Source organism: Hippocampus guttulatus, chromosome 2 (assembly GCF_054856545.1).
Source record: "Hippocampus guttulatus isolate MCC_2025c chromosome 2, RoL_Hgut_1.0, whole genome shotgun sequence".
Taxonomy (NCBI): domain Eukaryota; kingdom Metazoa; phylum Chordata; class Actinopteri; order Syngnathiformes; family Syngnathidae; genus Hippocampus; species Hippocampus guttulatus.
In genome coordinates this window covers 16,782,602-16,854,026 of record NC_141262.1, presented here as the reverse complement: position 1 = coordinate 16,854,026, position 71,425 = coordinate 16,782,602, and the positions used below count along the sequence as shown (strand labels likewise).

General features: G+C 42.0%; 5 protein-coding genes across 8 annotated transcripts; 4 read left to right on the top strand and 1 right to left on the bottom strand.

Moving 5' to 3' along the window:
- The first annotated feature begins 13,286 nt into the window (after positions 1–13,286).
- tent5d (terminal nucleotidyltransferase 5D) lies at positions 13,287–17,505 on the top strand. The gene is made up of 2 exons (XM_086099467.1): positions 13,287–13,592; positions 13,880–17,505. The coding sequence occupies exons 1-2, from the start codon at positions 13,287–13,289 to the stop codon at positions 17,027–17,029; spliced, it is 3,456 nt and encodes a 1,151-aa protein (XP_085955593.1). The 3' UTR covers positions 17,030–17,505.
- Positions 17,506–30,028: 12,523 nt separating this feature from the next.
- Positions 30,029–33,479, bottom strand: hmgn6 (high mobility group nucleosome binding domain 6). 4 transcript variants are annotated; one of them, XM_086099437.1, is made up of 7 exons: positions 33,328–33,453; positions 32,783–32,833; positions 32,346–32,372; positions 32,174–32,203; positions 31,189–31,233; positions 30,986–31,105; positions 30,029–30,907 (listed from the first exon to the last, which is right to left on the bottom strand). In XM_086099437.1, the coding sequence occupies exons 1-7, from the start codon at positions 33,340–33,342 to the stop codon at positions 30,860–30,862; spliced, it is 336 nt and encodes a 111-aa protein (XP_085955563.1). In that variant the 5' UTR covers positions 33,343–33,453; the 3' UTR covers positions 30,029–30,859. The 4 variants fall into 4 exon arrangements, with proteins under 4 accessions (XP_085955563.1, XP_085955554.1, XP_085955579.1 ...); XM_086099428.1 differs by having other exon boundaries at positions 31,189–31,236; positions 33,328–33,450; XM_086099453.1 differs by lacking the exon at positions 32,783–32,833 and having other exon boundaries at positions 33,328–33,479.
- Positions 33,480–33,610: 131 nt separating this feature from the next.
- sh3bgrl (SH3 domain binding glutamate-rich protein like) lies at positions 33,611–44,372 on the top strand. The gene is made up of 4 exons (XM_086099416.1): positions 33,611–34,532; positions 42,921–43,106; positions 43,251–43,331; positions 43,625–44,372. Exons 1-4 carry the CDS (start codon positions 34,488–34,490, stop codon positions 43,658–43,660), a joined length of 348 nt encoding a protein of 115 aa, XP_085955542.1. The 5' UTR covers positions 33,611–34,487; the 3' UTR covers positions 43,661–44,372.
- Positions 44,373–44,391: 19 nt separating this feature from the next.
- On the top strand, positions 44,392–46,486 carry LOC147208690 (uncharacterized). Its single transcript, XM_086099393.1, has 3 exons — positions 44,392–44,528; positions 44,789–45,327; positions 45,459–46,486. The coding sequence occupies exons 2-3, from the start codon at positions 45,201–45,203 to the stop codon at positions 46,151–46,153; spliced, it is 822 nt and encodes a 273-aa protein (XP_085955519.1). The 5' UTR covers positions 44,392–44,528; positions 44,789–45,200; the 3' UTR covers positions 46,154–46,486.
- A 3,353-nt stretch (positions 46,487–49,839) lies between these two features.
- On the top strand, positions 49,840–57,422 carry LOC147208689 (transmembrane protein 182-like). Its single transcript, XM_086099404.1, has 5 exons — positions 49,840–50,700; positions 53,845–53,968; positions 54,884–54,982; positions 55,146–55,283; positions 55,892–57,422. Exons 1-5 carry the CDS (start codon positions 50,530–50,532, stop codon positions 56,110–56,112), a joined length of 753 nt encoding a protein of 250 aa, XP_085955530.1. The 5' UTR covers positions 49,840–50,529; the 3' UTR covers positions 56,113–57,422.
- Positions 57,423–71,425: the final 14,003 nt, after the last annotated feature.

The following is a 71,425-nucleotide window of genomic DNA, read 5'->3' as shown; positions in this document are numbered from 1 at the left end:
TTGCCTCTGCTCCGCTTGCCATTGGTGGGTGCTATCTTTTGAGCTGTTACCTCGTGTAAACTGGTTAGCGCTCATCATGGACTCGGACATCTTCATCAGCGGGTGTTCTTAGTGGACGCTCAACAGGGCAATGGCAGAGGTAGAACTCGTCATGGTGCATGAGAAGGGAGTATGAGTGCTCCTAGTAAAATGTCAGCAAGAATGGTATGTGTGTGTGTGTGGGGGGGGGGGGCTGGGAAGGGGGGGGGGGTCTGTGGAGAGAGGTGCATTGGCATGTGGTCCCTGACAGGCCCCTGTCTTACAGGAGCAGAGGTTAAATGATTGTAGGACAAACAGTTTAAACACGTGGCCCTGCACCTGGCTTGCATATGTGTGTGTGTGTGTGTGTGTGTGTGTGTGTGTGTGTGTGTGTGTGTGTGTGTGTGTGTGTGTGCGTGCGCGCGAGTCTGTCTGAGAGACGTTGAAAAGTGAATTTGATGTGTAACCAACATGTAAGCCACGTCTATGAGTGAAAAACAAGAGATTGTGAAGCTGAGAGATGCAAAATCAATCAGAGGCTTTTTAAACATTGGCTAAACCATGCATTCATTTGGAATGTGCTGAAGAATGAAAACCACTAGCGTAGTAAGTAACAGATGTCAAATGGGCGACCCACAGAAAACAGCAGCAGAAACATTTGGAGCGCTATAAAGAAAACCCATAATGGTTGGGTGTCATCAGCAGCAACCTCCAGATGGCTGGAGTAAAGACATCATCATCTGCTGTTCACAGAAGACTTCTTGAACAAATGAGAATGAAGATGCAAAGCACTCATAGAAGAGGAAAGTTAGGCTCGAATATGCCCAATAATCTAAGGAACAGATGAGACGAAGATTATTACCAAAGGGATGGAAAGACTTCGTTTGTGGAAAGGAAGGATCTGTTCATGATCCCCAAAAACAAACAAAGTAAAACTAAGGTCATATTTGTGGCTTTCCATGGCTTCTTCTGGAATGGGATCATTAATCTTCACTGACGTAACACACGACGTCAGCAGTAAAATGAATTTAGACATCATTTTGTTTGCCAATGTTGTAAAAGACGCACTCAAACCGATTGGGAGATGTTTAAAAAATGCAGCAAGATAACCCAAAACAGCAAACATTAGGGGCAAGACGTGGACGAGCATGCATTAACCTGCTAGCGGCGAATGAAGAGAGATTGAACAAGCGAAACTAAAAGACACAATAAAGAGAGCCAAAAAAGCATACAAATATTTGGTGAGGAAAATAGTTCACATGGTTTGCTGCGGTTATTAATTCAAAGACGGTGGCACAGATTCCGACTGGTTAGCACATCCGCTTCCCGGTTCAGAGGCCATGAATTCAAATCCGGGCTCTGGTCTTCCTGTGTGGCGTTTGTGTGTTCTCCCCGTGCCTGGATGATTTTTCTCCAGGTACTGGTCGAGTGGTGAGCGCATCGACCTCACAGTGCAGAGGTCGTGGGTTCAATCCCGGCTCTGGCCTCCCTGTGTGGAGTTTGCATGTTCTCCTCGTGCTTGTGTGGGTTTTCTCCAGGTACTCCGGTTTCCTCCCACATTCCAAAAACATGAATGGCAGGCTAATTGAACACTCTAAATTGTCCCTCGGTGTGAGTGTGAGCGCGGATGGTTGTTCGTCTGTGTGTGCCCTGCGATTGGCTGGCAACCGGTTCAGGGTGTCCCCCGCCTACTGCCCGAAGACGACTGGGATTGGCTCCAGCACCCCCATGACTCTTGTGAGAAAAAAGTGGATCGGAAAATGAATGGATGGATACTCTGGTTTCCTCCCATGTTCCAAAAACATGCATGGTAGGTTCACTGAGTACATACTCTGGATCAGTGTTCCCCAGCCTGGTACTGATCTGTGCGCCATTTGCAGAGGACCAAATACTCTTCGTCATAATCAGCAATGTAAGTCAGTCACACACACACGCACGCACACATCACTTTCTTCCAGTGTAAGTGAGCAGCGTCCATGTGTGATGTGGTGCAGTATTTATGTGTGAGACACAAAGAGACCCACTCTCCGACATGAGTTATATTTAATTCAAACCCCATAAATCACGTCTTGTGTAAGACCAGAGATACAGGTATTCCGTTAGCCTATCATTGATAAATCATTGGGCCCTCTTTTTGCTTCCTGTGTATGACAGGTTATCACTGCGGGAACAAATACCGAAAGGAGGAGAAGGAGATTGAATGAGAATGGTTCTTTCGGGGTGACATATCAGATGGCAGGTTAGGGGATGGTTTGAAGTATATGCGTTGGCAGGAAAAGCATGATTTAATGTTGGCAAATTCTCCTCTCCTTTTTTTCCATTGCCCCCAACTCTTTCATGTAAACCTCGGGTCGACCTGCCTACTACCCCAGATGGTGTTGTCTATCTGCTCTACACTTTATGGGATGTGCCCATCACACCCCCACGATTGTAGACATTCACTAATTGATTTCAGGGGGGAGGTCTTCTCTCTCTCTCTCTATTCTGTTCCACACTAAGACAGACAGCCTGCTAGCAGCGAGCACCCTTACCCCCATCCACACACACACACACACACACACACACACACACACACACACACACACACAAGCCCGGCGCTGTACGCTGTCAATGCTAATTCAATTTGAGACGCAGGAGTGTGACTAACAGCAGACCTGCTGAGTGCTTTACCATATGCATCACACACACGCACACACACACACAAACACACACACACGCACAAACACGCACGCACGCACACACACACACACACACACACACACACACACACACACACACACACACGCACGCACGTGCACACCATTCCACTGGTGTTAGAATGCCATTCATGTCAACATGTCAATTCAGCCCTACTTGTTTCCAGCAATTTTGGGAGACCACATGAAAGGAATTAAAATTAAGATGATATTCAAAAAAGTAAAGCACTACCGCGGACCACAAGCAGGACCATTAATATATACACTGTATATATATAGCTCATGCTAACTGATGATAAGCAGTGTGTTTTAGCTATCGATCAATCATTCCGTCTGTCTATCAGTTCGTCCGTCATCTATCTATCTATCTATCCATCCATCGTGTGCCTGCAATGAATAATTTAGTAATCCACCACAATGAGTCATTAGTTTGATTTAGCTAGAGGCCACAGTTTCCTGAGCAGTCTCATACTAACACAATACAGATTACAGAAATGTCCAGCAAATGCCATTATCCTCACACTGACGTTACCAGAGCTTCCATCATGAGTAAACATGGTGTGTTTTCTTGGCAAGAGATATCTGAGCAAGTGCAGGGGTGAGGTGACGGTCAAGTGGGGGGTTAAAAGGGTGAAGAAAGGGAGTAGGTGGCAGGATCAGGTGTGTGTTAGTGAAAGTGTGTGTCACAGTGTCCAAGGTTGTGAGCAGAAAAGGTGTTGAGTCTTAATGAAGCATGAGCTGGCGAACAACGATGGATGGGGCCAGCTGTCTTGGCTTGTGTGTGTGTGTGTGTGTGTGTGCATGAGACAGTAAAATTAATTAAAAGCAGACTTAACACTTCTGAAAGGAAGCAGTGGTCAAGAGGTGAGTGGAAACAGGGGAAACCATTGAGCCGAAACGATTAGACACACTCTTATAAGGAGCGGCGATAGCAGCCGATTTGTCACACATGCCCGTCGATACCCGAGTCGAACCAATCAGCGCAGCTTCCTGTGTTTGACCTGACCCTTCACGTATAATTGGATATTTCAAATTGGAGACTGGACGGACAAAAGGTGACACGTAGAGGAGGAAATAAGACGGTCCGACCTTCATGCAGGAAAGGTGTATCAGAAACTACATAAAGCTGACGCACAGCATAGTGTAGAAACCAACAAGTTAATCTGCATGATTCTTTATGAATGTTTTTCATGACTTTACTTTTGTTTTCAATTTAGATAGATAGATAGAGAGATAGACAGACAGACAGACAGACAGACAGACAGATAGATAGACAGATAGATAGATAGATAGATAGATAGATAGATAGATAGATAGATAGATAGATAGATAGATAGATAGATAGATAGATAGATAGATAGATAGATAGATAGATACTCTGTAGAAAACATACAACTGCTACCAACTAACCGCTTACAACATTTCACACACTCTTAACAGAGCAGTGTGTGGGACTTTGATCTGGACCCAGATGATTCTATTTCAGGCAACCAATAAAATGACTCAATAACATTGAATAAATTCAACAAACCATATTTTTTTTCAGTGTAGAGGGACAGCATTTCTGAACAAAGGCTTTTGTGTATATTTTAAATATTTTAAAAATGATTCATTCATGTTCAACAAAACACATTTTCAGTGATATTCTATGGCAATATTTAACATGAAGAACTTATTTCTCCATAATGAAAGGCATCTTCGCCTTTTGAGCTGTATAAGTGTCTATCAGTGCCAACCGCTACAGCAACTGGAAAGAGAAAAGGTGTTTCATAAATACATTCCCGGTGAATATGTCTGACAACAATTTCAACCAGTTTCTCCAGAATGAGAAATATCAGCAGTTTGATGGGTAGGTAGTATTCAACGGTCTACCATTTCCAGCTACAACAGCAGTCAGAATACTGAAAAGAAAAAAAGAATCACTAACTTTTAATTGATATGTGGTGATTTGATTGTGCCACGTATTTCACCTTGGCAAATGAAATTTATGGAGGGTCACATACATTGACAATATAAAAAGCTCTTAGCGCCGATATTGCATATACGTTTGTAGTGACAAATTCCTCCGTGATCTTTCGACAGATACTTTCTAAAATGTGCCATTTAGAACAAAATGTAAAACTATCATGCGGAGTACGAGCAAGTAAGAAACGGAATGGTGATCAAATATCGAGCATCCAGCAAATTTTGAGCCACTTGCTTAAAGTAAAGTAGGCGACGGCTCAACGCCAGCGAGTGTTTCACGCGTGCGCCGCTCAGTATTACGTCTTTGCTTGAGTTGTGCTCCCTCGGCTGCTGACAACGTCACGTGACCGCACCCTGCCTGCTGATTCGCGGAATGACGATTATTTACTTCCTCTTCCTTTGCTGTCAATGCACACTAATTCACGGATTGAGGATTTCCTCGTTTCTTCTTACTTTCCATTAAATCAATAAATGCGTTCATTTTTTGAACTGGTCCGTTTTTGAGACAGTATTAATACTCGATCATTTAAAAATGCACATCGTGAAAGCAGATTTGACGAGAGTATCGCGGATGATATACACCTGTATATCGCAACCCCTACTTCAAAGTAACAAAATTACTATGATCGACTTTGATGTTACGTTTTCTGCAAGAACAGCCTGATTTTGAAACACAGTAAACAGATTTGAAACTAATTCTAGGTCAGCCTCGCCCACTTACGCAGAAGCAACATGTCACACCCACCAGTGCCTGAATGGAAATACAGCATGCACTGCAGTGATACAGGAGGTGTTGGTGCTTGAGAGAAGAAACACTTGGTAAGAAGAAAAGCTGTCTCAATCATGACAATGCATACCTATGTGGACAGAACTTGCCAGGTCACGATCTACTGAGTTTAAGGAAATCTTTCTCAAAGTAATTTAAAAATACAACACTTTCAATTATTTTAGTTTTCCTCAACTAGGGAAGGACACAACATTTTAATTTGAGGTAACCCGAATCCGGGCTAAAAAAAAAAAAAAAAGATTGACAGCTGCTGGAATCCATGGGTCAGTGGAAAATAGGTCTAAGTCTTGAAGAGTAAAAGAATCATGTGTGTGTGCAAATTCACCACAGTCACCTCACACATCAAAGTGCCTCAACGGCAAAATGGAGATTTGTTTCACTTTAGGGCCACTGATGATGATTGTGGATGCAGTTAAGTATGAGCTGATGATAATTAGAAAGGACAAAAAAGGGTCAAAGGTGGCGGAGTGTCACTCTGGTGGACTCGCATCAACCACGGTGCTGCGGGTGTGTTCATGTATAGATATTTGGGCCTGCTTTGATAGCACCTGTAATGGCTCCCATCTGAGTCTCACCTCCCCCCTGAGATGTAGTGAATTACGTATGTGTGTAATAAGGCGATGGCATGCAAGCAGCAGTAGACCGCTTCCTCTACAGGTGACACCTTTGACCTCTCATCTGTTCCCTGTTGGCAGAGTGGGGGGAGGAGGGGTACAATGGAAAAAGGAAGACTCGTGTCCATCTGCATTCTTTAAAAGAAATACAGCTGTACAATGAATGCCATGCAAAACCCTTTAAACAAACTTAAATGTGGTTACTGCTGCAGGAAAACAAAACAATAATCAGACAGTCATCCACGCCTAATAAATGATCAGCTTGTCAGTTAGATCCACACTCTACAAAAATAAAGCTCAGTGGAAGGATTTCAGAGATGGAGGAATGTGTTCAAATTTCCAGTGCATGTCAATCTAGATGAGGAAAGTGCCGCCAATAGTTTCAGCTAAATTCTGCTGCAAATGTTTTTTGGGAAGTTCTTACCTTTTACCAATTGTAAAAGGTAAGGCTTTCCAGTGTAACCCCAATGTCCATAACCCCCAAAACAGGGATTCCAAAATCGCGAGAAATACATTTAAAGTGAGTGAGGTTTTTTTTCTTTTAAAGTATCGTCATTAATTACTGATTCGTATAGAATTGACAGTTTAAAAGTGGCTTTTCCTCACACGCTCCCAAAGCATTCATGGTAAGCTAAAATGAAAACTAAAATTGCCCAACTGGTGACCAATCCAAAGTGTTTCAGTGCCTTGCTCACAGGCACCTGGAAGGTAGGATGCAAACTTAACAACATTCCGACAACTGCTGTAGCTGAAACTTCTCCTATGCTCCTGACACATAAAGAAACAAACAAACAAATCAGATTACTGATGAGGAACTGAACGCAGTGTTTACATGTTAGTCATCTCTTAACCAGTGTTTACATGTTAGTCTTCTCTTAACCGAACACTGCAAATTGACCACGAGTGTGAAAGTGACTGAGTGGTTGTACGACGATATGCGCCTTAAAAAGGACCAGTGATCACTCCAAGCAGGGTGTACCCTGCCTTTTGGCCAGTCAGCTGGGATAAGCTCCAGCTCACAAGACAGGACAAGAAAGAAAATGAATTGATGAATGGACCACGATGGAAAAGCCAATGTTATGTGGACGTTTGTCCACTGGGTGTCACTTTTTACCTTGACTTGCTTGGATTGCTTTACTTTTATTTAATATTTGATATTTTAATAAATATTTGAACATTACTGAGGTTCTCGAAGGTCAAGTCAACTTCGAGCTCGAATCTACACTGTATTGTTCTTTACTTTTGCATCAGCATACTGAACGATCGTTATCTGACGAAAGCTACGAGTGAGGCTCACGATACGGTGCTGTTACTCACTAGTACCATGCTGATTTCTGAGGCTATCTTTATGACTGTTTGAGCAGATGTACCTTGAGTAACAATGATTAAATATGATGATTGTGATGCCGATTTAAAATCTGGCTTTAATTTTATTTTTCATCTTCAGTCCTTGAAAATCAGGGAAAAAAACCCTCTCAAACATACATACATACATACATATATATAATGTACCCAATAAATGCAAGGTACCAATTTGCATCAGCTTCAATTGTGTTCATTTAAATTATTTATTTTGGTAAATATTTCTAATTATATTCTATTATTAATTACTCAACGAAAAGGAATAAGTAAGTTTATTCTCTTCAAACTACTACGGCTACAAAAAAAAAGGATGTTTGTAATTAACTTTTACGTATTTGGGGAAAGTAATACTGTAGTTCATCCAAATCCAAAAACACAACTTGAAACAAGCAGTTTAGGATGTTAATTGTTTTATTCAATCAAATTTTCCAACACAAATCAAAGAGAACCCCCTTCATGCAGTAAACAGAAAATATACACAGATTTTAGACCGAAACCACTGATGGACAGATTTGCTCAGATGTGCCTTTTTTAAAACAATTCTCTTTGACAATGCAATGTTCAGAGCACAACAAACATGAAAAGTAGTTTTGGAGACGGGAAGTTCCTTCCCAGCGCCAGTGATATGCAACATTTTGCATGCGGTTTACAGGGTACTCCCAATAATAATTAAGAGTGGTAATGCCATCATTAGTTTCAAATCTGCTTTCGTTTTTTTTTTTTTGTTTAAGGACCACAGGAATGATGCAAACATGGGCACATATTTTATAGTCCTGTAATCAAAATTGATGTCAGAAATAAAAATGACATCGTAGTGATTTTAGGCTTGTCTTGTGACATAGTATGCATCTGATGACAGCGAGCAGGGACAAGGCGAGCCTAATGCTCTTGTTGACTTATTTGCTAGGTGTGATTTTCTCAAGAAACTCGAATAATTAAGCAAAACAAAATAAATGGGAAGGACCACACAAAGGAGTTTACTGGTCATTTCCAATGTTCACTTCAATGATTGACTTGGAAAATGAAGAGATCTTCCGGCCGGGATGCTCAATTGTCCACTCTTTAGTTCAATGTATGCTTTTTTTTTAATTCGAAATTTGAAATTAGCTTTCATTTTCAATTTTATCAATTTGTTTTGGTGAAATCAATCAAATAACTAGCTACTCTCAAAACGCTCCTTCCTCGAGTCAGCAACCCAGCCACGCCTCCCTCCCTCTTCACATGTTTTGGCAGGAGGTACAGGAGGAACCAGACAATATTTGTCCATTCAAAATCATTGTGCATTCCAAACAATTTCCAAAAACTACACAAAAATCCATGTGGACATCTCAATTTATGCCCACTTCAACCTCTGAAAATATCACAAGCATGAGAGTGTTCATGGCTAAACTATAAGCAAATGAGTAAATGAGCCTCTTACAAACATTTTCTCGAATGACATACATGGTTTCTTTGATAAATCCCAAGGATATGTACACAATATGTTCTATCTCTGGAAGGACCTCCCACTGAACCTTCGTCAAGCCCCCTCACTGCTCATCTATTAAACCCGCCTCAAAACTCACTTGTATTGTTTGGCATTTGACTCAGCATGACTCATACTTGATCTTAGTTCTACTGTTTGGTGCTTTCTACTGTTTTTGTTACTGATTTATTGCTTTATTGTTGTGTATATGGTAGTTGCTCCATGTACAGCACTTTGTATGCAGTGATGGCTGTTTGAAAGTGCTCTATAAATACAGTGGAGTTGAGTTGAGTGTCCGTAAACCTAAAATGCTTGAAATATTTATGTAAAGTGTACATAAATATTTGATTTGATTTACATTGTAAACCATCAATTTTAACTAAATGAATCTTGGTTAATCCACAGTGTGCCTTACATTTGAATAGTTTCACTTTAATTAGTTTTGAAACTCACAGATTTATGTTGACTTTAAGAAATCTAAACACCTAAATTTGCAGCTAAATATTGTCATACAGTATCTGTTCATTGTTCTTTGTGCGTGTGAGGGCGGGGCCTCTTGAGAGGGGATGAGCCAGGAGGGGGAGATTGGCTCGGAAAGGCAGTCTGAGTATGGGCCGTAAACGGGAGTTGTGGCCATCAGCAGCCGTTTTGCTCATGAAAAAGTGCCAACCGATTGCATCAGCGACTGTGTGCATCCTTGGCAACACTGAAGGACATTACAGAATGATTTAAGTGCGATGAAAATACTGAATGAATTATTCCATGATTTTTTTTTGGGGGGGGGGGGCGCTCAGTTTTGTTTCGGGGCGTAATCCACCTCTGTGGGAGCCAAGAGCGTGCTGTATGCAAGTCCAAATCGAGGAAAGGCGTTGTATTTCCTCTTGGAATTCGTCAGTGTACGCTCTTATAACGTGCCGTGGCAAAGAACTAACAGTTCCGTGGCGGACATAATGATGATTTATTTAAAATCGAGACTGTTTATAATCCCTATTCAAGGTACCTTGCAAAACGTAAATTCGCCTTGCAACGAGGGAGGAACTATCCTGAGACGGCTTCATCCTTTGAAGACAAGCTGCTCGATGCCTCTGGCTTCTTCTCCTCCCCATCAGAACGGTCACGATTTTGCATCGCGTGACCGCGCCTCCGACGTCACGACTGTTCCCCTCGTAGACAGGCGCGTGTGTCCGTAGCAAACAAGTTCAGTCCAGATTAAAAATAGTTTGTACGCGGAATCGCTAGGTTGCGGGGAACGTCTAGTGACGTAATTCACGGGCTCTGCTCTTGTGAAGGAGTAATTTGACATTTTCTACAAAGGTCCGCGCCATTTATCTCAATGTTTTTCCCTTGTGTGTTTTGTCACTTGTTTGTGACGCAACCCCGTGTACAACATCTTCCCCACTGTTTGCCGACACGCTAATTGTTTTTCAATGCACATTTAGAGACAAGAAAACGCCGAGATCACACTGGGTCATAAAGCTAACGATTAAAAAAAAGGAAAAAAAGTTGTGGTTGAGAAAGATCCGTATGCCTTCGTGCTCTGGCCGATTTGGGTGGGATTAACGGATGGGTCAAGGAAGGGAGCAGCACGGATGACTCATAGCTGTGTATTCAGCGTGGACACCGGATATCAATTCTGTCTGTAGGCGAGGGGGTAAATGTTTTCAACTGTTTTAATCACTAGCTCAGCTGCCCTCGCGGTTGCGAAATGGTGAGCCACCTGCGAGGCACAAACTCACTGACCTTGTACGGTACCGAGTCCTTTTACCATGCAGAAACAATCATATTCTTCTCCACTTAATTGCATTTTGAGTCCACCTTTCCGTTCGTTTGAAATAGAATTCCTTTCCGACATGTTTGGTGACGCCTGTTGTGACCTGTGTTCGATACACGAAACTCTTGTCAGCTTCATCGCGCACACACACTCACACACGCGCGCGCTCACACACGCGCAGCCATAAGTGAATGACGGCAGGTCGCCATGGAAACTGCGTTACGCTCCGGGCACCCGGAGAAGAAAACAAGAGTGCGAGGACTGAGTGGAGTATTCATTTCAGCACCCAGCGTCTCGTGGACAGCGCCCGGGTGAAGTGGAGCACCCTCCCGTGTCTGCTCAGGGACAGAGACGCATGCAGAAGCAGCAGCAGTAGCGAGCCTCACCAACGTGGTTCCAGACTTCCAAATAAAAAACAAGACTCTCAGACCAACTCGACGTGAATCGCGGTGCTTCCACGAGGTTTGATCCCGGTTGCGGGAAGAGGAGCCAGTCGCTCTGCCTCAGCAACAGGTAAGACTATGTCAGCGCTTTCAGATGGGTCCGTTCACTTCTGCTACATGAATCATTGATGTGAAGTTAATCCGAACCCCCCAAAGTGCCACTTCTCCTTATCCTGACAAGTCTTTAATTACCTTTCCCGAGCATCTCACTTTATAAAGCTGACGTGATCGAATCAAAACAAAGAAAACTCTGGCTCATTTGGAGTGTTCGCTCATGACATACTCTGAAACTATCTAATACAATATGGTACAATCCATCTCTTTTTAGGTAGCGCTTTTACGACAGCTGTAGGTGCAACAAAGCGCGTTACAGAATATTTCACATAAAATAAGAACACAATAGACCACATAACATGAAACGTACAGAATACGACAATCGTAACAAGTATTCCCACGTACGTCTTGTTTAGTGGCGTTAATTCATGAATCAAACACTGTACTTTCGCTACAAAAAAAGACAAGGAAAAAAAGAAAAGTAAAGAGAATATTCAACAAAATTGGTCAAGTTTGAGAGAGTAATTATTGTAATCATGTCCTGTTGGGTGCTTTGCACTGACCACGTGAGCTTCAGAAAAGCAAAGTGGAGAGGACACTGTTCCTCAGACTTTTATTGTAAATCGAGTTCTATTTGGACCAAATCCAAGCATTATATGTGAGCTGAGCTGATACGCCTGGATGAGTCACTCGGGCTGCAAGTTTGCAGAAGAGTGTGACGGGGGAGAAAGAGAGAGAGAGAGAGAGAGTGGCCAACTGTATATAGGGATCCTGCAGTGGCTCTTTGATTGTTTTTATGGTCAGTGTCAACATCAAGGGTTGTGCATGTGTTTTCCAGACTGAATGTCTTCTTGGTAACCTAATTGGCACTTCCATTGTATTTTGTTTTTGTCACTTTCCAGTAAGAGTACAATGAAGGACTTCTTGTGTACAAAAGAAAATTGGTGGTTGACATTTACTCAAACTACTGTACAAGATGGATTGCAAGCTTGATCAAGTCTGTGGACTGTTGATCGTGGTTGTTACAGACTCTGAAGTCTGACAAATGACGGTCAGAGTCCAACCTATTATTGTTCATTAGTATCCTGTTGTTTGCCTTCGAATATTGACAAATCACAGCAATCAGCCGTATTGATTTGGAGCAATGACTGACAAGTATTGGTGAAAGCAAACAGTAGATCCCAGTAGGCTGCGATGTATCACTCGTTCCCTGAACATTTTCCCACAGGCACACATTGCGTCTTGTGACACAGCCGTTGACAAATGTAATATGCTTGATTTAAATGTGAGGCAAATTTCCCATGACTGAGTGTTAAGTCCATATGTGCTACTATCTGTATCACCAAACCAAAATGATCAATCTGATCTCAAACTCTGAACTGATTTTCTCTGTTTCCAAAGAGATAATGGAAAAGCTTGTTGTGGCTCACACGCATGCAGGAATTATTGTGAGTAAAATATGCAAATGAGCATGCTGTGTGGCGTGCACACAGTCATGAAAACAGATGTGTGTGTCCTTAATTTGTGACGTTGGTGTGATTAATGAAGTCTGCCGGCAGTGACTCATCCAGCTTAACCCTTACACTGCCTGTGGAAACAACCAAATGATAAATACTTTGGCTGTCACAACAGATGCCCGTTATTAGTTTTAGTGTTGGCTTTCATTATCATGTATGCCAAGTACAGATATCAAATAAACGTGGCTTATAGCATATTCATATAATGTTTCAGACTGAAAGGGAGTGTTAATAAAGTCCCCGTTTCATTGGATACGGGCGCAGTGCATTATGCATTTCAGATTCAATTATCCCAGTGAAACACGTCTTCTTCATTTGCTGCGATCAGGTCGCAGCCGAGGATGTTTCTGCAAGGAAAAGCTTCATGAATGACCACGTGTCAGTTTGTCAACGCCGCAGTTATATTAGCATTGTGGAAAAGCTGTCAGCCAAGCTGTGACTAGCAGCCATCAGACTGCCAGTGGCAGTGATGCTCTCCCACTCTATCTCTCACCGTGTATGTGCATGTGGGGGGAGAGAGTTTGACATTTGATGGTTTAAATAGGAATAAACTCTCATGCCAATTATTTGTTTTCCCTCTTTTAAGGCATCAGCATGTCTGAAATGAAATCCAGTCAGCGGTTCCACAGCCTGAAGCCTGAGCAAGTGGCAGTTCTCCATCAGGTTTTGTCAGACATTGTTCCCATCCACGGTCGCGGGAACTTTCCAACCCTGGAACTCCGTCCTCGAGACATCATCATCGCTGTACGGGCTAGTCTGCGGAAGCAAGGCATCACTGTAAGAGACGTGCGCCTCAATGGCTCCACAGCAAGCCATGTTCTGGTCCAAGACAACAACATGAGCTATAAAGACCTGGATATTATTTTTGGAGTGGAGCTGCCCAGTCAGGAGGAGTTCCAGGTAAGTTTTAACAGAAAAGAAACAGCCAGTTCAATAACGTGTACTAAGTTATATCCGTTTAGTCCAGTGACTCTCGCTACCAATACTGCAGTATCGATTTTTGTGCTTTTCATTCTGACAGAAATAATTCGAATCTAAACTAATTCCGTTACAATTTACTCCAAAGGCAGACTGAATTGGTTTTAATATTGATAACAGGATTACACCTGAAGCCAAAGTCTAATATTGCGAGCAATATTGCAGTCATTATTTATAGTCCTTGTCATATTTGTTCCCTTATCCCACAGGTGATCAAAGAGTCAGTGCTTGGTTGCTTGCTGGACTACCTGCCAGCAGGGGTCAACAGAGAGAGGATCAGCAGTGCAACAATGAAAGAGGCCTATGTCCAAAAGATGGTCAAAGTCTTTAATGAGCAGGACCGCTGGAGCCTCATCTCCTTGTCCAACAACAGTGGCAAAAACCTGGAGCTCAAATTTGTAAGCATGCTGAGGAGGCAGTTTGAGTTCAGCGTTGATTCCTTCCAAATCATTTTGGATCGTCTTCTTGAATCCTATCTCCAGGAGTCACTGCACAAGCATAATGTTACACCGAAGGAAGAGAATAAAGATGCTTCTTCTCTGCTTAAGCAGGGTAGCGCTGCAGGAACTGAAAAATCTAAATGTAAAAATGCATCCCTTTTAGAAGAAGGGCCTCATATTACCAACACTGAACAGAAGGATGACATGCATGGAAAAGAAGACACAAAACACTCCACACAGGAAGAAAATAACAAAGAAAAAAACCCCACAGAGCTAAATGAGCACCAAGAAAACTTGAATGAACCCAAACTCCCTGGGCATGCATCTTTAAAAATGATCGCAGGAGAGAAACCAACCACTGAGACCGATGTGGCGGAATATAAACTCAACGATGCGCTGCAACCCTCAGACTCAACTGAATGCTCAGAGCACTTGGAACCATTATTTTCAAATCACGATGCACCTTGTGATAAACAGGAAGTACTCACGGAGAAAACAACTGGACTGACAAAGACCACACAGCCAACGCCGACAGACTCCGTAAGACTGACAAATAACTGCGACAGCAGAGAATCATCCGAGAACACCGAGACCTCAAAAGGTTTAGATGAGCTTGAGAAAGATGAAACACGATGTTTGTGTAACCCAGATGTTGACACATCTTCTCAACTAAGGGCAGACAACACTTTAGAGAGCGGAAAAAAAAATCAAATTGATGTACTGATGAATGCAGAGCTTCAAGGGGACATAGAAAATAGTCAGCCATCAAAAAAAAATATCACACCGGAAGAAAAGACTGATGGGTGTGTTTCTTCCATCGCCGCCACGCCGCTTTCACCCAACAGCGCTGCAGAAACACACAGCGCACAGATTGAAAAATCATGTGACAGACTTGACAGCATGGCAGACACTCAGGACACACTTGCACCACCCAGCCTTGTTACTGACGAAAAGGCATTCTGTCCACCTTCTTGTAAAGTCTCAGAAAGACTCTCTCATATGGTGGTGCTTAAGCATTCATCTCCTAAACCGCCGCGTAGGATGTGCAGGAAGGTTGCCCCCATGCCTGACCCTGGGCTAGCCTTTGAGAGTGACTCCATATCAGATTCCAGTTTAGATCCAAACTCTTCCTCAAGCCCTGAACCCGATCTTCATGGTAAGCTAAGACTCGGGCCCAGTCTTGTTACGGCTACTGGTTCAGACCCCACAAAAGTAACACTCTCGATGATGACAGTCCCTGGGCTCGAAAACAGTCCAAACAGCAACCTTTCAGCAAATCTGGACTTCCGTTTCACTCCAGATCCCGCCCCAGATTCCATTTCCGTTGAACCTCTGGATCCAAAACCTTCCGAGTTAATCACGGAGTGTTTGTGCGGAACGGACATTCAAACCCGTGAGGACAGACTAGCTGATCAGAGGCAGTCTTCCACTGAAAATACTACTTTGCAACTAAAACAAAATGAATCTCCCGATAGCCTGAACTCGCTCGTTTCACATAGTGATAAATGTCACTCAAATACCCAAGAATCTGAAACCAATGAGGACGAGGAGAACAAATTGGATAAGCCAAGTGGCAGCAGTGAAAAATCCTCACCACGACAGAAGACCCCTCCGCCCCAATCACCTTCCTCTTCGCACAGTGTCACCCCGCTAGTTTCATACCTCCCGCCTCCTGTACTCAGTCTCTCACCTCCCTGCTTCACCCCTTGGCCCCCAAGCCTCAGCCCACCCCCATGCTTGACACCCCCCTCTCACTGCCTCTCGTCTTCGACGCTGCACACTGCCGGCTCCGCCACCAGTTACAGCTCTCCGTCCCTTGGCTTCAGCCCGACATCGTCCTGCATCAGCTCCCCTCCTTATCTCACCCCTCCTATGCTTAGCCTCAGCCCTCCCCCTGTCTGTCTAACTCCTCCTTCTCCGTGCCTCAGCCCTCCCCTCCTCTGCTTCACTCCTCCAGTGGAATCAGAGGATCCCGCGTTTCGGATATCCTCAGACGCTGGGTCTCTGATTGACAACTCAGACAGTGAAGAACAGATTGTCGAGCCTTCTACCCTGCACCCAGTTCCTGTCTTGCAACTGGAGGATAAAAGAGAGCAGACTTATGTTTCTTTGTTGACTCAGGTTCCAGAGCCTGTCTCTTTTCCGATCACACTACCAAGTGCGACCTCACATGCGCCGCCCCGGTGTGCAGACCCAAGCGCAGCTGCCCCTCCAAACACAAATGATGCATTTAGCTCGGCGGCTGAGAGCAAAGAGGCCCAAAAAACAAATGCAGATGTGTCTGAGCAGATGGCAGCTCCTCAAGCAGCGGACTGTGTCCCTGCGGTCGAGGTCCTGGCCGAGAGCATGTATGGTGACTTTGAGGCCGCCATAGATCACCTGCGCTACCGCTTAATCGCTACAAGGAATCCTGAAGAGATTCGAGGTGGCGGCTTGTTGAAATACAGCAACCTACTGGTCAGGGACTATCGACCGGCCAGTGAAACTCAAATAAAGACACTGGAACGTTACATGTGCTCACGCTTTTTCATTGATTTCCCCGACGTGCAAGAGCAGCAGAGGAAGATCCTGTCCTACTTGAAGAATCACTTCATTGGAGAGGAGAGAAGCAAGTATCAGTACCTAATGACACTACGCCGCGTGGTGGACGACAGCACGGTGTGTCTGATGGGCCACGAGAGGCGCCAGACTCTCAACATGATCACGGTGCTGGCACTGAAAGTTCTCGGGGAGCAGAACATTATCCCCAACACAGATCATGTCACATGCTTCTATCAGCCTGCTCCATACCTTGCTGAGCACAACAGCCCCTACCTGACGGAACCCAGTTACTGCAGCTACTACATCCCCCAAGGGGGATCAACTCTCCTTTACCAACCATACCCTTTGCACATGCACACACAAACGGGACTAGTTTAACTGTGAAGAAAATGTGCCTGAATAGGTACACAAAACACGCAGCAAAGGAAAAAAAAACCTACCTGTTATCAGCTAAGAGCTGGAGAATGGAAATAGCTTTGGCCTCTCACAGACTTTCCAGTGAGTACCTGGGGGCTGTACTTCCATTGGTCCTCTAAAGCAGGGGTCCCCAACCTTTTTTTGCCCCACGGACCGGTTTATGTCAGACAATATTTTCAGGGACCGGCATTTAAGATGTGGCGGATTAATACAACAAAATAATATGGTATGAGCTGCATGAAAACTGTGGTGTTTTCGAAATATAATAATAAACACAAGGAGTGTCTAATCTGGCCGCAACACTGATCGCTATGGTAATGTTTAATGCCTTCAAAATACGATACAACGCAAGTTCAAAGTGCATGAAAATGACGACTCACCACAGCCCCGAGCTTGATTTTCTGCAACTAGACGGTCCCATCTCGGGGTAATAGGAGACAATGACACCTCAGGTGTGTGGTTTATGTCCAGTCTACTTCGTAATTTTGTTTTAGTCGCTGTTGCTGCAGAAACCCCCCACCTCACACAGATAGGATGTCGGAAATAGCAACAGTGCTATTGTGGCGATCCCAGAGTATTCAGCCATAACCTTAATCCACTTGTCTCGAACATACTTTTAAAGCCGTCGTCATTTGCGATCTCCAGCAGTTTTTTAACTCATTTTGCGACCTCCAACGTTTTGTTTTTAGCATAATCGGTCACGTGACGGAGAAGCGTGGTTTGACGTGAGTCAAGCGTGACACAGACGGATGTAACAGAGAATCCGGTAATTTTTCAAAATAAAACATCTTTCGTATTCCGAAATAAATAAAACGGAATTAAGGCAAGTTCTTTCTGTGCGGCCCGGTACCAAATGCCCTGCGGACCGGTACCGGTCCACGGACCGGCGGTTGGGGACCCCTGCTCTAAAGTTAAAACAAGATTATTAGTCATGATTTTGGGTGAGGAGGGAGGGGAGATATTTGGTATCATTCCTAAAAATACTGTGCGCCCTTGAGTGATAACCGTTTGGGATACCTGGGACCAAAGATGAGTTTCTGACCTTCTCAGACATGCAAACGTACTTCCAGATTCTAGGATTCCGATATGTTCTTTTCCTGTTCCTACTGTGTTGTTCTGATTGGGTTTGTTCAGAATTTGGACCTTGCCTGTGATATATACAGTATTGTGCATGGACTACATCGGACTGTTCTCTCACTGCCAAATGCTGTGTGACTATGTTCCCAAGACGGTTTAATGTAAATGTTGTTTTCATGTACTGAAGAGTTAATTTTGAAGACGTGTACAACGATGGATTTTTCAATTTGTGAAGTGATAGGTTCTTTCACGCATGCAGACATATGAACACCACACATATTGTAAAATTGATGGGAAAACAGATAATGCATGAGCAACTCGACATCCCATACATATACGACACAATGCAAAGGATTTTAAGTCAATTGAAATTTCTCTATTTTTGCAAGACTTTCCAAGATTATACTCAACGGTCATCCTGCTGTTTGTTCACAATGCCTTTGTAACAGACTGTACATCATACCAGTTACAGTATGTTGTGTGTGAATAAACAATCCGCCATTTTCAGGTAAACTGTGAGAAAATGTGCCGGATTCCTTTTCTTTTTTTCCTTTTTGTGGAGTACTTTGTGTAGTCATGTGACGTAATTGACGATTTAGTTTACATGACACATGTGGTCAAATTATAACCATCTTTGGGCCATTTCCAAGAATGGATGAGGTAGAAGCAATTGCCTTTGAATGACTGACTCGTCTCACAATGAATCAGCATTCACCATCTACATCAAGGGTGTCAAACTCATTTCACATTGTGGGCCACATACGGACTCGGTAGAGGTCAAGTGGGCCGAACCATTAACATTATATCATACTGTGCTATGAATCACCAAAATATCATGTCTTTCCTTTGTTTTGGTCTCAAGAAGCATTGATTGGCGCTTTCATATCATTTGCTGCGTTGGATCTCGGTGACAGACTGAGACTGCTGTTTTCTTCCCCGATCAAAACAATGTTGTCTTTGACTGTGATCAAAACAGTGTGCCCCCTAGCGTATAATCCACAAACTGCATTTTATTTAAAATATTCATTCTGTGTCTTTAATGCTTTCACTTTTAAATGATCCCGCGGGCCGGATCGAACCTCCTTGGGGGCCGGTTCTGACCCGCGGGCCGTATGTTTGACACCCCTGATCCACATGATATACTGTAATTCCATAACAATTTCAAAGCAGTTTGGATCTAATTTAAAGTGACAGGAACCATGACCAAAGATGGTTAGGCAGGGAAATCAAGTGCCTAATTGAAAGAAATAAGAGTCTTTATCTTACCGCAGCACTGGGGGTTTTAACGGGGTGGGTCTGGACCTGGGTTGTAGTTTTCGTGTTTCAATGTTGACCCCGTCACTCCTGCCTGTTTTGAAGTCTTCTTCAATGTACTTGTTTGTTGTAGTTTATTCATGTACCTTTTAATAAATAAAGGGGAACTTAAAAAAATAACAGTCAAATATGGTGAGAAATTATTTTATATGTAGCTCAGCCAAATTGAAAAAAGTCACTTTTCTATTCTTGTGCTGTTTGACACTGACCCTTTTTTTTCCCATAACAAGGCATTGTGTAACTCATCGTTAGCCATGATTTGATGCTACAATGTTCCATTTAAGCACAACAGTCACATCAAGATGGTGCCATGGAGACCAAACTAAAGGTGGGAAACTGTGTCTGTTTGAGGCCTTTAAAAAATATATATATCATAAATCAACTGTTCCTCAGAATTGATGGGATCTGCTCACTCACATTAATGCAATAGAGCCGAGTCAACAATGTGTATAAGCTAGGAAGAGGCAATGGTTTCAGATCAGGATGTGCTCTTTTACAGCTTGTACTCAAAGAGACTAAACAGTGTGATGGAACAAGTCAACTCCCTCCCAGTAGAATGGCTCCCTTCTATGTCACGCCACTTATTACATTGTGGACACACGGCGAGAATGCCTTCGGGGGCCTCAAGTGCGATCGCAGGTTTCACACGCCAACTGTTTACTCCCAACGTAGGCTTGCACAAGGCTGTGTGGCTCTCTGGGAGAGAGGAAACGTGTGTGATCTTTGAGGCTCTATACCAGCATCTCACAGACCCCTGAGCCGCTCTTGTCCACTCGGGGTTTCCATAGAGACAGGGACAGACAGCCTGTTGGGTGCAGGAGAGCATGACGTAGGACAGGGAGGGCAGTGGCTGATGCGGATGTTTAAAGAAACAAAAGAAAAAGGCTGGTGAAATAAACGGTTCAAGATAGTGGACGGGTGGCCACAAGAGAAAATAGAGTTGAGGAGGGAACAATAAGACAAGGACAGTGAGTGGGGAAGGGGAGATAAAGCAAGAGGTGGGCGTAACAGAGGAGTTGATGAGGCAAGCGTGGGAGGCTGTCAGGCCTTCAGTCACAAGGGAGTCACCGTGAAGTGGCTGCGGTGACGTCAGCATTGATGTCAGAGCAGTACACACACACACACACACACACACACACAACTGCATGTGCATCAATTTTCCTAATGGACAGTCCTATTGTTTGCAATAAACAGACATTTTCTAAAATTACAGAGACACCTCATCCGCACATCTCCATAACTCATTATGGCTTGGTGGCAGGGCGTGTTACTCAGACGTCAAAGTCCCTTTACATCTCGGACTTCAATTTGGCATCGTAGGGTGTGAACATGCAAGTTTGACAGTACAAATGGTTATCTCCATCCATTAAAAGTACAAGTACTTATTTCATCTGCTTGCCCTTTATAATTTCATGTTAGTGCAATATTTTTAAATGTCATTCTAAAATGAACTTGCCATTCACAATCACCTCAAATTATTTGCGGCGATGGATTATGGTCATAGAGCCCAATAAAGGGTTGATATTCTTTTGAGGGCACAATTCATATTTAGTATTCACCATTTATGTATACAACATTTTTTGGTTATTTACAAAAATGACTACAGCCTCACCCTGCTTAACCTGTACCACTCACACCCTCTACATTTTGTCTCCCACTCCACTACCCCACTGTGTGCCTCCCACACATTAGTCTCCTGGACTGCGATGATTCAGTGCTCAGTCAGCATGAATAGAAGAAGGTAAAAATATTGAATAACAGCAAGGGGAAGCATTCTTCTGATCGAGATGAAGAAATTGGTCAGGCAAGTGTTCGCAGAATAATTTTTTTTTCACACAACCCATATCACACATCCAGGGGATACGCATACACTGAAAAAAAGTGGTGTGTTGACTTCGCTCAATTTTATTTCATCAACTGGTAGCATGAAATCAAATCACTAAATCTATATATGTCTTAATATTGTATGTTTACTTTCAAAAATGTATCTGTTGTGGTTGCAGCCACTTGACACAATCAAATGAAACTAATTCCACACATCATTTGTTCAGTGTAGGCCAAGTGTACATTCCTCGTACAGAAATTGACATTCATTCATTCATTCATCTTCCGAACTGCTGTATCCTCACTAGGGTCGCAGGGGGTGCTGGAGCCTATCCCAGCTGTCTTCGGGCAGTAGGCAGGGGACACCCCGAATCAGTTGCCAGCCAATCGCAGGGCACAGAGAGACGAACAACCATGCACGCCGACACTCACACCCAGGGACAATTTAGAGTGTTCAATTAGCCTGCCATGCATGTTTTTGGAATGTGGGAGGAAACCGGAGCACCCGGAGAAAACCCACACAGAACATGCAAACTCCACACAGGGAGGCCAGAGCTGGAATTGAACCCGGTACCACTGCACTGTGAAGTCGACGTGCTAACCACTCGACTACCGGGCCGCCAGAAATTGACATAATACTCAAAATTCATCTCACAAACCGGCAAGAGAACGGAGAGTATTGAGTATCGCATCACAGCTCCGTAGAAATGAATGAATGACATCTTCAAGGTAAACTTGTTTTAGATGATGTCTATGCCCCAATGCAGTCCAGAGCACCTTGCAATGCACCAGTGTCTTCTCACAGATCATGTACTAATTCTTATTCTTCATTCATTTTCTTATTCAGGTTACATAAAAGTACGTATCCGAATTGGCTTTGGGTGTGAGATCAACCTGGAGACCTCTCCTGAGTCCCCACACGTTCATATTCTGGTATTATACCCGCTTCCGTGAAAATGCAAATACTGCATGCCTAATTTGTAGATAATCTTTGTTCAACTCTGTTATTAAAGTTTTGAACACTGACTTAAAATGATGTCCCGGCTCTCTCAGCATTATGAGAAATTTAAACAGCTGGCTCAACTACGAACTTCACCCTTGAGAATCAAAGCAATGAAAGGGAAATGGTGAGTCTTTGGGGGAACATATTGCACAGTGTTTGAAATACATGTTGGACCACCAACAAATGTTAATGCCACAGCTAACCTGATTTTTTTTATTTTATTCATGAAATCTTGTTTGTGTGTGTCTGTAATGGTTACTACATTATTTCAATGTCAGCATACAACCGGTCTGTCTTCCATGAATGAATTACTGTATACTGAAATGATGAGCAAATAATCATCCTCTCACATTCAACTGCTCCTCACCAAAGAACTACATAAACAAATTATAAACAAACTGATTGAGGTAAAACACAATTACAGCAACGCATAAGTAGCCAGACATTGAAATGTTCAATGGCAACACTGAATACACATACACACACACACACACACACACACACACACACACACACACACACGCACACACACACACACACACACACACACACAAACACACATACACACATAGTCTCATGATGAACAACATGTAGATGTTTTGATTTATGACATTGTTATTGCACTGTGTTGTCTTTGAATCCTAATATTGAGTTTTCAAAATTCGTAAGAGAATTCCTCCCTTTGTGTCTCCTTCAGTCTATGCAGATCATATGACAGAAGCTTGCTAAGTGGAACGTTACAGAACTCTCCTGTGGGTGTGGGTGTCCAAAACACAGGTGATGTCAGCGACGTTTTAACAACAACAAAAGGAAAAACACGACACGAATGGTGGGGGCATTGTGGCAGCTGGTTGAGGTTTCTCCCAGGAGTATACACTATATTTTAATATAAAAGTTACACACTGACAAGTGCTGGTACATGTAAAGAACAACCGGCAGACAACAGTAAAAAACAAAAAACAAACCCAAAGCTTGGTAGCTGAATATGTCTGTATGTAAGTGTATTACAGTATTGTTTGTTGCTCCTCAACCTGCCTGAGCAGACTTATTTTTTTCCTGCACTGACAGATATACAAAGCTATATAATATTAATATTATTCAATATGTTAGCCATACCGTTCTAAACCAGTGCTGGGTCAGGGCCTGTCACTGACAAAGCTGTCAGTTTGGGCCTCTGAAATGTCAAGCCCCACTTACTGTAAGTTATATTTACATGGATTTCGCCAGGAATTTTTCATTGGGTTTGGCCAGGCTGACAATACATCTCATTCAGGGGTGGCCTGGACTTCTTGTCCAAGGTGGCGGTTTAGTATGTTGGGAAAGTAAGGATTTTGAGTGAAGTTGACTACAACGGTGTTGTTTTAGTAGACAGGAACCCATGCACTCTGCATAAAAAAATGGCTGAGGCAAACCTAGTCAACCGCATTTGGTACTGCTTCACCGAGCGTTCCATTAGATGGAAATACTGCTCCCTCAATGCACCTGAAAATTTGGAAAGACAAAGTAGAGTGCGCTCGACGTAAAAATCGGCGCATCGTCGTTTTCGTGCCAGGGCAATTCTGTTTTAGCGTGTTGATAAATTTGGTCTCACTGGGCGTTCCGGCCGACACGACTGCAAGCTCCGCCCCGGCGTGTCATGCAATTTGGTGACAAAAAGTAGACTAGAATTGAGACTGGCAAACAGCAGGTCGAAGCGGTGGCCCCGGTAGTGCTTTTTTTTTTTTTGGATTTTGATGGATTTGATTGAGGACAGACAGATTCGGCGCTTCATGCATGTGTGTGATGGATTTCATCATATTGCATTCATAAATATGATGACGCTGTGGACAATACATCTGAATCAATGAAGAAATCAATTCGGCGAAGACATAACAATCATTATCATCTTAAAAATATTTTAATAGCACCCCGCTGACAGTGTGTCACAACTAAGGAGAAACAGGGTTGCTATTGGTTGCCATGCATGATCATGGGTGCAAGGCGGTCTCCAATTGACCACGTCACATGCATTGCAGACGACATCATCTGCAAGGGGAGATCTTGCAGTTTACCAGTATAAATGCAGTTTGTATGCATCAATCTCATGTACGGTCAATTTCTTCTTTTGCAATGTAGCACTGTGTGCGCTCACATTGCCCTGGTTTTAATGGGAATGAGGGGAGCCACCTTGATTGACCGGGAGTCAGCTGCATTCCACCCCACAATGGCACACAACGGTCAAAAAATCCTACCTGTGCAAAATCAACTCTAACAGCCTTTCTACAACATGCAACACAACATATAAGATTCCGCATTAAAAAAAAAAGGGTAAAACTGTTGTTTGAAATATTAACTACCGGTATGTCCATATGACACTCAAAATTAAGAATGATCTCCTGTATAATGTATATATGTATATAATGTATATGTATAATATACATGTGATTTACACTTCTGTGAATGAGAGCTTGAGAGCATAAAACTGAAAACTGAAGCCGGTACATCAGTTTTCGTGTCGCACTGATGTTGTCTCTTTGAGATGATGTTCCAATAGTCCTGTGATGTGGAGCACTTCTGCTGTTTGGACTGAAGAGTCATTTAGCATTGGGACTCGATGACAAGGGGAGTTTCTGTTTGTGTGTGCGTGTTTATGCCTACTCTGATTGACGTCACAGACTCCCACTCATTTCCATCTTGCCTGCATACGCAGAGAATAGACTCCCATTTGCATCCAGCTTTTCTTTTTTTCTTTTTTTTTTTGCTCCCACCCTTAATGCTCACCTCCTGTTCGTTTCTATCATCCTCCTCTTGCCTTCCTATATTCACTTACACATTTGCATCCATTGGAATAGTTTTGGTGGATAAACAAGACAGTTTACCTAAGCATCAACAATTAGATCACATCCTCTTCGAAAAGCACATTTAAAACAGCTGTCAATAAACGTCCATTCATATCAAGCATCACTACGGTTGTGTATGTAGGGAGGGCACTTTGACTGCAGCACGTGAATGCTCCTTGTGTGTGTGTGTGTGTGGGTGTGTGTTTTCCACTCTGTGTGTGCTAAATTGTGACGTTGTTTTTTTTCCACAGGAGATGTTCATCCACACTCACTCGTTGGTATCCCTGGTGATGACAGGCCATCATTTAAATCGCTTCCTCATGAAAGGTCATCCTCATGTTTTACGCAGAAGAAGGTGTGTGCAAACTCACTCACCCACTCTCACCCTCCCCTCCTCCTGTGTGCAAAGCCATGACCATAATGAAGTGTACAGTGGGGGTGGGGAGGACAGAGGCTGGATATGCGTGGGATGACAGAGTTGGACGTTTACGTGTTTGAAAAAAGAATATGAAGGCTATTTTAGTCACCATTGCAAGAGTTAGATGGGACATGGGTGTATATGCAAGGCTTGGTGAGCAAATATCCCATGTGATTCTCCTGTATTTGGCAAACGAGGTCTGACAGACAAACCTAAGCAGATGGAATAGGGCAGTGTGTGTGTGTGTGTGTGTGTGTGTGTGTGTGGTCTTTTCGTAAATCCATTAACAAGTCAGAGTGAATGGACTGATTGATGCATGTGTTGGAACTGTGAAATATCTCAAAGGTTTCACAGATGAAGCAAAGCATGCAGGTGCTAACAAAAACGGTGTTAGCACTCCGCCTCTGTTTGATCGATTCACATATTTCTCCCCTGAGATGAAAGATAATGGAGAATACACGACACGAACACCCTCTGCATGAGTAGCTCTCACTCGAACTGTCTGAGTTAATATGAGGTTAATAGAAAAGTATACAGTATCATCAAATAGATATTGCTATAAGACGGTGTAACACCGACAGCAGGTATTTACCAGTATGCAGTATATCATAAAACGGTGTCAGTAATTCGTAACCATGCTCCTGGGTACAAAAGGTACCCATCCATTTCTTTCATACTGCATGTTGTCAGGAGAGTTACGGGAGAGCTGGAGCCTGTCCTGGCTGGTTTTGGTTGAAAGGCTGAGCAAACCATGGACTGGTCACCATGTTAATCACAGGGCATATATAGTAAAGACACACAATCATTCACACTTAGATTAACACCTTTTGCAATATTACAAGAAACCGAACCACCCCTGGAAAACACATGCGAGCATGGGCAAGCATGCAAACTCCATAAAGGCCAAACTCTAATTGCCCCACAGGGTAAATAAAGTTTTCTGAATCAGAATCTGATAGTTAGGTTGTGGATGTGTTGGAGACTATTCCATCTGATTTCAGGCAAAAGGTGGGGAACTGGATGCAAATTGGCAGGAAAAACGAATATTTATACTGTAGTCAATCACTGTATGTACAGTAATCCAGTTTGATCATTTGACTCAGTGGGAAAAAAAACATGCACACCAAATACATTTGTGGCATTAACATTGGCACAAGATACAACACACTTGGCTCAAATCAATCAGAGCCGACAACATCAAACAACTATCTTGAATAAATCCATAGATGGGAATATCTTGCTTCTTCAAATCTCTTGCACCAGTGTCGCTAATGCTCCCTGATTATAATTAAAAGAGGAATACCGGTACCTTATAGTCTGTGCATGGTCAGAGCAGTTTGATTTTGCAATTTCTACTGACTGAGTGATGCAGCTCATTGTTTTCCTCATCCTCAAGGCAACAACGAATGGAGTTGTGTGCATGTTGAGAGCAGAAATGTCAAATAGAGGTCTGGAATGTAAAAAACCTGCCAGTTTGGCTGAAGCCACAAGTAAACTAGCTTCCTGGAAGCTCTTTACCTGCCAGTTGAGTAGAAACACGTGTAGCTAAAGCTAAACTGTAGCACGGTTTTTACTTTTTCAACCTGCATTTGACACCATTGGTTGAGGGACACAACTTTAGAGCAGAATTATTACAATATAAAGTATGTCCATCATGAACAATTATAAGAGAGAGCTATCAATAAAATAATACCCCCCAAAAATCTGGTTAAAAACATATTTTAATGGTGTTTGTGATGTAAGGTGAGCAGCAAAAAAAAAAATCACGGAAGAGAAACCAGGCATTTTTAGGGCTGCTCAAGAGTTATTTGGCATTTTAAATACAATTTAGAACTCACTTTTACTACAGTTACAGTTACATTTAGTCTCCAGCCAACTATCATTTACAAAATAAGTGTATGTTTATGTATCTTGCAGATGTTCATACATTGTCAAAACAGGCATGCTTACTTTTTTTTTTCAATCCCCACTGATGACAGGATGTAAAAACGACATAAAATTGTGTAAATGGAAATTTTCATTGATCAAAGGATCGAGATCTTGGGGATATTTAATGCGACAATTCCGCTTGTTGTTGTCCACTAAGAGCAATAGTCAACACAGCTCGCATTTATTTATTTTATTTCTTTGAGCAAAAACACTAACATTAGCATTGATTTGCAAAACAGTGATATGCAACATTACTGCAACGAATATAACAATAATAAAATTGATCTGTGATACTGTATTTATTTATTAGGTGCATACGTATCTGTAACAGGGTTACGCCAAACACTCAGCTGCAAACCACTCAAGTGACAGTTGAAGATTGTGGCTTGATGAAACCAACAGAACCACATCATCTGCAAAAAGTGAAACGCTTTTCTGAGAACAGCATGCCGGACTCATTCAATGCCTCGGCTGCACCTTGTAATCCTGCCCTTTACTCTGTAGTTATAAAAGTTATGAACAGAATCGGTGGCAAAGGGCAACCTTGGTGGAGTCTAACCATCACTGAAAAGAAAATCCACTTATTGCCAGCGATGTGATATAAGTTGTACAGGGGAACTGGTACCTCATGGAATATACCCTCCTGTCTGCGATCTTAAAAATGCGACCCCCCACCCTGGTCTACAAGTCCAGAGACACTCTTATTGATGTCCATGCAATGTTGCAGCGACATGTCAACCAGAACAACCCCACAAAATCCAGAGCCATTAGGAACTCCGGGCAAATCTCATCCGCACCCAGGGTTTTGCTACCAAGGAGATTTTTAACCACCTCAGTGAGTTCAATTCCAGAGATACAATAGTCCGCCTGAAACATTCCAGACTCTGCTTCTTCAGAGGAAGGCGTGTCATGGAGTGGAATTGAGCAGCTCTTTGAAGTATTCTCTCACCAACTCACAACCCTCTGAGTTGAGGTGAGCAGCACCGTATCCTGAGAGGCCGGATGGTGGATCAGAATTTCCTCGAAGGTGTCCAGAAGTCATTCTCCGTAGCTCCAGCAGTGCGACCACCAAAACTGCATTCTGCGTAGACTGCCAATACCCTTCAGCTTCCTCAGAAGCCCCACAGGCCAAAGGGGATTGCCACCATGACAGGCATCGACCACCTCATGGTTGCAGCTTCTGTCTGTCACCTTAACAGTGGATGGACGGAACATGACACATTTGGACTCTGTGTCCCCTGCCACCTCCAGGATATGGTCCAAGGTGCGGGAGTTTAAACTCCATCTGACAGTAGAAATTGCCAGAGGTTCCCAGCAGACCCTCACAATACATTTGGGTCTGCCAGGTCAGACCAGCATCGTGGGGCAAGAGCCCTGGGGCTTCTAGGTCCATTGGAACACAAAAATCCACCACCACGACAAGGTAATAGTTCTGGGAGGGGTCTGATCAATATAAAAGCAATTTGAAGAAAAAAACAACAACGATTTTTTGAAGCCAATTTAAGTTCACGTATTAGGCTTGTTTGTTGAGTGAGGCAAAGATGCCATCTAGTGGCAGATAGTTGGAAATAACACCCCCCGCCCCCCGCCCCGTCCTCGAGAGACATGTGGACAAAATGGAGTCCGTGGATCGGCCATGACTGGCTGGCTCAGAGAAGCTGTATCTGCTTCACAAAATAGACGACAAGCAGGAAGATAAAGCGATTATTACGCAGTTAGTGTGGAGGATGCAGGCCGCGAATCGTGCTTGGATTTGCATCAACTGCGACCTGCCACAGAGAGAGAGAGAGAGAGAGAGAGAGAGAGATTACTAAATCCCATTTTAAAATATTTTATTTAGACGTGAGCATTATCAAATGTGCACCAAATAATTAAATTACTCTACTCTGAAAATGTTTGCGAACAACAAATACGCATGACGGACTACGGTTTTAGTTGAAAAGCAAAGCAACAAAACTCAAGACTGAAGTTAGCTTTACAACATCATGCATCTTTCATGATTCTGCTTGCATGTAGATCTTCGTGGAGGCTGAGATAAATGTGGTGCCGTATTGTATAGAAATAATATAATCGTGAATATGGGTCATGGTACTCGCACAGGCATTCATGCAGTTGGATGTGAACATGTAAAGGCCAGAGGGGAGTTAAGATTCAGTCATCCAGGGTGAGTATGTCAACACAAAATTCATGAAAGGGTTCTACTAATGGAGATTCTGACATTGAGCTGTCAGAAGTATTGCCAGGATGCACGACCTTGATCAGGCCAAAATCATCGTTAATCAGGCATCATTGTGGATGCCATTATTTGTGTGTGGTTGTTCGTCTCTGTATGTGCCCTGTGACTGACTGGCAACCAGTTCTGGGGTTATTCCGCCTTTTGCCCTAAAACAACGGGGATTAGGCTCCAGCAACCTAAACAGGATAAACAGGGTTGAAAGTGGATGGATGGATTATTTGTAAAATCATCTTAACATTTTCATTTGTTTACCTTAAAGAATTTTAGACACATTCAAATTTTTCATTTGCATAATTTTGTTTGCAATATTCAATCAAAAAACAGTCTCTAGACACAATGCTTCGAGGAAAATTCACAGGACTGTTTTTATTAAGAGAATTTCAGAACATAAGAGAAGGACCAGACACCTGCGTTTGTAAGTGATTTCCAAATTCAAATTATAAAAAAAATAAAATAAAACAACCATTTTAAAAGAAACAAGCTGACATGACAGTGTGGATGACGCAAGAGCTGTTTTTTCATCTTTCTCAGAACGCAGGGTCGTCTCGGACACAGGTCGTAGGCATCAGTGTTCCAGGAATGTTTTACATGTTCGTCTTCCTCTTCCTTATGGGCAATGCGCTTAATTATTTTTAAAAACACATTTTCAATGGTGGGGTGGTGATGGGGGCGGGGATCATGAGGCACAAGCAAAAGGGAAGTCACTGCATATTAAGAGATCTAAAAGAAACAGCCACAACAACATGGCCGAACCGTTAATAAAACATGGATAGGAAGCTGAACTGCGGGAGAAGGGGGGGGGGGGGGTCTAATCTGCAGAGAAGGTGGAGGGAGGAAAAACACAGGAATACACAAGTCACGACAGAGCCAATCAGGCAGGGGGCACTTTCTACACCAAACGAGGCTTTAACAATCACAAAATGCCATTTAAAAAAGATTGTAGTGTGTTGTTTGTCTTGCTTGCAGACACTTGATATGACCACTGCAAATCTGCAAGGTGCTCCATGATCAGCTTCGCTTTTTGTGCTAAAAATCTGTACGGATACTTATAAAATCATTGATAAAAATATTCCTCTGTTAACAATACGCCTTGGAGGGAAACCATGTGAGAGACTTGAGAGGGGAGATTCAAAGGGAAGGGCTGTAGAGGGGGAACGCTGGGGCAGTGGTGCTACTCTGTCTTGGCCTCCTCCTTGGCCTCCTCGGGGGCTTCTTCCACCTGCGGTACAGAAGACATGAAGTAAAGTCACCACCATCATTTTGACTTTCCAAGTCTACAGCCCAAATGTCAGCTCACCTCATTGGTCTTGGCCTCTCCGTTCTCAGAGTGGTTTTCTTCATTGGCCTCTGCCTCGGCGTTCTCCTTTGTCTTCTTGGTCTTCTTGTCTTCCTTCTTATCGTTCACAGCCTTCTCTTTCTGGAAAAGGTAACAAAATTAAGCACTTAGCTGGATTCATGTTCAAATGCCAGATGGCTGTGTGCACGGCTGGCCTCTCCTACCTTTGCTGGCTTCTTAACCTTTGGTTCCACCTTAGATGTGGCCGGCTTCTGCAAACAGGGATGAAAATTAAAAATGGCTCAAATAAGTTTTCTTTGTTACTTTTTAAGACTTTCTTTCCATAGGCACTCTGAATCCCAGGATACATTTTAAAAACAATTGTTACATCATTTGCTCATTCTATTATCACACTGGATCATTAAGTGGTGGCTTTACAATTGGTTGCAATATGAAAAAGTAAACAATTACAATACTGGATAACTTTAAGTAAAGTTGCCTTATTTAACTATTTTTGGGATAGGGCTCCCAACATTTGTTACCCTTGAGTTTGTCAAAATCTAAAAAGAGCACGAGTATCACATTGGTTTTTTTCTTTAAGATTTCTGAGCTTTTGAACAGAATGTGAAACTATTCTATTATCCCTGAAATCTCAAATAATACAACCTCATTATGCACACGCCATAATGGGGTTATTTTTTACTTTGTATTTAAACAATATGAAGCCCCAACCTCTGGTGGCAACTTTTTCAATTTTATAATCAGGTGTCGGACCTGTCTCTGAATGTAAGAGGAGATCATGTTTGATTTAAATGATTTTTATTTTTAAAAGGGTAGAGCTTTGTTCTTACAACGTATGAATGTAGTTTAAGTACAATGTTTTACCTTTTGAACTATTTTCAACTTTTTAAGCTTAAAGTAAGTTACTACCTAAACTCCTGGGTTAAAAATAAAGTTATAACTCACACTGGATTGTTTTAAGCCAAACTGCGTTATTTTAAACCCAGCAGTTTTAAGGGTGATCATTTACAATGCAATCATATTTGTAAACAAACACTCAAATTAATGAAAAAAAGAAGAAGGTTTGTCTGGAGAACTATGTGATACTTAAATGACTATATGCCTGTATATATTGAAGTGCTGTTGATCTCATGTTAATTAGCCATATTATTTAATTCAAACATGTTATTTATATTTGTGTTTTCTTACCTCTAATAACCGGGCTGATCTCCTCTTGGGCTGAAACAGAACACATTATTTTAATCATTTTGCGTTGTAATACCGAGACAATGTGCAGGTAACAACTATAAAATTACATTTAAAGAGTATTTCTTTGGATAAATTGCTGTGTAAAGTGTTGTTTTACATTGTCAACACTTACCTCCTCCTTGTCTTCTGTTATTTCTCTCTGCAACCCCAAAAAATAACAGTGAAACACGGAAACAGAAAAATGACATTATTAAATCCTGAATTTGTGTTTATAAGTCGAGTTAAGTGTCACCAAGCGACTTGTGCACTTCATATGATTGACAATAGAGGTGTTGAAAAAACTTTTTCAAATCACCCCAAAACATGAAAGTGTGACAAATACAGCTGCTTTAAACATTTTAGGGCTATGAAATGTCATGGCAACGCATAGGTGGCGAGAGGGGCTCCGAGAAATTGAGCATGTGAGCCTCTGGGGACAGATTTGGAGGTCCTGGGCCACGCTTGTCCCTTTCACTCCCCCGAGTTTGCCTCCCATTCAATGCATGCAGCTCAGATTTGAAAGCTGGCGCGGGAGTCTCAGTGAGGGCGGGGGGGAGGAACCTCGCTCACTCTCACGGGCGCCACCCTCAGGCATAGCGGCGCCACCGCAGCCATTTGGGACTACGAACAAAGAGAGAAAATATATCATTTTATCCAAACGCGTTGGCCAATGTTGGATTTTGCGGCCAAAACGCAAAGTAAAGTCACCGTAGTATTTTATGGCGCTACTTTGGAACTGTTTGGCGAGCAAACGACGATAAGCGAGCCGTTTGTTCTCGGCTGACTCGCCGACGAAGGTGGACAAGCGCTGCAAAGCATGGCTGCTGCTGCTTGTGCTTTAACTGCATAGAGCCACAGACTTGGGAGCTGCATAACGGACAGCGGCGGCTTGCACCGTTAGATAGCCATATTCGCGCGGGAAAATGTTCATTCCAACACGAAAAAATTCTAATTATTTTTGGAAAAAAGAGGTTATTTACAGACGACATCGGAACATCACACATTGCGTTATAATTCAGTAATGTCTCAGAGGAATGTCTTCATAAGCGTTTGCATTGCAGTCGTGCTCTCTCCAGCCGTCTAATTATTTTACATATCTTTTTTGACTTACTCACCTTTCTCCTGGGCATGTTGATTTCTTGGAGGTTTGAACGCAAGCACAACTAAAAACAGTTGTTCTTAGTGCATGTGAAGACGAGTGTCTCTCCTATGGTCGCCAGTGTAGTAAACACACAGAAACAGAGAGGCGAGTGGTTGAATGGGGGGAGGGGTGCGGCTAAGCGGCGGATTGACGGTGGCGTCATCCAATCGCTTGGCGCCATTCGAGGCTGCGGAACACTTGGAAATTTGGAGCCGGTGATGGTTAGCGGGTCTGCACGAATGGCTTCTTCTTACAGGGGGAGATGGGAGGACGCCTATGAGAATGAAAGGATTCGAGGACATGTTGGCTGAATACATGTGTAGGGATTGTTCAAGGGGAGAGGTCTCACGGAAAACGCGTCGCGTTCGAGACCCCACGGGCGGAAACACGCAGCGCAAAGGCTGTGCCTTTCCCCTGATATTTTTTTTTAGAATATTCAAAATTCAACCAACATCGACCAACAAAGGGCGACTTTGTCGTGAATCGTATTCGCGTTGAGTCCAATATGGCGCCCACTCCTCTCCTCCCTGATACATTTTTGTTTGTTTGTTTCGGTTTTCCTAAATTCGTTTGACTGGAAAGGAGTGCGTCGCCTGCACCAGACGCCTGCAGGGGGCCCACTGAGCCCGTCTCTTGAACATGGATGCCCTCGCCTCCCACTGCTGCCTGCTGCACACAAAAAAATCATTCGCGGCGTGTACTATGCATTGCAACTCATCCATTCGCCATTTTCCGTGGCTGTTATTGTTGTTGCTCGGACACATACAAGTGTCGTGTGCATGTGTTTTAGCGCGAAGAGAACAATAAGGTGGCGCCCACATAAATCGTCCTGCCAGAGTTCTAAGCACAGTCTTGCCACCTTTTATTTGCCTTTCTGCGTTTAGGTGTCTCCCTGCGACTCGAGCTCGTGCACTTCTCACTGCCCAGAATCTCTCGAGAGCGACTGAAAGGGGCGGGGAGGCCAAGAGAGGCGGAGGAGGAATGCAAAGCTCTATCGAGTGCACAAGAGTAAGAGTGTTTGTGCACGCAGTCAGTCTGCAACGGAGGATCAAATCTGAGAATTAAGTCGTTTCCCCCCCGGCAACAATACCCAAAAGAGCCAGAGCAGCAAACGAACTGCATCCGGGATTGACCATGGTGATCAAAGTGTACATCGCGTCCTCCTCTGGCTCCACTTCGGTAAGTGATGAGAGAATGTTACTTCTTTATTGTGTGGGTATTTGCAGCATCCCTGCCCTCAAAAAGCCAGTCGGAGGGCAGCTGAACTTTGATTGAACTCAGAATATATATCTGTATAGAAACGTCTGACCCCTGCTACGTGGGCCGTCCTCTTGTATTGGATATTTTAGCTGTGTTACAAAAGAGTTGTCGTAGGAGTCCGACTTACAACACACTACTGTGGTGCTATTGGTTATTGTGTTTACTGAGTGATGGCTGCTTAAACCAGGCTTGAACACAGGAAATGCTCGGGTTGCCAAACATTTGCTGCACATTCTCTGCTTGGAATGGTTTAAATTTGCTGTAGGGGTGTTTAGTTTCAGGCGTGCCAATTTCATCTCGAGTGGAAAGGAATGATGGTGATGCAATTCTCCAGCAGTAGAAGTGCAGCTGCAGAATGCAGTTTAAGACATTTTGGATGTCTGGTTTCGGAGTGAAACATAATTTTTTTGCATTAAGCAATCTTGGGTCCAACCTCTGAATAAAACAAGCACACGCCCACATGGGCAATTTAAAATAAGAGCTGTATCACAAACCCTGCATTTCCCAATTGCTTATGTTTGATTAACACAACCACAGAGGTCTTACGTAGACTATATGTGTTGTAATTGCAGTCATAGAAGTGCTCTGCATCATACTGAGACATGTTGCAATTATTTTGGCTAGCTAATTTAGGAACACCACAGGCTAACATATGAGAATAAACTACCTGACACTGTGATGCCTTGCACTTTATTGCCATCACAAACTTCAAGCAGAACAATCGCAATGTTGTTCAATTAGTAGTACCTTTCAGACAGTGTCATAAAACAGAACATTCCTGTATTATCTTTGTAAAAGGATCAAATACGATGCATAGGTGTACCTAATGTGACCAGTGAGTACATGCTTTAGCTTTTGTCTTAGCACCTGTCAGTGTCATTCAATGTTCTAATCTTTTCAGTTTACCGAGCTAACATGCCCTTGTCATGATGCTTACATCACCTCAAGATGATGTACTTTCACTCAGCACTCAATTAAGGTTACACAGACCCTCTTTTCAGCTGGCAGCGCTGAAATGGCTTTATTGCCCTTCCAGTAAATGATTGGTAAAGACTCTACGGTGGTTTAAAAGAACAGAACCAGTCAACAACTCAGAGACACAGGCTAAATCAGCCTTGATTCTGATCTCCTTTAGGAATCAAGAGCAACCTCGCCCGATAAATGTGCCTTTACAAGCTTGGTCTGGTATATCAGTTCACATTACAGCCTCATAGTCTTTTCCTAGCCATTTCTGAATATTTGATGGGAAATCAGCCCTGTTTAGAGGATACAATAAAAGAAAAATATTTGAAACAGCCGAATGGCAAGCACCAGCTTTCTGTCGTCGCCAAGTCCCAGCTTCATGCAATAAAAACTTTATTTTGTCATGTAGCACGGTTGACGTTTGCTCATCGAGAAAACAGCTCAAACACAAGGACCTCTCTGTTTTTAGTGTGAGCGAAAGAGATAGTTCACATTATTTATCTGCAGAAATCTGAGGAAGGACATTTTCCAAGACCACAAAATTATAGTTTGTCTTCTTGTGTTTAATGGTCATCTGTAAAGCTCTACTTATGGCCACTTCATTAGACACGACATGCACAATCTAATACGGTCTAATTATAAAGGTATAACAGTCTCTTTTTTACAAAGATGTTAATGCTAACACTGTCAGAGAAGCACTGAGCCAAAAGTACACTCCACTACTTTTGTTCAAGTGACATGATTCTGTTTTATTTTTTTTCAAGTGGCACAACTTGGATATGCATCATGGCAGCGTAAAAACAAGAAAAACTGCATGTCTTCCTATTGGAATTGGACATTTTCTAAGAAGATATGCGAGTCCAGCGTAAATCCACCTGGTCAATGCAATTTTAATGTCATTGAAAAACACCAATCAGTGGAAAATCCACACCAGTGTCTGCCGAAACAACACAAATACAGTAACGCGTTAAAAACAAAAACACACACACACAAAACACTTGTGTTATCATTACATAAGCACATTACAGTGAATCTCTGATATTTGGCAAGGTCAGGTAAGACAGCTTAATTTAGATCGCATTATATGGGATATTTCACATTTAAAAAACAGAGCAAAATAAGGTGACGCTTTTTAGAAAAAAAGCACCAGCAGTGGTGATCTCGACCTTTCTCTGCATCATCTTAAGACATTATCCACCCTGCATTCTCTGGTGTCAACCTCACAAGGAGCCTTGCCTGCCTGTCGAACCGATACTGCAATCATCCATCACACTGCTGTTTACTGCCAAGCCGCCTGACTCCCTGCTGGTAGTTAAGCTAACGCTAGTTCCTGTTCCACTAATATGGCTCAGAAGGACTTGGGCCTTTGGGCAGCATTTTAGGATGTTACACAAAGTTTCAAAAATATGAATTTGTCAGCCAAAAAAAGGTTGGGCAATGAATTTTCCAAAGAGGCCATACAGAAAACTGCAATGGTTGCCGGGGAAAACAACAATATGCAATTGTGTTCCATTTATTTAATGTATTTGCATAAAAATTGTATTGGTTCAGTAAAATTTTACTTGGTAGGCTATATGTTTTTATAATCCGGAAATGAAAATGGTCATCAAAACTATGAGCAGATATTAAAATGACATGAACGTGATATCAGTATTTAACATTCACCAAAAAATTGTCTACATTGAGCATTATTTTCTCTCTATTTTTAAAGTGCCCTGCCATTATGACAACCAACCACTAACTCATATAAGCCTTTCCTGTAGTTGGACCTCCTAAATGAATGTCAGTCCAAGTCTCCCTCTTCACTTCAACAGGCAATCAATAAGAATGTTGTCGACATGAGGACCACAGTTGGCGTTGCCGCTATTTCCTCTCTTTTTTTTTTTCTTCAAACAGTTGCAAGAGGGGTAAGAGAAGTCGCTAAGTATGTCCCAAAAATTTTCAACACCCATGCACATCATAATTACAGCACTGGAACCAAATAAAAGTGCAGCATGGGTTACTTTTTATGTGTCCCGCTTCAACCCTCGGGGATCCTCCAGGTTTGATGTGCGGGAACACCTCACCAAGAGAGGCGCCTGAGCCACCTAGTCTGGCCACTCTCAGTGCAACAGAGGCTTTACGTCCCTCCTGGATGACTGAGCTTCTCACCCACTGTCTAAGGGAGAGCGCCGGCATCCATGTGGACTAAATTCTTGCTGGGGGGCAATAAGTATACCCACACCTGCTTGGCATCATACATAGTGGACAGCTCCAGACGAGAAGACAGTCCAACCACTCTCAAAAAGACTAGTACCAGAGCCCAAGCTTTGTGTGGAGCAGAGCCTGACTGTATGTAGTAGGTACTTTGCTGCCTTGCATATGAGCTCAGTCTCCTTCCCTGCACATCCAGTGGCCTGACTTGATGTCACTCTCAAGTCAGGCCACTGGCTCCACGTACCTAGAGCCAGCTTCTGAGTCCCAGGCTTTGGCTACGACCCAACTCACAGTGCACCCGACCCCTGGAGCCCCTTCTACAGGTGGTAAGCCCATGGGAAAGGGGACCAACATTGCCTTTTTGGGCTGTGCCTGGCCAGGCCCCATGGGTGCAGGCCCAGTCACCTGGCTCCTGTTATCGAGCCCCACCTACAGGCCTGGTTCCAGGGGGGCCCTTGTGGCACTCGTCCGGGCAAGAGAAAATATAATCCAACAATATTGCTTATCAAAAGGCTGTCTGTGAGCCGTGCTTTGTCTGGTCCCTCATGCCATGGGCGACCCTGCCAGGGGCATAAAATTCCAAACAACTTCGCTTGGAGGATCATTGGGACACACAACTAATGGTGGGCTTGGTTTTTAAAAAAAGAAACGCGTTTTGTTTTTTGTTTTTATTTGGTGGAGCAGCTCCAGTGCAGCATCGTGAAAATGGAGAAGTTAAAAAAAATGTAAAAATATTTTTAAAATAATAATTGAAAAAACATTTCCATATGTGCAAATCTGTGATTGCTGAACCATGAATATGCGAGCATTGACTGTGAATGTAAAATGCAGTTTTAAAAAGGTGATTTTTATTCACCGAGGGGAAAAAAAATGTCAAAGCTACCTGGCCCTGTGTGAAAATTGAATTACCCTCTAGTCCTACTGACTGGTTGGGCCTCCCTCCGCAGCAACAATTGAAATCAAGCTTTTCCTACAGGCAATAAGTCACAGGCTTGTGTAGGTTGACTGTTACCTCTACATATGTATTGGTGAACGAATTTGATCATCCCTGATCCATGATAAAGGATGGTCTCCCCGTAAAGTGACATCATCTTCCCACCACAGTAAGTTTCAGTCAACAAGGAGTTGGAACAGTGTTGAACTCACTGAATTTCTCAAAAGACTGATGTGAGCCTTGTCCTTTTAAAGTTTTTTCATTGGATACGGTACACGACTCATGACGCATTATTGTTTGATTGAGATTTTAAATCATCTCCTGCCCCATATCTTTATTGCTTAGTGCCTTAGTACAAACTGCAGCCACACATATTTTCCTTATTACCACAGAGATAAGTTTGTAACTGTGGATACGATACATATGCCGTACATATCCACAATGTTTGTGTGGATTTATACCCGTTTTCTACGCAGACTTTGTAGGTCAGACATTGTGTAATAGGTCAGCAGTGAGGGAGCCTAGCCAAAGCTATTCTTTTGAAAGTGCGTTGTAATGCTGAGCTCAGGCTTGGGTAGGAAGCTACCGTGGCTGAGGCTGTCACACCAGTTTAGCAAGTCTCGGTTTTCAGCACAAATCAGATTTCCTTTAATCACGGCAAAACTATAATCACTGTACTACACACAGACCGCCTTGCATACGCACATCCAGTGGGTTGACTTGAGGGATTCCTGCCTTATGAAAACAAACATCGATATCTTTTTTGTTCCTATAAGCATTTGAATTTGTCTGAAGAACGGTCGAAAGAAATTTGACCTTTCTGTCTTGTATTTCAGTTAAATATAAGTTGACCCTCAGCCTCATCTGTATTGTGGGCGATTGATCCGAGCGTGTGCTACAGTTAATCTAATCGATCCCTGCTGTTGCGTTTAGCTGCTGTTAATGACTGACCTTTTTTTAAGGATCGATCGGCCCTGAATCTAATTTCACTTCCTTGACAACACAACCATCACATGGCGGTGAAGATGACGCTGCTGTTAATGATGTCATTTGGAACTCAAAGAGAATCGTCTCTTGAGGCTGTAAACCAAAATATGGCCTGGAAAACTGTATACTAAATCTTGTATATTGTCATGTTGTTTTGAGTTGGATAAAACACTTTACTGTTCTACGCAATTATATTGTATTTGTGTACAAACACACTGTTCTGTTTTTGCTCACCATCTCCTCCCCCAGCTCAGTGCATTAGTGAGTACTAAGTGAAAAGATTTTCTCAACATGAGGAGTTTAACTCATTCAATCCCAGCCATTTTCACTGGAGCAACCCCCTCAATCCGAGCGTTTTACTGGATTTTGACTGATCTTGCAATGCCCACAGAATATTTGGTTCTCATGCTATACAAACATGGAGCCTACCACAATAAAGTTTGGAATCTCTTCAGCAAAGAATCTTTTTCCATTCCTCAGCAATCGGCATTACAAAATGGCTAAGTTTCATGAAAATGGCGATTCCTGGGCAAAAAACGGAGAAAAAGAGTGTTTTGTAAAAACATACATTTCAAGCATGTGAGACACCACTGCCACCTACTGGTCGCTTTTTTACATGATTTACAATGCAAACGGCTTATTCTCATTCACAGATTGCATCAGACCCTCCTCTCTATGACGCAAAAAAAAAGACGTAGACGTACAAGTACGTCCTTGGTAGGCGGGGCCTAATTTTAAAAAGACGTACAAGTGCGTCTTGTGGAGTTAAAGAGTTAAAGGCAGCCCCAATAATTTTTGTAAGCTACTTTTGTTTTCTCTGTTGTGTTTGTAAATGCTTGGATGTGTTGTGTCTTAGCTTGTGTGAAGCACATTGAGTTACCTTGTGAATGAAATCGAGTACTTCTGACGAGAACCGATTTAAATTGCAGCAGGTGAAGGTCAAGGTCAGATTGGTGAATGTATCCTTGATTGGTAAATGTGGGAGGAAACCGGAGTACCTGGAGAAAATCCACACAGGCCCGGGCAGAACATGCAAACTCCACACAGGAAGGCCGGAGCCGTAACCGAACCCACGACCTCTACACTGTGAGGTCGAAGTGTTAACCAGTCAGGCACCGTGCCGTAGATTCTTCTACATGAATGTATTTATAATTCTTCTCTGAATCCAGGCCCATTCCCCAAGAATGTTGAAGGCTTTATCGAAAAATGTGGCGGCATGTGCGGAATGACTTGCATCAGCAATCTTGATTCTGTGGGGATTAGAAACTCATGATACATTTCTTGACAAACAATACAAGGTGTGTACTACTTTTCCAGAGGACCATTCTCAGTGTTATTTGCATAGCTATCTAGCGATATTGTGAATTCCCCCCCCAAAAATTTCTGGCTGCTGAATGCCTTTGGGTTTGTCGTTGATAGATTAATATAAGCCAACCCATCAACATTTCATTTTTTTTCTTTCATTTGGAGCTGATATACATCTTAAATGATACAGAAATATGTGACACCACATTTTTAGCTGCGCAAAAGTGATAGTGGGCTTATTTGATTAAAAAGAAGTGACTTAATCATCAGTCGCAGTTTTGTGGTCAGCAGGCTACATCAATACAAAAGAATCACTGAATGAAATGTTCCAGCTGTGCATAAAGTTACAGTGGCTTTTTTTTCTAAACATAGTCAGTCCTCGACATGAAACTGATGAGACAAAGTGAGTTTATAACAACTTGCAAGCGGACCTCCATGGGCAGATGATGTAAAGTTCACCAGGAGATCACAGATCCTGGGAGTCTTCAACCCCAATCATATGTCAAGATAAACTTGATTTGGGTATTGGTTTGTGCTCCAAGAGCACGCATCAAAAAGTCGAAAATAATGTATTTGCACTGTGGTTGAGAGAGGAAAGTAATTTCATCTGTGCTGTATGTTGCACCTCGAGCATATTTGACAATAAAGCTTGACTTGACTTGACTGTGATTAAGTAATCTGTCTGGTCTCGTACAAGCCTGTGTCTGTACTCATACTTTGCCATCCATGATATTGGTTAACATTCCACCAGGTGAATGTTCCTCTGCAATTGAGGGTGAGAGAAAGAATGTGTGTGTTGTGCGTGTGTGTGTGTGTGTGCGTGCGCGCGCGCGTGTTTGTGCGTGTGCGTGTTTGCATATGTCGACTTGCAGCAGGCCTTATTTGGCTTGTGTTTGACTAGTTACCTCCTCTCAAGACCCAGAGGAGCTTTTGTTTCCGTCTGGCCTTGTAGGGCCATCCTCCCTCTTGCATGCAGCCACCAAGGCCCTATTGGACAATGCACTCAAACACACATCTATGTACTGTCAGAGGCAGGGCTAAAACACAGTCAAAACACTGACTTTCCAAATCAACAGAATGGCTGAAGGACCTGCTTATTCTCTCAAAATGAGTGCTTTGCATCCAGTGTAAATTTGGTGTAAATAGTGGTGGAAAATATGCCACGTATTGCTATTTTCCTTTCCTTCAAACTTTAAATGCATTGTTGTAAACAACCAGAATGTATTGCTAAGGGGACCTTCTTGATTTTCTCGTCTATTTCAATATGCAAGTGCATAAAATAAACACAAGAATGGCACTCAGTAGAGCAAGATCTATTCCCCTTTTTTTTTGAGGGGGAGGTGATAAAAGTTGTAATTTTTTCATATTACACCCAAAAAACAAATTCAAACAATACCCTTTGTGCTTTTGTAATTAGTGCAGTGTGTCTTCGCTTATTATAACCTGGTGAGGATTCAAGTAAAAAAAGTTCAAGCAGTCCGTTGACAAAACAAAGTATTAAAGACGGAGATGAGATTATTTTGTCCATAAAGGCTTCGCCTTGAATCTTCTGCAGAATGACTTAAATCTCAAGGAACTGGCATACTTAAATATTTTAAATCCAAATTGAAAGCTACGGACAGCTTCCATAGAATGTCAAATGTTTCAGTTTGGCTGCTTTAGCAATTTATTGATGGTTTAATCCAAAATGTTGTGCTTTGTCAATTTAGTGTTACCCTTCTTTTTCACACAGTGAAGAGTTTTTCCTGTGTTGTCTGTATCACAAGTGTAGAAGTGTGAATTGTTTTTTTTTTTCAGACCCATAAGTATTTAGTGAAACCAAGCAATTTCTGTTTCCTCAAATTGATCTTTGCAGGAGACACATGACTAACCCACCACTTCCCTTCTTTCCCACTCTAAAATGTCCCTCCACCCACCCACAGATTAAAAAACAGCAGCAGGACGTGATGGGCTTCCTTGCAGCCAATAAGATCGGTTTTGAGGAGTTTGACATCGCAGCCAATGAGGTCAACCGGAAGTGGATGCGGGAGAACGTCCCAGAGGACTCTCGTCCAACCACAGGGAACCCTCTACCGCCACAGATATTTAATGAAGACAAATATTGCGGGGTGGGATAGAAACAAATGCATTGAATAATTATCACCCACGTTAAAGTGGACGAATATCTCTGTCTGTCTAACTAGCTAGCTAGACAGAAAAAGCTAGCTAGCTATTGCTAACATCTTTCCTTCTCTTTCATCATTGGTTCTCAGAACTACGAGGCCTTCTTCGATGCCAGAGAGGACAACGCCGTTTATGCATTTCTGGGTCTTACTGCTCCCCCCGGCTCAAAGGTAAAGTTTCAGTCAGCCATCAAAAATGCCTTGCATTCTTCTCTCTTGTCCTCAGTCGTCAAACAAGACTGTGATTAACATTAAGAAAATAATTTGATTCCACGTTTTCTCACGTCACCCAAGCATGACTCATGTGCTTCTCTCTGCTGCACACTGGCACCTCCCTTCCATTTTAACAACAAATGCATGAAAGTGTGCCAGTTAGTTACCATACCCCTTTCATGTAGCACGTGATATAATGTAACACACAATCATTATCAATATTTCACAATCTGTCCTTCCTTTCTTTGTAGGAGGCTGAGGCTCAGCTGAAGAAAGCACAACAGTAGCATTCCCCTTTTCTGCTTGAAAACCAGACCCAACCTGACCAGGAATACGTTGAAAATATATACATGAAAAACGTTACTCTTAATTTTTCAGGTTTTTACAATTCTTTCATGATTGTGCCTTGTTAGTTATTGTGAAATGAGGTACAGCAAAAGCAAAACCATGTTCTGCTTATCACGACTCCGCAGTGCTTCCTCAAGCGACCTTAAACTCTCAACCTGCTAGCCTACCGGTCCAATGTCAAGTCAGTCATCCATTTAGCATGATTAAAAGTTGTGCAATGTAGTCTTCTAATCTAGACATCCTTGTGCACAAGATAATGTGCAAGTCAGACTCATCATGACAACATTGATTATTAGAAGGTCTTAAATCTTGAAATATGGAAAAATTTTCATTTTGTGCTCCTGTCTGTTCTGTTATTCCCAAAAGTACAGCACCTTCTGTAGGAGCAGCCCAATCCCATGGTTTTATGCTTTTTGTACCTTTCCTTCAAACTGTCTTTAAGATGTTTTAACAGCAACCTTTTTCTAATGTGAGAATATATGTTCAACAATGAGACTTCAGGCAGCGGCAGGTGTGATGTTATTTGCTGTTTTATTTTTTATTTTTTATTTTTGATGAGTGGAACAGTTATTATGTAAGCCTCCTGTTTTGTATTGTGTTGGAGGATGTTAGTTATCTTCCCTAACCGACATTAAAATGCGAAACTACAAACGCGTATCTTCGTCTTCCGAATGGGTTTGATAAAGGGCAAGACATACTTCAATGTGTCAATTGTTGATTTTTAATTTTGAAAATTTGTAGACGATCTGCCACACACTTCTAGGTAATTTCCAAAGTGTTTAATGGGGTTGAGGTCAAGGTTCTCAGGTCAATATTATGATGATGATTATTATTATTATTGGTCCTTACCTGAGCCTCGCGCAACTGTCATGTCATTTTCAGTCGACAGCAAGTGGCAAAATGCCCCCCACCCGCTCCCCAAGATGGACAAAACCAGTTCGATGTTACTATTTTAACTCATATTCCACAAACACAATATTCGTCAGAATGCCGTGTTTAGACTACAGTATTTGCATTTTGCCACTTGCTGTCGACTGAAAACGACATTACAGTTGCGCGAGGCTCAGGTAAGAACCAATCACGCTCAGCTTCAAAAAATAGGTGAGCCGTGATAGGTATTTACCTGAACTCTGAGCCATCGTGACTTAATTTTCAGTTGACAGCAAGTGGCAAAATGACTGCCCCATGCGATGAGTAAAAACAGGTGGATTTTACTACTTAACTCATATTCCACAAACACAATATTAATCAGAATGCCATGCTGAGACTAGTGGAGGCACATAGCACATATTGGAGTTGACTTCCCTTTTAATAAAGGAAGTAAGCTGAGTGGGTGGAGGGGCCAATTCTCTGTTGGAGAAGTGACGCAGGCCAATAGATTGCCACATTTACATCCGCAGTCACAGTTTCCCTCTGCCGCTAACGACAAGCAAGGAAAAGGACATTCAAAACATAAAACGACAAGATTAATCGTGAGTTATGCTGGGAGAAGTTTTTTTGAGTTTGTTGCGTTACAAAGAGGACAAAAACAACGATGCTTTTGTTTCAATGGGGAGCAAGTTGCAGACAAGCTCGATAACTCCTCAGACAGATCTTCAAGAAAGAGGTGCGCAGCATTTTTATCAATCAACTTGTGACTGCACTGTGAAAGAGGAATTGTGAAGGACTGATTACACAGCATTGCACTAAAACCATTTTTTTAAATTGTATGCGTATCGTGTGTATTTTATTGTTTAGGTCTAGACCAAGAGGATCCTGGCTCCAGAGTGTGTCAAGGATTGCGAGTAGTACCCCCAGCTCCCACAGGCCTTTCCATCCCCAGGTGTTCACCTGTTCAGACCCTTGAAACAGAACCCACACTCTGCCTCGGCGCTTGTAGCCTCCTGGAACATTATCCCGATCTCCAGGTGGCTGACTCTGGCCTCATCTCATTCAACCCTTTTAGAACCAGCGCCACTCAGCAAGAACTTCACACTCAGTCTTACGCTTTGACCCAGTCAGAGTGTGCAGAACAACAGCAGTTACTTCAAGCGCCTCTCCTCTCACTTCCAGACCAGGGCTATCTGGTTATGGGTGACGGGACGAGCACTAGCTTGGGTCTGCCCACCTCACAGTCAGAGCCCATGTCTGACTCATTGCTGAATGGACTTCTGGAGAAAAAGCTCGATGAGGTATATCTGCAGCACCTAACTGATAACCTGGCTCGATGCAACTCCACTCTGGGTAACAGCCTCCTGCATGGCCTGGTGCCTCCGCTGCAACCAAACAAGCTACAGCACGGCCCCGATTCACTGGAGTCCTCTCTGGAAAAGGGACCTGGAGGAGAGAGTGGCAAGAAGATAAGTCACCTGACCACCCCAAATTTAGCTCCATGTTCCTCCAACTTTAGCACTCCCGTCCTTCGTATTTCTGAGGATGTGCATCCACAATGAAAGCATTTAACAGGCGAGTCGCAGGCATTGCTTACAAACACATCAAATGTTTGTTTATTTTCATCCAACGAAAATTCAAGGACTTCAATGTGTTTTGTTTAACTCTCACGGGCAATTTGAGATTTCCGCGCTGTGGTTACGGGACTCAATTTTAACTGCTTGCATATGACACCTGCTGGTAGATTTTTGTATGGCATGACAATCTCCACTTCCCAGTGCTGATATAAACCTGTGATTTGTCTGAGACGTTTGCTATAGTCATGTAACCTGTGATTTTAGTGCAGCTCTCTTTTAATAAGGAAATAAATATTCTAACAAAGAAGCCGAGAAAAATATATTCAGTGTACTCTATAACACATTTAATAGACGAGCTATTATCTTTTTCTTTTGGCCTGTCCCATTAGCGGTTGCCACGGCGTGTCATTGTTTTCCATCTACGCCTATTTTCTGTCCCTATTTCCCTTTCTGACATCAGCTGCCTTCTCACTAGTCTTGGTCTCTGGTCCGGCAGGTCCATCATCTTCCGTCTGCCAAAATAATCCGAACCAGCAAAATCCGGTCTCTATAATCCTTGTATCCAAAACATATAACCATGGCTATCCCTTCGATGAGCTCACAGTTGGGAGAGCAAAGTGAGACCTCCTTCCATTGTAACAGTAAGGAGGAGGTTGAGGCTAAAGATGAAGGACATAGATATAGGAGATTGAATTTCCTTTTTAGGTGGGGATAAGTTATTAAAAACATTCAGAAAAACTGCATTATTGCAAATTGCAAAACTTGTCTTGAGTTGGAATCAGACCCGTCGCTACAGGCAGAGCAGGGGAGGCCCTGCCACCTCACCAAGATGCTCATGGCCCCCTGTTTGAGGCACAGGTCTAACTCCTCACTCCTCAAAACTCCTAAAAAAAATTAATGTAATTTTGGTAAAACTTTAAATAACTTTCATGTCGGACATATGTAAATTTCATTTGTTACACTTTTGCCACAGCCCCTCCCCTCTCACATGCACACATTCGCTATTCAAAGGCTTAAAAATATATTAATCCATTTTCCATCCATCCACCCATTATCCGAAACGTGTATCGTCACGAGTGTGCTGGAACTGTCTCACAGCTTGGGGACAATCTAAAGTGCCCAATCAACCTACCATGCATGTTTTTGGAATGTGGGAGGAAATCGGAGTACCCGGAGAAAACCCACACAGCCATGGGGAGAACATGCAAACTCCACACAGAAGGCCTGAGCCCGGATTCGAACCCTGGACCTCTGTACTCTGAGGCAGACGTGCTAACCAGTTCACCATAATGCCACCCTATAAATGTATTTCCTGAATAAATTACCTTATTTGTTTTCTCTCCAACTGGATAAAAGAGTACTGAAGGAAAAAAAAAACGGGGAGCACCCATTGAGCAAACCTCACATCCCACTTGGTCAGTGTCAAAGTCTTCTCCAAGCTGGACCGACTAAAGGGGTGCTTCCACGTCCCCGTAAATCCATATGACATTGCCAAGACCGCCATCATTACGCCGTTCAGCGTGTTCGTGTCCAACTACGCTACCTTTGTATTGAGCAGCTGCGGCGCATATAGCAGATGACGTATCAGATATTCAGTGACCCCCTTTCTGTGCTGTCGATGTTGACAACATCATGATATATTCCTAAAGCAAAAAGGAACACCAAAACCATGTGTTCCAGTCTGCAGCTCCTGAAAGACAACGGCCTGATGATGTACTCGTACAAGTGCCTTTTCTGTGTTTTCAAGTTTGGAAATCTGGGTCACGAGGTTTCAGTCCCAGGCTTACGTTCAACTTCCGAGCAAAGTTGCCGCTGTCAGACACTGACCACCGTGAAAGGCCTACACGAGTTCATCAGCATGGTGAATTGCTACCACATCTTCCTACCTTGCCATAGCAACCACACTGGCACACACTATCCAAGGTCCAGATCGGTAAGCCTTCGGAGGGACCACTGCCAATAATAATGCACCTGTAATGCCACAAAACAGGCTCTGGCCAATGACACCATTGGCCGGGCTGTTGTCATTCCCACAGCCCGGCGCTCCAATTACACTTTCAATGGACGGCAACAACGTCGTCGTCCAGGTGGTCGTTAAATGGACATATAACAGCATTTCCACATCTCTAGGTTTCTTCAGGTGCAAGTTACGTCCAACAGAGAGAGATACAGTATCTTCCTTTTTATTTATTGTTGGCTTTGTTAATGGTGATGCCAGTAAGTTCTAAAAAAAAAAAAAAAAAAAAAAAGTGCTCTGGCACCCCTTCGGATAGATATTTAGTTTTTTTTAATGCTAGTTTTTACTGAAAAAAAAATATCGTTATTGCATCATGAACAGGATATCTGACAATTATGTTCATGTTGCACAGCCCTAGTATAGACAAACAGTATGTAAAAGTTCAATTAATGTTGAGGCTAAGTAAAATATCACAGCTGATCATATCAAGCTTTCCTTTAAAGTGGCTTGTGAAATTCTCACTGTTAGTTTATTAGGGGTGAAGGGGAAGCTTTTAAAACCAGGGTTTAAATGGTATCAATTGTGGTAAAGAAAACTGGGGTTATTTATAATTGGTCAGATTTTTGGAGGAATATTCATTCCTTCTACTCTGTATTTCTCACAGCACTGTTGTAGAATATTAGCTTGATGAGTGACAATGAATCTATTTTTTTCTCCATTTTCTCTCTCAGACCCTGCAGCTCTTTTTAAAATTTCTTTACTTCTTTGGTTCTCCATAGGCAGGTTGTTTTCATAGGTAAACAAATTCTTGCTCCCTCAACCAGGTCCAAGCATCGCTGAAGTCTGCTCTTTAAATCAAGTCGGACCAGGCAGGTAAAATAGGGGACATTTTTTTAAGACTGCAACTTGAAAGGTTGTAAGTGTTTCGTCACCCCTAAGGTTTCCTGCTGAAGGCACACCAATGAAATTAAAAAACACAGTTGTAGTCAGAGTCAATGGTCACACACATGTGGTCTAAACAGCATTCAACTTAGATAATGTTTATTAATTGTTTAATTATTGTCTATTTTCATTTAAGTTGATTTGTGTGTGTATAGGGGTGGGTGTACCTCTCTTGACTTTGTAACTTTCAATAGTAAACATTTTGAAACACAAATAATTCCCCCTCCTCATCAAATCATTCATCTATTTAAAGAGAGGGAGTTCAGGCCACCAATGTCCTTGATAAGAGAATTTTATGCGGAGACATTTTTCTCCTGTGGATGGCAACAAATGCCACATTTTAAAGTTCTACATCCAGGCTATACAAAGGACTGACACGTGTTCATTGTTGGAGGAACCTGGTGGTTATAGTTATGACTTTCAAATTCCTTGCACCAAGACTGCCATGCAGCCACAGAAGAAAAAAACATTGTTATAAGTTACCGTACCAGAGCAAAATGGGCAAAATACACTGATATGCATTGCATCTGTCAGAAAGGGTTAAAGAGTCTTGTACTTGTATGTGTGCACGACGGAACCAGTTTATCCATTCATCCATCCATTGTCTGATCCGCTTTATCCTCACAAGGGTCGCGGGGGGGGGGTGCTGGAGCCTATCCCAGTAGCCTGTCTTCAGGCAGTAGGCGGGGTATACCCTGAACTGGATGCCAGCGAATCGCAGGACACACAGAGACAAACAACCATCTGCGCTCACACTCACACCTAGGGACAATTTAGAGTGTTCGTGCATATTTTTGGAATGTGGGAGGAAGCCGGAGTACCTGGAGAAAACCCACGCAGGACCGGGGAGAACATGCACACTCCACACAGGAAGGTCGGAGCTGGGATTGAACCCGGTTCCTGTTAGGTCGACACGCTCACCACTGGGCCACTCGGATTTTAGTTTATTCTATTTTATTTATTTATTTACACTTTTGCTTTGGATCAAAGAAGAACAGGGACAACCAAAAGCAGGACAGCAAACAATTGCCCATTACACGGAATGTGTACAACTTTAAAACTTTCCTTGCCCAAGCTCCTAACATGTTGACGATTCGAGGGTCATTTGCATCGGCGGTCTAATTTATTTTCAAAGTGCTCCTCCAAGAGTAACACCAAGCTAACAAATTTCTTGCATTCCTTCAAGCTTGCACACTTGCCATCTTCAGTCGACACAAACAACCAGTCCTCGTTGCTGGGCACACCAGGGGTAATTTGACCAGGACAGACATGCTTCCCAAAATAACTCTGATACCCCCGCCTGCTGTCCTTACTCACTGGAGCTTGTTTTCCCCCTCAACACTCCCTGCGTGTCAGTGAGTGGTCCAGAGAGGTTTGCAGAAGGGACAACGTCAAGGTGTGACTGATCTCCAAGTCTGGAAAGAAGATACAATTGTTGTCAAAAGGATTTTTGTTTGGAGCTATGAGGGTGGGAGCTGCAGCCTTAGCTGGGGGGATATTTGGCGTATTGGGGACAATATGTTTCTTTCTGGCCTTTAGCACAGACTACTGGTTGGTGGCCAGGGACAACTGCGGACCTTACTCAAGGCACACCACAGAAACAATAGTAGAAAAAGATGCCAATGGGACGGAGGTAAGACATGATATGAACATTGTTTGTTAAAAAAAAAGAGTAAAGTATATTTATAGTATATACAGTATATTGTGGCATCCCCTTCTATTCAAGCTAAGAGCTTTTCCTCCATTGACATTTTTTGAGGCCAAGATTTTTACGAAATAAATAATAACATGAATAGAAAGCATGTCAAAAGTTGTTCCACCATTGATGTGACCTGTCATCCGTTACAAGCCAACTAAAAAAATAAATAAAAAAACATTTTGAGAGGAAAATAATCAGAATAACTGACAGAATGAGGTTGCAATGGCGGCCCGGTAGTCCAGTGGTTAGCACGTCGGCTTCACAGTGCGGAGGTACCGGGTTCGATTCCAGCTCCGGCCTCCCTGTGTGGAGTTTGCATGTTCTCCCCGGGCCTGCGTGGGTTTTCTCCGGGTGCTCCGGTTTCCTCCCACATTCCAAAAACATGCATGTCAGGCTGATTGGGCACTCTGAATTCTCCCTAGGTGTGAGTGTGGGCGTGGATGGTTGTTCGTCTCTGTGTGCCCTGCGATTGGCTGGCAACTGATTCAGGGTGTCCCCCGCCTACTGCCCGGAGACGGCTGGGATAGGCTCCAGCACCCCCCGTGACCCTAGTGAGGATCAAGCGGTTCGGAAAATGAATGAATGAATGAATGAATGAGGTTGCATAAGTGTGCAAACTCTATCCTAACTTGGGATGTGACTCTGTTCAGAATGAACCAATAAAGGTTTGCATAATGGATGGCATTCAAGCTCATGTTGATGAGGAATCATCACACACCTGCGTCTGTGGAAAGTGCCTCTGGCTTCCCCCAAAATAATATTCAGCTTTTTAAGAATTTATTTATTTATTTGGAAAGGAAAATCAAGGCATTTCTTTTTTATATCGCACATTTCATACACAAAGCAACTCAATGCAATTCACCCAAGCAAAGACACAACCCCGACAAGCATTATTTACAAACACAACATATGTATGACATTCAGAAGCAAATCAGACAAAACAAAAGTCGCTTTTGCTTTCCCAGCAGAAGACTGATGGTTGAATCCACAAATAATGAACTGCGGCCACTGATCGGACCTTTAATTTCACTTCATTTGCAGCAGCAGTTTGCTCTGTCTTAATGTCCATAAGGACATTGCGCTAATGCCATGCCTTTGCAGACACACCCACCAAGTTTGACAGCTGAGCGCAGTTTGCACCTGTTTTGCCCCTGATGGCACACATGACAAAGTATAAATGCTGCTTTGCGCCAACAACACCGTGGCAGAACAATGGCAGTTACAAAGAGACATTTTCCCAAATCACACCTGTTTACAACAGCCTGCTCAATCTAACATCATTTTCTGCTGTTTATAAATGTAATTTATTTTTGACATTTGGACAACATGTCATTGCATCTGTCTGTAAATTTCATTCGTCGGCCACTCCGTCGATCCTTGGTCCATCAGTCCCCTACCTCTGTGCTCCCAAAAAAAAAAACACGTCATAGTCCAACAGATGAACGTATCTACAAAGTACATGCTTTACACAGACAGACACTCACATACATCTCACATACATTTACTGTATTTTCCAATCTATTGAATTGTAAAAGTACAGTGGGAGCATGCTACTGGCTGCCCTCAGCTATTTTAACTCCTAAAATGTCCAAAAGTTTTTAACATGAAGTTTAAAATGGCTTATCTTTACCAGAAACCCGCTCTGCATTATGGCCAAAGGTAAAATCCAATCCAAGCTGCTTGCGCTTCTACTCCTGGCCATAAATAATCATCGTTATCGTCTACTTCTTCTTCATCTCCTTCTTGTTCTCCTCATTCTTCTTCTTCTTGGTTTATTGGCGGATGACAGTTCTTTGGTGCATACCATAACCTACTCTACAGGAAACACTTTTCCATATACCGTAGTCAAGGGATGCAACCCTGCTTGTATCCGGCCCCACAAACAAAACAGATGAGAGAGGTGGAGTGTCAGTTATCAGCAAAACGGGCATCCATCAATGACGGACAGAGTACTGAATTGTCATGACAACGTCTATGTGTGCCCTGCGATTGGCTTGCAATCAGGGTGTACGCCACCTAGTCACGATAAATGTCAACAATTGCTTGTTGGGAAATTAACCATAATTACATTACTGTTTTGGAAACCAAATTTAATTAGGGACGTATTTGCTGAAGCTGAGATTATTTTCGAATTTTTCGGGGGCGCTGTGGCTCCAGTCGTCTTAATCCATTCTCTGTGAGCAGGGGGCGTGGCACTCTAGGCGATCCTGGAAAGGCAGAGCAATCTGTGTTTGTCACTGACCACAGTTGTAAGGGCCTGGTCTCACTCAGTCATGATCAAAAATCCTGTCCGAGACCAGACAAATGCCTTTGATTCCAAGAAGAGATCCAGTCCCTTCACAAGTCTCGAGAACTACAACACTCATGGACAGGGAATGCCAACAACACAAGAATACGGTGAAAAAGAAAGCAAATACAACAAAACATTTTTCTGAGTGTGCAAATACATTTGAATGCTTTCTGTCTCTTTTACATTATCATTAGTAGACAATTTATAATTTTCAAACTGGATCCAAAATTTAAGTGTAAAATGATGTTGTACCTTCACGGGGCACTGACTTTCTCCAGCCTCAGAAACGTGAAAGTCCACCCACATTTTAGGGTTGCTCCACCCAGAGCGCATTATCTGAGATGAAGGTACGTAAATAGCAGACTTCAGTCAATGGAGGAATGCACGCAGCCAGGAAAAGCTTGCAAATTTATTTTCCCTCTTACGCACACGGGAGAATACGGACATAAGTGCATCGGCACACATTAATGAGCGCTACTAGTGCTGAAAAGTCCAACCTACTGTCAGCCTTTCATTTTCCATAAGAGGTTAATTAAAGTTTCCCTGTGTCATCAATCATATTTTTGACAAGGCGGTGGAATTTATGAGCATGCATGTTTCATAAGTTTCCCCATGAAAGCTGCACAAACCTCTCGATCAGAACCACATTGGAGGCCTTGAAATATTTCTGTTTGCAATATGGACCCTCTAAGCATCAGCACAGCCATATGTTGACTGACTGACAGAAACTTCGGCTGTCGTGTCTTTATTTGACAACTGATGTCAGCTTGTCTCTTTTTATTCCTCAGCTGCAGTTTGTGAAAGCAGTCACCATCTCTCCTGCGTATCTCACACTCCACCATGAAGGCTTTTTTTGGCGCTGTCTGTTCCACGTAGAATCCACCGCAAATGAAGTCTTGGCGACATTTTTCAGTATGTGAAACACTTTACAATGGTGGAGCATTGTTTTGATCTGAATAGTGCTGTACTGGACAAGGGGCCAGATTTGCTCACTTCCTGTTTGATGGAAAAAAAAAGCAATACATTTTCCAACATTTACATAAATGTTTTTTAAGTTACCATGCCATAGAAGCTTCCTCTTCAATATCACCTCAATAATTCCCTCATCCGTTGAAATCATCAGCATTCATCAGCATCCTTCTTTGTCAGCATTACGCATACACGTTGCGACTTGTTTCACACAGTGGAACACATCAGAGAGAATAATGATCCAAATAGACAGAAGAAACCTGTAAAAAAAATTGGATTCGTACCTTTGTCCAGTAACATTTTCTCCCTTGTCACATTCGTCACACCTGAACAAAGTTTGGTGGGGTTTTGAATGTGAAGTTGCGATTATGCAAAACACAATCATGCAAAACCCATCTGTCGCGTCCTACATGGCCACATAATTGCAATGAAAAGGATACCTTAGAAAAACAAAGCTAACAGTGGCATTAGACTCGACAAATTTTCAATTTATTAGACCACTGGAAGGCTTATGCCACACAGCTGCTCTCCATTAGCAGCATACAAAACTCTGTTGTTCGACGATGGTTAATACGGCCGTATGTAGACGCTAGAAAATATAATTATTACTGTTGCCCATGAATCTAACAAAAAAAAGGCATGTATTCGAGGACGGTATATATACTGTATATATATATATATATATATATATAACATTTTTTTACTTCTAATTCCAGACTCAAGCTGTCTCAAATTTGGGTTTTCAGAAGAGGGATTCAAAATGTCTCATTACTTTACAAATGTGATTATCGTGTTCAAAAAAAAATAAAGATTTTGTTTGCTCTCCCTACAAACATTGTGTTTTCCTTTTACTTGTAGCAAACCAACCGGCATCCAAGGTGTGTGTCCATGGCTACCTCTTCCCATTACCAGTTGTGATTGGACGAGTACCTCATTCCAGTTATGATACTACAGCAGGTGGTGAACATTTCAATCATGACTTTCTTTTCAGTTGCTGGGAAGATTTGAGACTAGTACTGTGTTACTAACCCCCTGTTGATGAACATAGTTTTTCCAATCAAAAACACAGACCCTACAGATTGGATTATTACTAATGGTGATGTGCTTGTATTTCTTAAAGTGTTTCGAGGTTTCTGGACAGTGTTTATCATCCTCGCACTGGCCTCGGCTCTGACTGGAGGCTTCCTACTGGTCTGTGGCGTCCCCTTTATCAGCCATAAACTCTACAAGCTGGGTGGAGCCTTTCTCATCATTGCTGGTAAAATAGCCTTCAGCTATGCGAAGAACACTACTGGTCTGTTGTGTTAAATATACAGTGAAGAGACAATAGTATTGTACATTGCCCTCCTTTTGCAGCTAAAGCAATTCTTACAATTTGGGCAATCTACAACACGCGAAATATATCTGAGGGACCTTTGCTCATTCATCAAGAAGAACATTTGTGAGGTCAGGTCATGATGTTGGATGAGCGAAGTTCATCATCTTTGATCTACTTCACCCGAAAGGTGTTTTTATGGAGATCAGAGGCAGGAAATGATTGCTCGCCCACCCATGCGTTTATTTTGTGCGCTGGAACACATCATGGACGTGCTGCAACATACTTCCGCAGACATCAACGTCATAAATGTATTGAAAAGGCGAGAGGACGGTGGTTTGTATATAATGTATTTTGCAGAGGAAACAAATTCTTTCAGTCATTGCCGGTGTGCGCTATGCGGTACATGAGAGTCACACCCTCCACACAATGATGCATCTAACTCACTCACTGTAGAATTACTGCGGGGTGAGTAAACATTGCTACCATGGTAATAGTAAAAACAGGAAGGGTCGAATGGCATTAATCGCCCAATTTTTGTTTCTCCGCAGCATGCTTGTTCCTGTCTGTGTTGGTGCTCTTCGTACTTTGGATGGAGGTGGTGGATGTGAAGCGTTACGTCCTCCAGGAGAGAGGGGAGACATGTATCGATATCCAGGTCTCGGTGCTCTATGGCCTGTCGTTCATGGTGGCTGCAGCTGGCGTGCCCCTGGAGCTCCTCTCTGGATTGATCTTCATGCTTGTGGGACGAGCGCTGCTTGCCAACAAGTGAGCAAGGCCATCTGGCATAAGAGAGGATACAACTGACCTTTTTGTGTCCTGCGCGGGAAGAGATTCATTCAAAATCACATCATTGTCCTGAGAAGGCATTGCTGCAGACATTTTTGGGGGTATGGAATGTCAAAAGAGTCTGTGCCGCCAGATAGCACAAGATAGCCCAATTTGTTTGACAATGCAGTACTTATTTTGTTCAAATATAAAATGGAACTGAATTCGATTTTTTATAAAGTATCTTTTCATCCATTAAAATCATTTGGGATGAAAACTTGGGTTTTTCTCAAGGCTTTTTGTGATGTGTTCATTTGTCACCAGAGTTTCGTGTTAATGCCAGCGAAAACGTAAATGTTTATTTCATGTAAAACAGATAGCCTTCATGAAGAGTTCATAAAAAAGGTTCTCTGAGCTTCTTTAATATGTATCTATGTACGCAACGTCCCTCTATCGCCACGGAAGAAGCCTGTGCTGCATCTGTGGTTTTTATCTCAGGAATATTGTCTTACCTGACAGTCGTCCTCTGATTCAATTTAACAAGAACAACTCCCCAACCACAAACATACTCAACAGTCTATTAATTTATTAGCCAGGATGCAAGTCATACGTGAGCTAGCTATCTAGCTATCTATCTAACTCTCTCAATAATTAATTAATAATATGCTCTTTTATGTATATTTTATGTAACCTGCATGCTCATTGTTAAGAAGTACAGTAAAGGACAAAAAAAAGTAGCCTCCAGTCGATCAATTATTTCTTTTGCATATAACCCAATCTATGGTCTAAATGGATTATTTGCATAATTCTAGCAACAATAAAATACAATCTCGAGTGATGTATTGTTCCTTGACAGCCAAACCAAAGCAACAGTCAGCAGACACAAGTGATCTCTGCAACAGATTGTCTAATAATAGAGCACGTACAGGGACTGGAGTGCCAGCTAAATAAAGAAGAAATGTGTCTCAACTGTATGTTCCAACTGTATGTACTATTGGTTCTTTACCTGATTTTTGCTGGAAGATTGGGGCACATTGAGAAACACCACAGTATGGTGAAGTATTAAAACTGATTGTATAATGTTTTGGCAGAACTTTTTGACACTGCTCTCGTGTTGGACTTCATGCCGCTTATCTCGGTCAGTGCGTTTATGTGTATTAGATGTGCAGTGACATAATTAAGTCTTTGAGACAAACAGAATTGTTGATGTTTAAAGTTTGCCAAATCCGTATATTGGATGTTTAACTGTTGAAATGACAAAACGTAATATACAATAAAAGTCACGTTTATTTATAGAACACAGTTAAACATGTCTGCACTGAACCAGTGAGGTAGTGCATTGGGTAAAAAAAAAACGAATAATAATAAGAGAGAAAGGAAACGACTGAGATAAAAGTAACTGATACAGTTGTAAATTTGATGTTTAAAAATAAAAACAAAGACAAACACAACACGTGGTACATTAAAGGATTAAGATATTTTAGATTTGAATATTGCTCTTGTTATAACTTCGCGATGAAATCTTACTTCTAATAACGTAGTTCACCTTCAAGTCATGGAAGGGATGTTATGTTTGACTATAACGGCAACGTGTAATAAGAAGTTAAGCATCTAACAGTAGAAAGGTCGTCAAACCTGAGAAGCTGCCTAAAATAATTCCCGCAAGTGGCCAGCTGAGGTCTCTGTTCCCATGCATGGTTGCACACAAGAAAGAATTATGGTGGGAAAAGCATCGGTAAGGAAGGGGTAATACAAGAAGTATTACGGAACAGAAATGTGAACTGTCTGACTTGTTGGTGTTCAACACGCCACCCCCCAACCCCCATCTCCTTTATCAATAATAATGTGGAACATTGTGAATTCCTAACAAAATGTCTTCAATTTCTAAATGAAAGCCATCAGTGGATGCAGGGAACTTAATCCGTTCCTGACCATTTCATGAGGTACACCTGCCATGTGCATCTCACAATATGGGCTGAGCCAATTTTGGCCCCCACATATGATGCATTGATGAATAATTTCGCTTTGTTTGAATAAATCAATTTTTAAACATTTTATTCAAACTGTGGGTCCTCGCTACATCATATTTTAAGTAGAGGTTATCCCTTGAGCTTTTAATTAATGAAGGGCAAAATATCGGTAAAATCTCTCAGTACGATGCGTAATGCAGTGTACAAGTGAAAGTAATAAACGTAGTACCAGTAGTTGACGGTGTCATTCAAAAACGAAGCATTATTATTGTTATTGTTGTTATTATTATTATTATTATTATTTAATAAAGGCAGTATTCAAAATACAGCTCCGATTGTGCGGATATACCCAACATTGTAGCCAGTTGGTCCAAAATTACATTCTATCGTGTGAATTACATCTTGTTGTTTTTCCGAGCATTATTTTGTACCACAAAAAAAAGCAGGCAACACAGGAACAGGCACATTTACCACCCCTAAATCATCTGGACTGAGCACCAGGACCAACGCAAGTGAGCTCTAATCCAGTCAAAAGACAGGATACACTTGGTGAGAACACTTTTCTTCCATGCTCTAACCCCCTAACAGTGGTGAGCCGATTACCTGCTCCGTGTGTCAGACCTGTGTGTGTGTGTGTGTGTGTGTGCGCGTGTGTGTGCGTGTGTGTGTGTGTGTGTGTGTGTGTGCTGGTTATTTCACATGTTGCGAAGACATAAGTCGATTGACATAGGTACATGTTTGAGTGTTACCCTCTATGGAGGCTCTTACCATCGCTTAGCTTTTAAGGGAAGCGTTGGGAGTGGGGCAGTGAAAGGTCCTCTAAAATAATGCAAACACAATTTTAAGTGTTATATATGTGTGTGTGTGTGTGTGTGTGTGTGCGCGCGTGCAAAACTGTCCCTCACAGAGAAAGGCTTTTCTCCTGTCAAAAATAACTGCCTAGATAAGCGCTGATATGAGAGAAAAGCAAGCCTTGTGGCAATACTCTTGGGGTTTTGTTTTATTTATTTATTTATTTTTGTTTCTTTTGTGCATCCAAATCCTCCGGAACGGACCCACCTCCTCCAAGTGCATTTGCACGCGCACATGCGCACACACACACACACACATTGCTAATCTGTTTTGAGGGTTTAAGGTAGAGAGGCAGCAGGTGGAGGGATAAAGAAGAGTTGCTGTGCGCATTTCTTTTTCCAGTTCTGTATAAATAACAAGAGTGGACTTATGAAAGACATCCCTCCCCTCAAGACACACACACACACACAGAAGTGTAAATGCAGGCAGATTATGTCTGAGACAGTCACAGCTCCTGCCTTCAATTAACCTCACAAAGACAGGATCACTTACACACAGATGATGATAGCAGAAAGCAGTAAAAAGGTTGAACTAATGGAGAAGAGGATCGTGTTTTAAGTGTTTTCCCTTTTTCAAACATAATATGCAACTGTGGATCTGTGTAAAAGCAATGTCTTCTTTTTCTGCCAAAACATGGCAAAGAGGACATAATTGTACTCGTTAGGAATGCAAAATAACTCCCGACTGTTTCTTTATTTGTAATTTATGGGAGAGATAAACTGTGTTTGAAAAACTACACATTACTTTACATACAGAACAATACTATTTTGGCATCATATTAAAATGGTTAGGCCTACGGGGGAAAAAACAATACCTTGATATAGAATTTCAAGAGTTCACACCACTGTCAGAGCTAAGAAGCCTCAGTGTGACTTTTAGGTGAGGAGCATCAAAAGAGTCATTCTGCGTGCCTTTGGATAGTTTCTCAGTTTTATGGACTTGTTTTTTGTTAAGAGAAAATAACGGGAGAAAAATGGAAGAAAATACGTCATACCGGAAATAAGTGGACTCCCGTTCAAAAGGGTAAGACTGCAAAGTAACCATTGCTCATCAATCATTGCCTGTGGAGTTGTCTTTTATTTTTTCTTTCAGTTGGCAAAATTTAAGAAGATGAGATGCATATGCCCATGCAACTCCCCTCACCCATATATGAGACATTTTGTCATGTTGTTTACAATCGCCTCCAAACGGGAACATCTAAGGTCAAACTCTATGTGCTTTTGTTTCTTTTTTAAATGTTTTTTAACTTGCATGAAGTTGGAATTTTTCTACCCCGCCAATATCCAGTCTGCTTGTTTCTTTAGCCGCATAGCTTTTGAGCCAAAATGAATACCACAGCTCATTTTCTCTGTTTTCACTGTTCGTGTTATGACCAATATTTGTGCCAGAGACACAGAAAGCCCAATTTTATGTAAATCACAACTGGAGTTGGGATTTTCTTTTTCTTTTTGAATATTTTGTTTTAATTGATCATGGAAAGACAGCTGTTGTTAAGTAAATAATATTGTTATTGTGTTAACATCAATGCTAATTTTTGGTAATAATTACTATGACTCACAGTTGTCCTGCAAATTCTGCAAAATGCTCACCATGACAAAAGACCAAAGAAAAGTATGAAACACTATAATGCTGCATAATCTCAGCATACCATGAACTTTCCTTGATGTCACGTATCTGAGCAGTCTGATCGGACACTGAATGAACTCAGGTTATTCACTGATACCATATCTTTGTTTTTGAATCATGATTATCTTAATAATTTTGATTGACTAAAAGTTTTGGCCTAGGAAAACCAAAATCACCTGCTGTCACACCTCACACAGCAACAAGATTGACACATATAACAAGGCATGAATTCATTGACAAAATGGTCATTTGTCATATGCAAGTCATGCCCAGTTGACTGTTTCAATAAAAAATTAGAGGCGGGGTTGCCAACAGGGAGTGATAGAAACAAAAACAGTTCCAACAGGTAACGGGAGAACCAGTCAACTTTGAACAATGTTTAGATACACGTGTCACATTAATACGGGATAAATTATTATTCAAGATATTCTTCATGTCACTGTTGGTGACATCCCACAACAGTCAGTCCAATCACGTACAATCGATGTCATAGTCTACACAGCCTTGTTAAAATACCAGATGTGTTATAAAACATTTTTTTAAATGACACAAAGGTAAATAATTTCAAAGCATTTTTGACCATTAATGTGACCAATAACGAGTACAACTCAATTCAGAAAAAAACATATTTGACCGGGGGAATAAAAACAAACAAATAAACAGCTGAACTTTATTTATATTTACACAAAATGGTGGCAGGTGTACCATTTAACTTGGGTTCGAATGCGATTGGTTCATTCTGAACAGCCATATCCTCATTTAAAAGTGGGTGTGCACACTTATGCAACCACGTTTTCTCAGTTATTTTTATTTGCTCTCTCACATAAATTGTATTTTAATTCCCCAACTGGATTGTATGAGTTAGGGGTAGACTAACAAGCTTTGAAAGGATTTAGTCTTGACTCTTTTTTTTATTTTTATTTTTTTAAACACGACATTTCAAAGGGGTTGTTGTATTGTGTCAATAATGCCTCTTTACAGATTTTGGTTGCAGCTGGCTTCATTCACCTGTCCGCAACAAGCAGGTGGCATTGTTTGTCTTTCAGCAAACCGCAGCACACAAATCAATATTTACACACTCTCAAAGTTCTCTGACAAACAACACAAATGGTTAGACTGATGTTATGGAATCCCCTTACATAACACAAATCCAAAATAAAACAAGGAGTTTTGCTCATAGACAAACAAGAAAAGGTCTGCATGGACAGGAGACGCGTGTTTGTGTGACAGCGATATGTTTTCTTTTTCTTCTCTAATGTACATCTGTATTTCCCTGTAATATTTCCAGAACGTACAGGAATATTCGTGCTCTCGCAGGATTTGTTTCTCCAAATTCTTTTCTTCCTCCTTAAGGAGGGAGGAGAAAGAAGGCATTGCGAATAGTTTCAGGACTCCAGCACGCTTGATTGGCAGATGGCAGCGGATGGAGCTCTGAGGAAGGTTTGCACACACTCACCTCAGAGGAAACAAATATTTGCCTGAGAGCGAGGAAGAGAATAAGGGGAGGAAAAAAAATAATTAGTTTGCAAACGCAGCGAGAGATAAAAGGCAGCAAGACACATCCATCAAAAGGCAGCAGAGTTGAAATCTTCTCCAAGCTGATGGATTCAGGGGGGTGGCTTTGAAGAGTTGAACACATGCACGCTGGATAAGAACACAGGAAGCCAACGTGCAGTGTGCATTAACATCTGTGCACACGGAATTAACACTTAGGCATGAATCTTCCACGCTTCAGCAACATGTCGAGAGTCCCTCCAATTATTTCTTAATTACCATCTCCACATTAAAACACGCGTGTGTTGACAACACGTATGCAACACGTCGGATATGTTTAAGGTGAAATCACATCTTTTAGGAGATGTGTGCAGTTAAATAGGGGGATTCCCTATTTATTATACTGTGTACCGTATATATATTTTTTAATTTTAGATTCCCCATGTGATTTATGGCTTTACAATTAAGTGGAGATGTCTTCAATTAAAGTCTGGAAGATATATTTCAGACACCACACAGTGCTCATCTAAACATATTTATGGATTACATTTTAGTCATAAGCATCCTCAAATTAGTCAAGATTTAAGTTAAATACAGATGTTTTTTAATCAAAATTTTCCAAACGGTGTTCAGTTGACTCGTCACTGTTCCAGTTTACAAAAGAGGGCACGTGTTCAAATCACACTTCATACAGTAGAAGCTGAACCTTGATTTAATTTTGGCTTAATTTACTTTGCGTCATTAAATGCAACGGGGTTTCCCCCCCCATTTGACAACCTTACAGATACATGCTTTCATGCCTTGTGGGTATTGTAGTATTCAGTGCAGTTTCAACCTGTATGTTAAACCCCCCCAAAAATCAGCAGATATGTTTACATTCTTGATACTGTTACTTTTTAACAGAATCGGCCAACATGGGCAATGACATATCAGATATGGATGATGTGCTTGTGTCTTCCCCATTATTTAACATAACAAGGTTGTGATTGTATCATGTGTGGACACAATACCTCAAACATTTCCACGGCCAATATGCAGAATCTGTCCATCAGGAATGCACCACAGAAGGACTGCATCGAGACGAAGCGAGGCAACTTTCTTTAGCACACTACATACACACGACAACTCAATCTACTTCGCACAGCCAAAAGCACAGCACCTTAAAGTATTTGCAACAGAACAACTGGATATATTCATAAAGCAAAGAGAACTAAAGTAGCTCATTAAAAGGACATTTAAACATGTTTACAAACAACAGACATTTAAGAGCAGATGAAAGGAATAAAATGCCATATAATTTAGTTGATTTTAAAAATGTATTAAAAAAACGCTCCACAAGCTTTATCCGCAAGTATATCCTTCATGCATTCTGGACCTAACCCATTCAGTGCATAGCACATAGGTGTCAAACTCAGGTCCTGGAGGGCCGCTGTCCTGCATGTTTTCCAAGTCTCCCTGTTGCAACACACCTGATTCAAATGATCAGCTCATCAGCAAGCTCTGTGGAAGCCTGACATTGAACCTGTTCGTTTGAACCAGGTGTGTTGCAACAGGGAGACTTGGAAAACATGGAGGGCAGTGGCCCTCCAGGACCTGAGTTTCACACCTATGGCATAGCAGAATCCATCCATCCATCCATTTTCAACATCCTGAATAGGGTTGTGGGGTGGTTGTGGGAGCCTGTTCCAGCTGACTTCAGGCAGAAGGCTGACTACACTCTGGACTGGTCTACAGCCGAATGGGAGCCAATGTAAAGTCTATTCGGAGGAAACTGTGCATGTTGTTGACACTTAGACGCCGTTAGGAAGACGGCATATTATAAATTTGCTAAAAAAAAAAAAACGGTAACAAAAACAACCCCAACAAAAAGAAACAACACCTGTTTGGAACATTCCACAGGTGAACAGGTAAATTGGAAACAGGTGAGTGTCACGACTCAGGTTGCTCTTTTATTGAACTCCTTCAATGTTGAAAAGTGTATTTTGTTCTTCACGGGCAATGAATGGAGGACAAGCCATTTTGCTCTTAAGCTATGTCTGTGCACACATAATGTGTGCATATGTGCAGCCGCAGAGTGTGTATGAGGGATTATTTCCCATGGGTTTGTGTCTGTTACCAGCTAAAAATAAATAGGAGTTAAAACCTACAGCAAATGCAGTGAAGTCAAGTCATTTTACTTTATTTCTATGGCCTTTAAAAGAGTCTCGAGGGCTTTTACAGTCCGACATTTGACAATGTTTTCTGACATCCTATGAGTGAAAGGCCCAACTGGGCAAGGAAAAACTCAAAATCCCATTTTAGTGAAAAAAAAAGAAACCTTGTGCACAAATGAGAGTCTAAACATGCATGAAAAATCATCAAGTTTTGCACATACATTTATTGTTTACTGGGTTTATTTTGCTATTGGTATTGCCATTAAAATGTCAAATTCCAACGTGCCCGTACCCCAAAGTGGGAGATTATTTCCAGTATTCGCACATGTGACCTGCCTAACCTCAATCAATGGATTGCTAACTGATTTCTAAAAAGCTTTGTGGCCCCTTAAGAATTGTATTTGAGTACTCCTAGTACAGATGCATACGTTTTGCGGTCGTTTCGGTTCATTGTATACCTGGTGAATACACTCAGTTGAATTATTGCAGTGTTTAAGATGGGAGTGGTGATGCATCTGTGCCAACTGATGCTCCCTATCATCTCTCTTGTTTTGAGATTGTGTATCATGACTAAAATGGCTAAATCTTCCATCATAGCTTCGAACAGCCACACCAATTCAAGAAAAAGATTTATGATCTCACTAAAGGGATGATGTTTTCATTTGTTAGGGAGCAGGATTACCCCAAAAGTCCTCCACTGACGCCCTTCATGTGTCATAGGTGATGGAAAAACCTTGAAGAAATGAGAACGTTGAGGAAAATATAAATCCAGGAGTAGTTACTTTCCCTAATTATTTTTCCCCGTTTATGAATCTGAATGACAGCATTCAGGCATAAACAGGAAGTGCTTGTCTCTGAGGTTATGTAATTTGGTGCTGATCCAAATTAGGATTGTTTGGCCGCCGTGGTCAATTTTAGCGGTGTCTTTCTTTCTTTGTTGCTGGAAAAATGACCAATTAATTCCCTTTCTCCAATTGCAAAACAAAACAAAACAAAAGAAAAACAAAAACCAAACAAACAAACAGGACATGAAACAGAGCCGCTCTGCTTTGATACGTTCAAACACTGACCATGGGATTATTCAGCACTGATAAGGTAATTAAGAGAATATGAGTGTAATTAAGCAACATCTGAGAAGAAAGCCTGCTGGAGTGGTCGCATCAAAGCTGGTGGCTCGATTAGAAAAGGGGGGACTGGCGATGCAGGACCCTTTTGGATTCACACAGATCCCCTCTAGAGTGAGACCACAACGACCAAGAGAAGGCTTTAGGCAAGTGGCAATTTGCCATCTAAAATTATTGTGATGGAAATGAAATGACACAATTCAGTCACTTGAAATGGTCACGGATCATAAGGAGGAAAACAGTGGCAACATGAGATATGCTTCTTTCTATCAGTAATGCGCTATAGCCCAAGGAATGAGAATTGCACGATTTCATGTGTCTACCTTGCTTCCTTTTATTTGTTGTCATCAGGCAGTGCACAATGTTCTCCCACTTCTCCCTTGTGTGCCCTGAATCAGCAGAAATTACATTTTATTCTATTTATTTCCTTATTTACTCTTATCTCTTTTCCATTCCAGAGTTCTCCTATCAGAGACCTGCAAGCCTCAGAAGGCGAATGGCAGGGGGAGCTGCAGGCTTTGTGTGCGTGTGTTTGTGTGTGTGTGTTTGTGTGTGTGTGTGTGTGTGTGCGCGTGTGTGTGAATGCATGTGTGTGTGTGTGCGCACGCGCACACGTGTGCAGGCACATATGTGTGTGTGTAATGGTGCATTAGTGTTTGTGTGTTTCAACAGATTGGCATGAAAATTAAAATAGAAATAAAAAATATATATATATTGGATTCATCACTTTTGTTATCACCAGCGATACAGTTTACAGCTCCCACGGTTACCACACTTCTTTTGAGTGATGAAACTGAAATTATTTTCCACCCTAACCCGCACAATATCTTTTAGCAACACTCGCTTTGTACACCCAAGAACTAAAAATCACAGTTCTCACTGTAAATATGTTGCCAACCATTTTTGACACATACTCACAAAAAAAAACGTTTTACATGATGAATAAAAAAATGGCTATATTCATGAGTGTATATTTGAGACAGCATGTTAAAGGAAAAAAAATGTTTTCTTTCTCTCTGAACAAACACATTTTACACCAGTTTTCATGTCGTTCTATTTATCACTCCAATTTTTTTTAAAAAGATGATTATAGTTTTTTGCATTGAGAAAGATTTAGTTCCTTTCCATCTGTCCATTATGCAAACCGCTTGTCCTCAGCTGTCATGGGGATGTAACAGTATGTTGTCATAGCCGCTAGTGACATTAGGTAGCATCAGAAAAAAAACAATGAATTTGCATATAGTTAAATAGAATATACATACCAAACACCGTCTTAAACAAATTCCAAGAAAACAACGCAATTTGTATTTTTGACAGGTTAGATTATTTTGCCTTCCATCATACAGCCCACATTTGGTTTTTAAACACAAAACTCCAACTCCAATGAACTTGGGATGCTGTGTAAAACAGAAATAAAAAGAACCTAGATGATAAAATTCAATTATTTGCAAAACGTTTTCACCCTATACTCAATTGAATGTACTACCTGCAACAAAGACAATATATTAAATGTTCATCATTTTGAATTTGATGATTTGTCTTCATTCATTCTTTAAATAGGAGGAGTTTAATCTTGGCGACCAATTGGGTTGTCCTTTTTTTCCACTCCAAAACCACCGTTAGTAAGCACACCCATGATGCATGACTTCCTCAATGATGTAGTGTCAGCAAGAACTTGGCCGTTTCCTCAATATATCAGACAAGAATAACAAGTACAAATACTGTACACCACGTAGTACTCATTGTGAATTATATAAACTTGCCATTTGCCATAAAAAAGTGCCACTATAGTTTATACTGAAGGTGTAAGACACCTTAAGATCCATTCATCACAGCCTCATTAACAACAGCACCCTCACCAGTCCACCAATTGCTGAAGTGTGTGCGAGGGCGCGCGCGTGTGTATGCACGTGTCCACTCAGGAGGAGCGAGTGAGTGATCTGGCCAGGATCTGAACCGCCGCTTTGATCTGCCAAAATCCAAACAGAGCGAAAGAAACGCTTGCCCCTCACTGTGAGGATTAAATATCCCTGAGCCGGGACATCATAATGCCCCCCCCCCCACCACCACTTCTGTACCCACACCTATCCCTTTTTCCTCCGCTCCTTTCCTCCTCCTGTCAGCCCTGGTTATCACTACGTCTCCTGAGGGCCTTGGAGCAAAGGAGATGGTGAGCGGAAGAGGAGAAAATAAATTAAAGGAGCGGTTTTATGGTTCTAAAATGTCAAAGAGGACATCTGGGTCCACCGGGAGTGATTTACCCACACAAGTCAAATTCTGGATGGTTCTTGGTTTTTCATGCATCTGCGGTGAGAGGAGAACCACAAGCTGGACAGGATTTATTCAAGCGTTTGTGGTAAAAGTGTTTAGGAAAGTGGAATGAAAGGTGTGGAGAGATGGAGAGATGTCTCATCCAGCGTACAAGTGGAATTGTTGTAATAATCCATCCACTCTGGTTGGCACCCCCCCCCCCCCCAAAAAAGCTAATATAGTCAGGAAATAATCATTCAGTGATATTATGAAACCCAGTGTTATCCAATCAATGAAAACATATATAGTAATGACTGGCAATAACAAGAGAGAGCCATTGTCTTCCGTTGTTACTTTGTCAACTTTGTTGACTTATAAGGTTCTGGTCTGCAATGCGCGGTCCGGTAGTTCAGTGGTTTGCGCGTCGACCTCACAGACCTCAATTTCAGCTCCGGCCTCCTTGTGTGGAGTTTGCATGTTCTCCCCGGGCTTGTGTGGGTTTTCTCCGGGTACTCCGGTTTCCTCCCACATTCCAAAAACATGCATGGCAGGCTGATTGAACACTGCAAATTGTCCCTAGGTGTAACTGTGAGCGTGGATGGTTGATCATCTGCGTGTGCCCTGCGATTGGCTGGCAACCAGTTCAGGGTGTCCCCCCGCCTACTACCCGAAGAGTAATCTAACCTAAGATGTGAAGTATTAAGACCATCTTAATACACAGGTCTTATTTGTTGCATGTAACAATATATCTCCTCATTCCACAACATTTTAAGTTGGAATTAATATATATTGTGATAGGGGAAAAAAAAGTCACGTTTTTGTTTGTGTCACTGTCAGGATTAGCATTTGGACACGGACTCCATGCTGGTGCAGTTGTGTTCCAAAATTCAGGCTAAAAGAAAAAAAGACTATGATTATGATTATTATTATGAGAACATGTTGCACAAAGGCTGCCTCAGAAAATCTATTTAAAAAATGAATTTTTGAGCATGTAGTACAGGGGCGGCATGTTAAAGCTCAAAAGGAGTGTATTGGCCAACCGACAAACTCCAATATAAACTGTGTGATCTGGTCTGTTGATGACACGGCACTCATAACTTCAACCCAAAAAGTGCATATGGACTCAAATGTGCATTCTTGATCTAATTCCTCCAGCGCAACAGAAGCAAAGGTCAGTGCTCTCCACAAGGGGTTAATACAATCATCATTACTGCTTCCTGTTGGGGTGCCTGAGGAAGCAGGGTGTGGAGGAAGGGGTTGCGGGTGGGGAGAAGGATGAGAGAGGGAGAGGATGAGGGCAGGCAATAGAAAGGGGCAATTCTGACATGACAGTGACAAATTGCCTTGTATTTATTCAAATTGTGTAAAGCGATCTTTTGGCTGTGTCATAATGTGTGTTTTCATAGTGTTTGACCCCACTGATGAGTTAACATTAACGGGCTCGTAACGACGGGAAAGCAATGGGAGCCGCAGACAATGAACTTATTGGCTTGAATGACCTAAACATGAATATAAAACCATGCATATAAAATCACATATATAACCTTCTTCAATGTACTAGTTGGCCAAACCTTTTGAACTTAAGACCCAAATTAATAATGCGATTCCCCTCCGAGACCCCAAAACGTGAAAGCATATGAAATAGAGATACATGTGGAAACATTACACTCCAGTGCTAGTTTTATTGATTTATTTCATTGCAGAAATAATTTTGACATAGTAAATGAGTCAATAATACGACAGATAAAGTTATCAACATTTTTCAAAAAGAAAAAAAAAGTCGATTGCCACAAACTTTATGCAGACATGGCATGGGCCAAAGAAGTAATCATTAGAAATTGGTGTGGTTATGATTTGGCAAATAAAGGTGGCAGATACATGAATTTCTTTTCACCGTGTGAGTCACCATGGTTCCAGGTATGTGGGTGTTATCCAACCCTATGCATTATCTGGTGAAAAGACTCAAAACCCAAATATTTCCCGCTGTTACCAATAATAAACAACAACTTTTTTTTACAAGTAGTCCGTAACTAAAAAAATGTTACAATGCACCCACCTCACTTTGGCAGAGCTTGTTTGTCAAAAAAATTGTCAGTCAACCATCATGACATCCCCATCATCCTCCATGCGCCAGAGAATAGTCTCCTCACTGATTAGCAGTCGGACAAACAAAATTAATTTTTATTTTATTTTATTTATTTATTTTTTACTTCTTAGGGGTACACACACCAGGAAGTGGTTGCCAGCCAATCGCAGTGCACACATAGACAACCATTCAGGCTCACAATCACACTTAGGGACAATTTTTAGAGTGTTCATTTAACCTACCGTGCATGTTTTTGGAATGTGAGCGGAAAATAAAGTATGTGAGAAAACCCACGCGGGCAAGGGAAGAACATGAAAACTCCACACAGGAAGACAGAGGCTGGATTCGGAACCACGACAGCTGCACTGTGAGGCGGGCATTCGATCACCGTGCCACCCGATAAATTTATTTTCTGAATAAATGCAGCCATCTCGTTACCTCTGCGTCCAGCGTCCTAGACGCATAATTTTCCCGCGGGACGCACAGTTCCAAATAATGTGCGTTTTTGGGACGCATTTCTCAGTCAAAACAACAACAAAAAAACTACGGTACATCTTTTGCAAAATGGGACTCATACATTTCTGATCAGTGAGTCCCTGGGACTCGCAGGGCTCAAACTGTAAAATTATCACTGCAAATGACCTTTTTTTTCTCTCTCCAGCTCGATAAATGCATGTCCACAGTCCGCCTCATAGTGCGTCATATATATACAAATGTAAGTGGACATTTTCATACCATGCCTCTTATCTCAGTGGGACTTGGCATTGATTTTTCTTATTCCATTAAATCATCTGTATATGACCTGCTGGAAATGCATCACATCAAGTTCTTGTGTTGACACTTGCCTTAAGGAACCTATAGTTAGAAAAAAAAAATGGGCAAAGCCCTCCCAAAAGTCAAATAAGGACTAGCGTCTGTGTATCATGCATCATGTGTTCAAAAACCTCCATAGTAATACATCATTTTGGCAAAACCTGAACATCAGAACAACTGCTGTGATTGTGAGTGATGAAAATCCTGACATGTCCTAATCTAAAACCCAGCATCTTTACAGTGAGGCAGAAAAAAGCTTCATTGACTCACAAAATGGCAAATTCCGAAGACTGAGGGTAAGGGTTAGTCCAAGACCCCAACGGTTGTCTACGCTATCTCTTCTGGCTTATTGACATAGTCACCAGCAGCAATCCGGGATGTTGACACACTGATGAACATAGCCAACAAACACCTATAGTCCCACTACACACAGAGCCAGGACACAGCAGTGATGAGTCATGGGGAGCTGAGGTCAGTGCAGAGATCTGAAGATATTAGTAAAAAGAGAGGGGAAGCACCTGCTTCAACAGGCCTCAAGGAAAGAGGTACCAGTGCAGGAGTTCGGAATGTGACATTTTAGGTGAACTGCTCGAAAACCAGACGAACGATCTTTCAATCGTTTCACCAATGTTGAGCTATGGTTATAAATTCTCACTTCACTGAAATCCATGTTACTGCCTGACCAAGTTTTCCTGCAAATTAAATCATATTTGTGTGTGTGTGTGTATTCCCCCTTACATAATTTTACTGCTGTAAATTGGGAATTTCTCTATTGTGAGACAAATAAAGGTTTTCTTATCTTATATTTTTAGCCTTACATGAAACAAAAGTATTTTAATCATGGATGTTGAAATATCTTATAAAATTGCATCAATGTGAGATTATCATACTTTTATGGGAATAAAACTCCCTTAGCCTTGTTTTGAAGTGTGTCACAAAGCTTGCTCAC

What these genes read in the sequence shown, in the direction of transcription:
- hmgn6 (XM_086099428.1), bottom strand. An exon ending in TGAGGGTGGCGCCCGTGAGA is followed by an intron (nt 32,373 to 32,782) that starts GTGAGCGAGGTT and finishes TTGGGGTTGCAG; the next exon opens with AGAGAAATAACAGAAGACAA. An exon ending in GAGAGGCCAAGACCAATGAG is followed by an intron (nt 30,908 to 30,985) that starts GTGAGCTGACAT and finishes TCTGTACCGCAG; the next exon opens with GTGGAAGAAGCCCCCGAGGA.
- LOC147208690 (XM_086099393.1), top strand. Translation starts at nt 45,201, where the DNA reads ATGCTGGGAGAAGTTTTTTTGAGTTTGTTGCGTTACAAAGAGGACAAA. An exon ending in GACAGATCTTCAAGAAAGAG is followed by an intron (nt 45,328 to 45,458) that starts GTGCGCAGCATT and finishes TTTATTGTTTAG; the next exon opens with GTCTAGACCAAGAGGATCCT.
- sh3bgrl (XM_086099416.1), top strand. Translation starts at nt 34,488, where the DNA reads ATGGTGATCAAAGTGTACATCGCGTCCTCCTCTGGCTCCACTTCG. An exon ending in ATGAAGACAAATATTGCGGG is followed by an intron (nt 43,107 to 43,250) that starts GTGGGATAGAAA and finishes ATTGGTTCTCAG; the next exon opens with AACTACGAGGCCTTCTTCGA. An exon ending in CTGCTCCCCCCGGCTCAAAG is followed by an intron (nt 43,332 to 43,624) that starts GTAAAGTTTCAG and finishes CTTTCTTTGTAG; the next exon opens with GAGGCTGAGGCTCAGCTGAA.
- tent5d (XM_086099467.1), top strand. Translation starts at nt 13,287, where the DNA reads ATGTCTGAAATGAAATCCAGTCAGCGGTTCCACAGCCTGAAGCCTGAG. An exon ending in CCAGTCAGGAGGAGTTCCAG is followed by an intron (nt 13,593 to 13,879) that starts GTAAGTTTTAAC and finishes CTTATCCCACAG; the next exon opens with GTGATCAAAGAGTCAGTGCT.
- LOC147208689 (XM_086099404.1), top strand. Translation starts at nt 50,530, where the DNA reads ATGAGGGTGGGAGCTGCAGCCTTAGCTGGGGGGATATTTGGCGTATTG. An exon ending in AGTCTTGGCGACATTTTTCA is followed by an intron (nt 53,969 to 54,883) that starts GTATGTGAAACA and finishes TTTTACTTGTAG; the next exon opens with CAAACCAACCGGCATCCAAG. An exon ending in CAGTTATGATACTACAGCAG is followed by an intron (nt 54,983 to 55,145) that starts GTGGTGAACATT and finishes TATTTCTTAAAG; the next exon opens with TGTTTCGAGGTTTCTGGACA.